Source organism: Myodes glareolus, chromosome 16, assembly GCF_982192425.1.
Source record: "Myodes glareolus chromosome 16, mMyoGla1.1, whole genome shotgun sequence".
Lineage (NCBI taxonomy): Eukaryota > Metazoa > Chordata > Mammalia > Rodentia > Cricetidae > Myodes > Myodes glareolus.
Window position 1 is genome coordinate 67,815,298 of NC_142041.1, and position 71,787 is coordinate 67,887,084.

A 71,787-nucleotide genomic window follows, 5' to 3' on the forward strand; every position below is an offset into this window, starting at 1 on the left:
TCTCACTCCCTCCCCTCCTCCCATTCCTTCCACCTTCTCCTCCACCCCTGTCCTCCAGCCCTGTCCCCATCCATTCCCCACAGAGAGGATAAGGCACATTGCTCCAAGGAAGGACCATGGCCCTTCCCACTATATCTAGGCTGAGCAACGTATCCATTCAAACAGAATGGTTCCAAAAAGACAGTACAAGAAGCAGGGCAAATCCTGGTGCCACTGCCAGTGGCCCAGCAGTCTGCCCCCGCCATACAACTGTCACCCACGTTCAGAGGGTCTAATTTGATTCCATGTTGCTTCCTTCCCTGTCCGACCAGAGTAGTGAACTCCCACTAGCTTGGGTAAACTATTTCAGTGGGTGTCCCCATCATGGTCTTGACCTCTTTGCTCATATTCTCACTCCCCCCATTCTTCAACTGGACTTTGGGAGCTCAGCCCAGTACTCTGCTGCGGGTCTCTGCCCATCTCCATCCAGACTGATTTTTTTAAACCAAGTTTTTAAGGAGGAAGGGAGCTGAGCGCCAGCAGTAACCTCTCTGCTTTCCGACTGCGGACACAGGATGTGACCAACGGAACTGCGCTGCTGCCACCGCACCTGAGCCACCCTCACCTCCCTTTCACTTTCCCCAACACGAGGCCAGAGAAACCCTTCTTTCCTTAGGCACCTTTTCTCACAGTAACAAGAACGCTAGCTAGTTCTCTGTCCCACTAAATAAGCAGAATTTAGACTAATGTTGTGGATGGTGCCAATTGCTCTGTTTCCCTCAGCCCCAGAACCCCGCCCCCCAGCAGCTCCAAAAATGTTGATAACCAACTGTTCTTTAGTCTCAGACATAAGGCACCACAGGAACAGAATTGGCAAGCCAATAAGTCTCATAAACTGCATTGGTTACACAGTGGGCAGAGTCCAGAGAGGAGACACCAGAGCCCAGAACAGCCAGAGTCTTGGCAGCTAAGCCAGCAATGCTGGGAAAACAGTCAGGGTTTGGGTTTAGGGACATCAGCAAGGGCACTTAAAGAAGACATAAATCAACTTGCAGTCAAAAGCCTAGAGCAGTGGCAGCTCCAGGACATAATGCAGAAAGGACGCACAGGCGCAGTGAGACTTAGGGACAACTGCAGACTGCATTCTGTGCGACCTTCAGCATAGAACTGAGAATGTCCAGCCGTCCACGTCCAAAACAAAGGAAAGACTGGGAGATTCCAGGCAAGGGGCATGCTCAAACGTCTCAAGGTCATCTTGACACAGGACCCGGAAGTGTAAGGGAGTCAGCATTTTCTGAGGTCAGCCCCAAGCAGAACAGAGGCAGAATGGAGGATTTAGAAACCAAGATGCATTGTGGGAGGCTGAGGCTGGGAAAGTCAGCTGCAGGTGTCCTGGCTCAGCCCACGGAAGTGAGGGACAAGAGCCTGTTGCAGTTTCCAGAGCAGTGCAGCCCCCAGTCTCCGTGTCAGCAGAGTGACAAAGGGCCAAGGATCCTCAAGGATGTCTGGATGTGAGCAGGGCCTTGCTGGTCCTCCTTAATTGCTTCCTGTCTCCAGCCTGAATTGGTCTGGGAAGGAGGCAAGGCCCTGGTTGCAGGTGGGAAACCTGTGTGGCCAGCTGGGAGAGGTGGAGAAGCTGAGTCAAGGGAAATGGGGGTAGGGTGGAAAGGACTTCCAGAATGCTGAAGTAAATCCTTACATGGCCTGGGGAAGGAGAGGGGTCACTTAACGTGGGGAAGCAGTTTCCTCCCCTTGCTATATTTTCCTTCCTTTCTCTTCCCTCGCAGGCAAGCAGACACAGGCAGGATGCGCTGTCTGAAGGAGGAAGAAATAAAAACAAACCGCGGGAGGTCATGTCCTGTTTGAAGCAGCAACAAACACGGAGGGCAGAATGCTCCCTCTGCTGCAGGCACCATGCAGCCATGACCTGGGGCCAAAGGGGTTACATGGATCCTGTCTTCCCATCCACAGGTGCTGGGAGCTCACCCACACACTCATCTCCCTCCTTTGAAGGAACGGACCCCTCCTCCACTTAGACCGCTGAGAGCAAGGGTTTCTTTTTCTGTATTTCTTCACAGCCGTATCCTTAGAGCCAAGCTTGGACACAGTCATCTAAGAGCCAGTGCTGGGGTCCTTTTGTCTTCGACACATTTGCTCAGTGCACAAAAAGAAGATTCCCAGCAGCATGTACCAGTACTGGAGCAAACCGACCCAGCTCCAACATTTATGGTTGTCTGACAATCTGAGAAAGATGCCCAATTTTTTTTTTTTTTTTTTTTTTGAGACAGGATCTCATTGTGTAGCTCTGGCTGGTCTGGAACTCACTATATTCACTCTGTAGACCAGGTTGATCGTGAAACTCACAGATATTTGCCTACCTCTGCCTCAAGAGTGCTGTGATGTTTTCTCAAATGACATTATTTTATTCTTGCTTGTGTGAGAGTAGTGCCCCAGTGTGTTTTTACAAGACATCTTTGGTCCCTAACTGTCTGCTACAGAAACATGCTCACGGTCTCTTCTAAAGACAGAATTACGACTGAACTTGGAGAGACAGAAGTAAAATGGGTAGCTGAGGAAAATAGACTAAATTACCTTTTGAAGACAGAAGAACTTCCTAGATATGTCGATATTTTACAGGGTTGTATGCGGAAGTAGCAGAGCTGGGCAGCCAGCCACAGGACGGTCGGTAGAACCATGCAGACTCTAAAGGGTCCTCGCGTACGCAGGACCCATGAGGTCAACAATGCCCTGGGCTGCTTCTCTCCCAATTCACCTTTACCCGGGTTGGACGGGTGCCTCTGGCTGCAGTTCAAGAACGTGACTGGGGGCTCCTCAGCACTTCCGGTTCTCATCAACGGGCAGCGCACTCTAATTAACTAAGGAGCCAGTTACTCCGAAGTCTACTCAAAATAAAAAAGGCCACTCTTTAATAACATGGATCAACTGTGTGTGTTAATAAGAGTAAGTGTGATGGTTCCATCTGTGTACATGGTGTTCACTGGCTAAATCCACATTTTCCCATCCCATCCTTCCTAATCTCTAGTAGTCATAGGGCAATTCCACTTTCAAAGGGTCAAATCTGTCCTTGAGAGATTAGATTAGATGAGAAAAACCAGCTCCCCCATCGTGGACACTTGATCAACATTTCCTGAATAAAAACAGGGGCATAAAGCAATAGGCCTCTGAGGTTGAGCACTTGGCAGTGAGCCAAGGAAAACCCCTCTAGGCCACACTCCAGTGCACAGCCTGGGAGATCCTTGGGGACTTCCCTCAGCTCCCAGCCACCCTGCACAGTTTCTGGTCAACGATGCTCCGGCTTTTCTGCCACCAACCAGCACAAATGAAAGCAGAACTGAGCGATGATTCCTCCGTGCTTCAGGAAGCTGTATAAAAGACCAGCAACTGACACTCTGTGTGCCTCACAGCGGGAAAGCAAGGCTCTCAACTTGGCCTTGAAGGGTGAAGAAATGGTCCAGCTCTCAGGCAGGCATGAGCCTGAGACCCAGAAGGAAGGTAAGAACACTGCCGGGCCTGAGGGTGCCCATCTTTAATAGCGGCTTTCTGGAAGGTAGAGGTGGGAGGATCTTGAGGTCAAGGTTATTCTGTCCAAACTTTGAGGCCAGTCTCGGTTACTATATGAGAGGCTGAGTCAAATACAAACGCAATGAGAACACTTAAGTCAGATGGTTGAGGGTCTGAAGTGTGAGACCAAAGTCTGAGAGGCTAAGAGACCATACACTGCTGTCTACTGAAAGTTCACCGGGCAGAAGTGGGCCAAAGACGGCGGATCTGGGAACAGCACAGAGTGAGAGACAGAGGAGGTGGAGAGCCCTGACAATCAGTGCAGGAGAGTGACAGGCAGGGCCACTGAGCCCACACTCAGTTTCTTAAAACCCATTCCTTTTCCCTCTCCTATATTTCTAATATAAATCCTTTCACTAATAAGAGCAGTATCCTAAGTGTAGGAAATGCAGCTACTGGGTTGGCGACACAGAAGCTGGTCTGGGGACCACAGAAAAGTGAAAAGATTTCTACATATAAATACAAACAGGAAATTAACAGTCCAAAACTCTGCCCTGAAAACTCAGTTTACCTGGCGAAGTCCCATCTTTAATCTACAGATTAGAAAGTTGCATACTTTAAAAAATATATGCCTTGATTTATGGTACCGAAGATTAAACCCCTCGTGAACACTAGGCAAGTGCTCCACCACTGAGCTTCAACCCAAGCCTCTTTTTACTTTGTGTTATAAGACAGGGACCTACTAAGTTGCTGGGGTAACCTTGAACTCACTCTGTAGCCCAAGTAGTCCTGGAACGTTTGGTCCTCCTGCTTCAGTCTCCTGAGTAGCTGGAATTACAGGCTTGTGTCACCAAATCCTGTATGACATTTTAAAAGTCCAAACCAAAAAGTCAGTTCCCTGTCTCCCTAAGACCCCCAGACGTCTCTTGCTAGTAAAGACCTCCTCGCTGCTTCCTGTTTGGTTCCTGAATGGACTGATAGAGTCCGGAGTCAAGCAACCTCGCAAATGTCTCGAGTCCAGAGTTCGGGTTTCATAAAAGCAATTCTGACTTAGAGTTTGTGACGTAAGGGCTATCTCTAACCATGACTTCCCAGAACTGCCCATTTAGAATAAATACAGGAAACAATCTTTTAACTGTGGTCCAGATTTTGTGATAATTCCGGAAATTAAAATCTGCAGTTTCAAAGACATATAAGACCGTTTTTCAGCTTGATCCAACTTGGGAGAACCACTGTCAGACAGACAGTCAGCACCTAGGTAAACAATTCTGGTTCACGGCAAAGTAAAACAGTGGCCTATTTTTAGAGACCAAGGGTTGCAGAGTTTCACCGTCCCGGGAATAAACACCGCCGCTGCTCCTTCTGTTTCAGTGGGCACAGCTGTCCGGGTGGGGACGTAAACATCCCTTGGCCATGTTGTGAATCCAAACACAACAATGCTGGGCTGGTGTGTGAGAACCAGGAAACGAAGCTGACTCCAATCGCAGAAGAACCAGTCTAGCTTCGTTATCTAATCTAAATGAAGCAAGACGAGCAGACGATAACATTCTTAGACCTTCTAGAAGCGGGCCCTCTCTATCAATCTACAAGGGCAGAAATTCTCCTGAAGCTCTTTATTGTTACTGGGTTTGTTGCTTTGTTTTCATTTTCTGTGTGTTACGGTATTTTGATAGCTAAAAAATAACAGAAGACTACCCTCCTAACTTCCAGCTTTAAAAGGGGCTCCACCCTCAAGACCTAACTAAAACCCCTCCACAGGTCAGAGACAGTCACTCTGGAAATAAGGGCTCAGCAAAGAAATTCAGAGGAAGCCCTGCACGTTATGTCTTACTCATTCCTTGGGGAATTAAGTGATAGAAATCTTTTTCTGATGACATTAGCTTCTGACAAATGTCACTAATCAGTCACGTTTGTATCAGAAACCCACACAGACAGAGCACTGTCTGCAGAGGGCGTCAGGCAAACCATGTCTTGTGGGACCACCATCTTCTTGCTCCAGCCTTCCTTGTTGTTAAGCATGCCTCTTCTGACTTCTTACACCTAAAGGCCCAGGCTTCTTTACCTTTCCCAGACACTCTGGTGGCTCTAACTGCTCCTAGACCCTCCTGGGGGGCGACCACGGACTGCTTACAGGCGTGGTTGAGTTCACAAATGTTGCCTTATTTGGCTGCTACGTTGCAGTTGCTTATTTGTCTTTGTTTATTGTTTTGTGTGGTTGGGTGTCAAACCCAGGTACTTGGACATGCTAGACAGGAGTTGTTCCAGTAAGCTATGTCTGTTTTGGGAGTCTAGAAACACTGTAGGTTCCAACAAAAAGCTCCCATAACCCAGAGTCTGACATGTAGAACAAACAAAAAAGTTTGAAGTGCATTCTGTAAGTCAATAAAATTCATTAAAAAACAATATTTTGCTTCTCTTTTCTGAAGAGAAGAAATGAGGTCAGATGTTCAGCCTGGACTGGAAGGAAGAGTGTGGTGGGCGCCTGAGCTAGGAGACTACCTGCCATCAGAGTTCCAAACCGGAACGCAGAGGCTGTGTGCAAGGGTCTATTTTCTTCTCATTACGGAGTTTTTAAACTTTTAAAGAACTTTCTGAACCACAGCACTTTTTATACTTTATTGATAACAGGAAAAAGTTCCCTTAAAAAATCCCACAGCTGTCTACTGCAAAGGAAGTCCTCATATCCACTGCACGCTATTCAAGGAAACTGAAGGCAAGCCAGCCCTTAGAGCCAACCTGCTACCATGATTGCTTTGAGTCAGGGTTTCTGTTTGCAGCCCTGGCTGTCCTGGAAGTCACTATATAAAAAGCAGGGTAGACTCAAACTCACAGAGATTGCCTGTCTCTGCCTCTTGAGTGTCGTGATTATAAAAGGTGTGTGCCACCATGCCTGGCTTGATGCCATGATTCTTGTCACCTTGAATAACTAAAATTCTACAAAGGATGACAAGAAGCCAAAAAAAGAAAAGAAATAAAAGGACTGGCGAGGGAGTGGGGGAGGGTATAAAATCAGCCAACTCGGTTGCTGATTTTATACCTTAGTATAAACTTAGAGCAAACAACTTAGTGCTCGGTTTAGAGCACTAAACTCTTTTTCTATGAATGGTTTCTTACACAAAATTAGGTTTGAATGCATTGAAACCATCATAATAATCAAGAGATTTTTACATGGAAATCTAAGTTTCCAGTTGAAATGGATTAAATAAAAAATGTGGCGGCATGCAGTAGGCCATGTGGCAGCAGGCAGCTAACAGCAAGTCCCGAAAGCAGCCAGTCCCAGGCAGGTATTGCACAGTTCCCCAAGTGGCTGCAGTAAGCCACGAGTAGACACATACAGATGGGCAAGCCACGGGATTGTGGCTGATCCCAGGCAGCAAGCCATGTGGCAGCGAGCGAGAGACAGATGGATAGGCACACCATGCAGAGTGAGGTTGGATATTTATTAAGCGGGTTATGGAAGGGAAGGGGGAGAAGAAGAAGAGCAGAGAGAGAGAGAGGAGAGAAGGGGAGAGGGAAAGGAGAGAGAGAGAGAGAGAGAGAGAGAGAGAGAGAGAGAGAGAGAGAGAAGCTGCCTCTTCAAGAAAGAGATGGAAAAGAAAGAGACTCAGGCTGCAAGCAGGAAGGAAGATCTGCCTGCCTCAGCAGACTGGGAGGGGGAGTGGGCAGTAAGGGAGGCCTAGAGAAGACCTCAGCCTTTTGGATGGAAGAACGGAAGAAGGGAAGTCACTGGTTGCTTTTCTACCACCTCTCTGATCACTCAAGTTCTTAATCAGGTATCTGACTCCAAATTTTTTATTGATTAAGAATGATTAGATAAACACATCAACTAAATATCTTCCCAAAGGAATACCTTTACAAAGAAATACCAATGAACTCCTCAGATGAACCACCAAACATCCTGTTCTAAAAACACTGACTAAAATCAACTTGAGGGGAGGAAAGGGTTTATTTGGCTCTGATTGAAGGAAGCCAAGGCAGGAACTGAAGTAGAGACCAGGGAGGACCACTGCTCACTGACTGGCTTCCAGGTCCACACCCAGATGACTTTTCTTATACAAAGCAGACCTGCCTGACTAGGAATGATACCGCCCACAGTGGGCTGTGCCTTTCCACTAGAGTGAGAAATCAATAAGATGGCACACAGCCCAATATGATAGAGACAGTTCCTTAACTGAAGTTCCTTCTTCTCAAATATGTCAAGTTGCCAACCAAGCTTAATCATCACACTTCCCAAGAGGAACCACCAAATGGCTCCCCAAAGGAAAACCAAATACCTCCCCAGAGAAACACCAAATTCTTTTCCAGAGAAACAGTCAAAAATCTTCCCAAGAGAAGGAAGAGGGAATCTCTGTGAGTTTGAAACCAGCCTGGTCTGTGTAGTGAGTTCCAAACCAAACAGGGCTGCATGGTGAGATTCTGTCTTAAAAAAAAAAAATCCAGAATTTCAAACACCTCCTCAGACAACCAAGAGGAATACCAAACTACCAAACACCTTCCCAAAGGAACCACCAACCCTCCCCACAAGGAGCCTCAGAATATCCCAGAGGAACCACAAACATTCCACACAGCTACAGCACCCTGACTTCCACCTCTAGATTCAGGGTTGGCTTGGGTCCCACCATTTCCTGCTCCATGAACGACTTAGTCATACTTAGTCATATCAACCCATCTTTCAAGGTTATGACAGAGGCTGCTTCCTCATGGAAAGATCTTTATATCTCTAGCTGAAAAATAAATAATAAGATAACATAAATAGCTCCCTTTAAATTTCCCTATCATCTCTCTTACATGCTTCATTGATTTTTATATGGTGATTTATACGCCTTTGTTTTTCCTACTAAACTGTGAAATGATTAAGAATGTCCATTTTATAGTTCTCAATATACAAGCTACAGCAAAATTCACTTAGCTTGGCTTAATTTAAAAAACAAGAATAATTTTTTTCCTTTTAAATTTATCTTTTCAAGATATCTAACAGAAGTAGTGATTTTCTCTCATTCACCATAAGACCTGGGAGAGGAGTCATGGTGGCATAGGTTGAGAAGCAAGGGGAAGATAGGAAAGCCTAGCTGTACTGGCTGGTTGGTTTTGTCAACTTGACAAAAATAGATCATCTGGGAAGAGGGAACCTAAATTAAGGAATTATCTGCATCATATTGGCCAGTAGACAAGCCTGTGGGGCATTTTCATGATTAATGATGGGGAGGCAGCTCACTGTGGGTTGTTCTGGGTTCTCTAAGAAAGCAGGTTGTGCAAGCCGTGAGGAGCAAGCCAGTAAGCAGCACCCTCCATAGCCTCTGCTTAGCCCCTGCCTCCAGGCTCCTGTCTAGAGTTCCTGCCCTGTCTTCTCTCAGTGACAGACTATGACTGGATATGTAAGTCAAATCAACTGTTTCCTTCCCACACTGCTTTTGGTTATGGTTTTTATCACAGCAGCAGACATCAAAGTAGGACAATAGCACACCGAAGACTACGGACACGTCCCAGGACTGGGAACATTTGCAAGGGATCACTGCAGCTGGAAATGGAAGCATAAATGCATGTAAGTGAGAACTTAAACAAAGAAAACCTTCTCACTGGGAAGAAAATGGAAATATTCTATCCCCCTAGCCATTTAACTCCAGCTCACTAACACATATGAGAAGATAGAGCCCTTATTAGATATTATTTTGTTTTGTTTTTCTAGATGGTGTTTCTCTGTGTTCCTAGCTATCCTGAAACTCACTCTGTAGATCAGACTGGCCTCCAACTCAGAGCTCTGTCTGCCTCTGCTCCTACGTGCAGGTATCAAAGGTGTGCTACACTCAGCATAGGATTATTCTTAAGGGAATAATTTAGACACTATTTGCTACATAATACTATGGTGTAATGAGTGCTTGTATAGGAAAAATAGCTACTGACATAGGAAAAATAGCAACGTGGAAAGAAAGTATTACTATAATAGGATTAATTAGAAAAGCTAGTAAAAAGTGACATATGGGACCAGAGAGGTGGCTCAGCAGGTAGGGGTGCCTTGCTGCCCAGTCTGACAGCTTGAGTTTGATCCCCAGATCTCCCACACAGTTGAAAGAGAGAACTAAATTCCCAGGTTATCCTCTGATCTCTCTCTCTGTCTCTGTCTCTCTCTCTCTCTCACACACACACACACACACACACACACACAAATACAATAATAATACATAAAGCAATAATAATAAATACATAAATAAATAGATGACTATCTTAAAACTCCACCTTCAGAAGCTGGAGAGATGGCTCATAGCTTAAGGTGCTCCTGCAGGAGACATGGGTTCAGTTCCCAGAACCGACTTGCGACTCACAGCCTCCCCAAGCCCCAGCTGCGGAGAACTGGCAGCCTCTTCTGTCCTCCACAGGCTCCTGGACATCCGCCGTGTGCGCGCGGACACACACAGAAGATAACTGGACATACGCCATGTGCGCGCGGACACACACACAGAAGATAAGTCTTCCTGAAATCTACCTTCAAATGTGCTAGGAACTGCATTGCAAACTTGTGATTATCAGGATTACAGATTACCCTCTTTTGTATATTTTTGTCTTCCCATTTTTCTAAGGATCTTTGTAATAATAATAATAATAATAATAAATGATAAATTTCATTTTAAATGTATCTTAAAATATGAAAAGAAATTATGTAAGATAGTATTTTAACGTTAGAATGACAGGATGGATCTTTTCTGTCAACAATACGGTGAACAATTATTAAGCACTATAGTAGGGTCTTCAGAAAAATAAAACTAATAGGATATGCATAGATTTCTAAGAGGAGATGTAATATGGAAATAGACTCACATGTTTATAGAGACAGGCCAGAATTAGCCATTTGCAAGCCACAGAACCAGAAAGATGAATGATTCCCTCACAGTCCTAAAATACAGAGCGATCAGTGATGAAACTCCCAGCCTGAGGCCAAAGGACAAGAAAGGTGCAACGGCTAGAGTAATACAGGGGACAGGGCTTTGAGAGCCAGCAGCTCTTATGCTCAAAGGCAGAAGAACACAAATGTCCTAGCTCAAAGGAAAAAATAAATAAATCTTTACTTAAGCCTTTGAAGGATTGGATTAGATTCTAATCCATCAAGAGGTTCTCAACCTGTGGGTCAAAATCCCTTTGGGGCTCGCATATCAGATATCCTGTATACCAGATATTTACAGTATAATCCAAAACAGTGGCAAAAATTACAGTTACGAAGTAACAAAAAAATAATTTATGGCTGGAGTCACCACAGCATGAGGAACTGTGTGAAAGGGTCACAGCATTAAGAAAGTTGAGAACCACTGTTCTCAGATGATACTGGTCCCTGTTTATGAATTTTTTTTACACAATCTAACTGCCCACTGCTAATTTCTTATGGACAAACAACACGATATGACTTTAAATTTCATATACTCTGACTTGTAACTGATTGTAGTGTTTTCCCTCCAGGTTCATGTGTTCTTCATACAACTCATCCCCTCCTGGGAGCACTGTTTGGGGCGGGGGTGGGGGTGAGATATAAAACTTTCAGCGTTGTCCAGTCTTTTAGTCATTGCAATACGAAACTGTTATCTAAAGTCTGTCAGCCTCCCTTCTAGCTCCTGGGTGACAGGCAGCCTGCAAGGGCGAGTTGGACACGGACACACCCACCAGGAGGCGGGACTGAGCTGCCGGAGGCAGAGCGCTGTGGAGCCAGTCTTGAGTGTTCCAGCCTGGACTCTCTGCTTCCAGCTGCAGTCTCAGGCTCTAAGTGTCCAGGGACGAGCTACTCCCCCTACCGCGGCCTCCCTCCTGTGCTGTAACCTCTGCAACGAACAACCCTTCCCCGTTGCATTGCTTCAGTTTGGTACGTTGTCACGTTAGCTAGGGGAGAAACTGAGCGTGCATGAGCGCATGGGACTGGGAAGCAAGCACACAGTCGTTACCCATGAGGTGATGTGTACACCTTTATCGAAACTCTTGGGGGCTTTCCACGTTTATGATGATGAGCACGTTACACCATGTTCACGTACTTCCTCATACAAAATTCATTCTTCAAGAAGTCTACCTTATACTCAGCTCTCTGAAACATACCTGCTGCATCAAAAAATACTTTTATTTAAAAGAGCATTTTAAGAATTTTTAGTTTAATGTCTAGCGTATAGGTACATTTCAAACATTCTATATGAGTCATATTAATCTTAATGATATAATAAATTTGACATAAATGCTTCCCAAAACAAGATGTAATCATTACAGGAATAAAACTAGAAACTGGTTTATTTGCAGCAAATGTTCATCTTAAATTTAACTTCTTAGAAATCCAAGATAATCCTAACTACTCATTAATGTGCAGCGGGCAGTGATTCCTGTCCATAACAACTCCTCAAGGGCATCAAATGATTCTGAAAGGCCTTCTGAACCACCGAAGGAAGAATGCATCGAATCTAGGCTATCTCATTGCGAAAATTGTTGGATTGGGCTAAATTCCCTGGAAACTGACCACCCAACATTTGGCGTACACAGCTGGCTGGTTGGTCAGTTCAGACTGTTCATCAGGACGGCCTTCCTTCAGCACTTTTGCGTGGACTGGAGTGTGCTATGCGGTCATCAAACCGTGTTCAGAGAGGGAGAGCCTCACTGGGCTTCTTACACCCAGCTTACCCTGGGGGTATAGGACCCGGGAGTCACAGGAACAGAACCTTTATTATGGATCAGCTGAAAAGGGAGAGACCTTGCAGGCAGCTCAGGACTAAAGGGGTGCCCCCTTATCTGCAGGTGCTGGGCAAGGCTGACAAGGGACACTGAAACCGCGTGTGAGCTGTGCACAGTGGGTTGTTATTAACTAAGAAAATAGAACCGTTATAACCAGGATTGCATGGAGAAGTCTTAAACCCTCATTCTGCCGTAAATCCTGGCCGGCTCAGCATGAGACCTGCTTTCTTTCCTTAGGGAGAATTTTCACCGGTTTTCTTATGGACTGCTAGCTACAGCTTCTTTTGACACAACCTGTTGGTTGACATAGTCAGGCCTGTGCTCTGATGACATCATCAGGTACACAGTGGGGACTCAGGCATGAACACCACAAACACCAGCACAGCCGACCTGGTCATGGCAAGGGCTCTCGGGTGCCCGACATGCAAGTGGCACAGACAGTGTGGATACGCTGGGCAAAGGATACTTCACCCCTCGGGCTGCACTGAGCTGACAGTGAGAGACTTGGTCTAGTACAGCAGGAAGAAAAGCAGAACTTGTAAATTACTTCTTTCTAGAAACTTCCATTTGATCTTTGAGACCTTAGTTGACCACAGGCAACTGAACCTGCAAAAGCAAGACTGATTAAAAGGACACTACTGGACCTAAGAGTGGCCCTGTCTGAAATTATGTGGCGCTGGGACTGTCAAATTCCACGCGTGAAATAACGGGAAGGGAATTTGAGCAAAACCGCTATGAAGAGGGGATTCAGCCAGGCAGTGCGGTGCACACCTGCACATCTTTAATCCCCGCACTCGGGAGGCCACCTGTCTACAGACTGAGTTCCAGAACAGCCAGTTACACAGAGAAACCCTGTCTCAAAAAATCAAAACGAGCAAGCAAACAAGGCAGAAGGATGCAGGCACATGCTCAATAGTTGTGAGCCCTGCTAGGGATGTAGGATGCTCTCCACAAAGGAGAATAGCGACCGGAGCCACTCTTCAGTGTTTCCTGGTGGGAAAACAATGCACTCTCATCCTGAGAAATGAAGAACAGACACAGAGGTTCCAGGTCTGTGACCAGTGCTCTGAGCAGACCTCATCCATGTTGGCCTGCTTGCTGCTTAGACAGGATGAGAAAAGAAAATGCTGCCCAGCACACCGGGGTAGGTGCACAGCTCTCCTGAGAGCCCAAGAGTCCCGAGGGAATCGACGAGCAACCAGCATCGCGGTTGTCTGGCAGGGGTTTAGACCTACCTGTGGGCAGACCAAGACTTAGCCATGTAAGTTTAGGTTGCTAAGATTATCATATAAGGTTATCATTTGGTTCTTCAGTGTGGCAACACCCCAGAAAAGTCGATTGCACTTGTACTGAAGCCAAAAGGTAGAAGCTGGAGTACAATGCCAGAGTCTTGCACATTTTCAGATATTATGGAAGAACTCAAAGAACTTGTGTGCTTGCATCTGGCTGCTTTGAGCTCAGACTGTCTACAACTTCAGTTATACCAGGTTACCCTCCCCTAACGTGGAGCTCCTTAGCAAGAAAGTGTGGGGCATATCCATGTATGAGTCAGCACCAATTGAGCACCCTGTGTCCTGCTAACTGGCTTCACAGGCCAGAGGGCACAAAAGCCCATTCCCTCCGGCAGCTACTGCTGCTACAATGCAGCTCCTGGCCACCATTAGTATTAGCTGCTCTCAGAAAGGAAAAAGTAAGTTTGACATCTTTTTTCCACTACCGGTGTTCAAGACCCCCTAGTTTTGACCCCTCCCATATTTGGCTGAGCCAAACCAATGGGAGAGGATTGCAGTGCCAGCTTGCTGAGGTTCCCCACCGTGAAGACAGCCATCTCTGCTCAGAAAGGGGCAAATGTTGACGACTCAAATGGCCTGCACTAGTTATTGTACGCTCTAGAATAAGCTGGTGTCTCTGAGGACCTCCTGCTTCCTGTGGTCAATGCTTTAACCTCCACCTCACCTTAAAGCCCACGGAACCTGAGAAGAATGCTCTCCCACTCAACAATCGACTGTATCTTAAGCACAATAAGCAGATCTTTAAAAAAAAAAATGGGGCCGAAAGTCAAACCTTGTAAAATAATTCCAACATTTTATACTGTTGTTCTGATACATACAATTCCCACAAGAAGGGAAGTACCTTTAAAATAAGGACTATTCAATACTAGTCCAGGATTTCCTCTGGTTGTTGATAATTTCCTCCTAGCAGAAGACCCGACACAGAGCAGAGCGAATTCAAAGGAGGTGTCCAGAGACAATGCGGCATCTACATTCTGCAAGGAACATTGTTCAGTCTAATTGATGTTTTCCTTGCAAAGCAAGAGTGAGTGGAACTATTTTTATCCAGAACAGAATAGATTCTCCTAAACTTAGGGTTCCCTCAACCCCCACTGAGGTTTATATATAGCCAGAATCACAACTTGTACCCTTGCACACTCAACATTTCCATGAGACAAGTTACAAACAATAGGCAGTGTGAGGTGCTGTTCTGAACAAGCAAGCCTTAACCGGTCAGAGTTTTTTGAGTCATGGACATTCTGATTCAAGCATTACATTTTCGACGGGTCCTATCGTCCCGACCGAGATGGCTCATAGAAAAGACTTCTCTGTGTCCATGAAGGTTAAGGGTCTTCTCGCCACTGGAACAGTGGTGCGTGTTTCTTAGTCACCAGTTCAGCCTACCTATAGAGGATAATAACTTACCGTCATGTGAGGTCAGGTTCGCGAAGCGAACAATAACCTTGATTCTTGTATACACTAGGGCAAATACATCAGCAAGCAAATGTTGGCAGAACATTTTCCCAATTTCCTCCCTTCAGTCAGAGGCACAAGTCAACCATCACAATTTGGCCCGATGTACTAGAAATAAACGAGTGCCATCCTTTTGTCCAAGGAAGATGATGAGTCTCAGTGTAGACTGAATTAGACAAAAGCTATGGGTCTACAAACCACGCTGCTTGGAAGAGTAGGGAGAGTGTAGCAGAATTGCAATAGGAAATATCTATGCTCACCAACACATGAGCTTTGAAGAATTAGAACAAGAGAAGATCTTAAAACAGGAGTGTACTCGTCAGCATGGTCCAGGGCTCAGTCACAGGTGTTCAGTAAAGGGTTTTGAATAATAAATGAAGAAAGATACAGTCTAATTCATTTTCATAGTATTTTTTTTCAAGTCACCTCAGCAGTCTGGGAGCTAAAATGAATTAGGAATTAGAGAAACAAAAACACTCCTTCTTTGGCTTCATTTATTTCTCCATCCGTGTGCACAGAGTTAAGAAATGGGTACTGAGGTTCAAACAGGTTAGGTAAGCACACTCTTGCTAACTGGGTATATTCTTGATCTAGTAATTCTTTTTTTGGAGACTTTGTCTCCTTATCTGTCAACAAGAGTAGTAATAGAGTTTACCTTACATACAGGAAGGTTTGTAGTGGGGGTAGGGTGGTATGTGGGGGGTGGGGTACGTGGTGTCTGTGCTTGTGTGTGCACATGTCAGTGTAAATGTTCTCGTGTGTGTGTGTGTGTGTGTGTGTGTGTGTGTGTGTGTGTGTGTGTTGTAGGCCAGAGTTTGTCTTCCTCTTTGGTGTTTTCCTCTATTGCTTCTGGCCTTATTTTTTGATATAGGGGCTCTTGTTGAACCTGGAGTTTGTCATTTCAGTCAGAATGGCTGCCCAGGAAGAACACAGACTCTTCCTGTCTCTACTGCTACAGTGACGGGGTTTACAGGTGCTCAGCCCCACTCCCAGCTTTCACATGGGTGCTGGGGATTCAAACTCAGGTCCTCTGACTGGCATTGCAAACCCTTTACCCACTGAGCCATGTCCCTAGCTCCAGAGAAGCTTTTAAAGGAATAAGTAACATAAAGAACTAACCCTGAGGCGGGCCATAATAATAATTCCATTCTGGATGGCCTGTCACTCTAATACCTGTTATATAAAAAACTAGCTCCACTGCATCAACGCTCTGGTCTGTGCTCTTGTCTGGGTGCAATGGTTTATCTCGCGTCCAGCTCCTGACGAGTTTCTGTGAGTGGCCTGGAGACAGCTCACATGATCTTCTGCCTAAGGCACTATTTTTCTTCTCTCTGATAGCAACTGCTCCCAGAGATGCCCCTCCAAAGCTGTGGGACCATATGAGCATTTGTGTCTTCCCTGTCCCCTCCTGATAACCACACATCCTTCGCATGGACCACAACTGTGCCGTTTGCCACCCAGCTCTTGAAAGTGGCCCCCAAGTCACACTAGGTTTCATTCCGTCTGAGACTCTCAGTACCACACAGTCCCACTGAAATGTCTTTTTAATGTTCGTGCTCTTTGTTTCGGGTCCTGGCATGGATCCTTAGAGACTTGGCTGGAAGAAAATCTCAATGGCCGACTCCACAGTGCATTCAAAACAACCCCTGGCTTTTGAGTATGGTTGACCTTGTCACAATGTTCTCTTCCTGTGGGTGCTTTCTGGAGAGTGGCTGAGTCCTTCCTGTAAACCAGCTAGTGTTCCCAAGACAAGCACAGACATGTCTCAAGCCAGCTGGGGCCCCTCGCCCTCTCACTGAGGTCTGTTATCCTCCTTTGACCCTGCACAGAACAATTCTTCAAGCTCAGTATTGATCAAATATCACTAAGCTGTTATGTGATTTTAAAAAAAACAAACAAAGAAAGGGGCCAGACTCCTCCACGGGGCATTAGACAGAAGAACCAATCCTCCAACACTGTTGTGCTTACTCCAGGAGCCCTGAGCCAGTGGTTCCCTGAGTCACAGCTCCACCTCCTCACCCTCCTCCAGCCTTTTCCATCGTGCTACACCCTTAGCTATAGGTTGTGCAAAGGTCCTCAATCCGTCCATCCACAGACCAGAAGGACTCACTGTAGAGCTGGAAAGAACATTTTGTGGAAACTTCAGATTATACCCAGGTCTTGTGAACCCTGAAGTTTGTTCCCCATTTGGGAGCCACTCGAGAGTCTAGGAATAATTTATCTTTACATATGTCACAAAATATGTGATTAGATAGACATGTTTCTAAGGCTCCCAAAGACTTCAGAAGGACCCATGCAAAGAGAAGTTCCTCCAGTCCCACTTCACACCTGTCTCTGGCTCCTCCTGTGTCCCTTACAGCCACATGGCTCAGATGCATTTTGCTGTGAGCACAGTAAGGGGGAGTTAGCCCTTCAGTTGATGGCTTCAAAGGTGAAGGCTCAGCTTTGATGACACAGAGAGAAGCTGTCCACAAGCCCTTCCAAAGATGATGTCCTTTTAACTGCTCTTGGCTCTGCCTTCTTCCTTGCTTTTTGTCTGGTACTTCTGTTGTTTTGTTGTTGTTATTATTGTTTGCTAGTTTTACATTTCGTTTCTTTGCAGTCTCACCAGCTGAGAAAGAGCCTTGTTTATCTTGTTGCTTTGAGCATCCTTGAAGGTCCCTCCACCCCAGAGGGGAGGAGTTGAGTATTGTTTTGTTTTGTTTTGTTCCTAAACTCTACAAATAACAGAAGAAATGATTATTGTTTGAGTTGGGTGCACCTGCTTCCCTGCACCAGGGTGAGGTGTTTTGTTTTTCCATCTCAACCCCCACTCTCCTTTTATCTTGGCTGCACATACTTTGTTGTTTGGTGGGAATTTTAGTGGCTCCTGATTTCTTAGGGAACTTCCTATCCCAGGGAACTCAGAGATTCTCCCCAGAGGCCCCCAGAGACTATTGTTTTATTGTCCCCACCCGCCATCCACATGCACCATATAAACAAGGCACCCGACCATACAAGATGTTCTTAAAGCAGCAAAAGAAATGTGATCCGGCAGCAAGGCTACCTGTGTGGATGTGCAGCCGTAACTTAGCAAGCATACTTGAATGTGTCCGCACACCCGGGAGTGCATGTCACACAAAGAGAAAAGGAACTTGTGTGTTTGCTATACAAATTCTCTTTAGTCTTTAATGCAGGGCTTCTAGTGTGGTGTCCACTCACAACTCTTACAAATTAAACACTTCATTGATGAGAAAACATCAAGAAACGTATTTTGAAGCAGTTCTCTGGTGTGTCTATTTTTATTAGAAATTAAAGCAAATTTGCATGCTTTTAGAATGGGTGTACTTGCTTATTTATTCCTTTTATTATTGTCATTATTTTATTTTATTTACTAAATTTATTATATTAATATTATTGTTACTTTATTTATTTATTTTGGTTTTTTTGAGACATGGTTTCTTTGTAGCTTTGGAGCCTGTTTTGGAACTCACTTTGTCGAGCAGGCTGGCCTTGAACTCACAGAGATCTGCCTGCCTCTGTCCTCTGAGTGCTGGGATTAAAGGCGTGCACCACCACCGCCCGGCTTATTATCATTATTATTATTATTGTGAGTGTGACGTGTACGTGTGAGTGTGGGCTTGGGTGTGGGTGGGTACACAAGAGTAGAGGTCAGGTCAGCGAATGACTCTTGGGAATTCTCCCGTTGCACTGGACTTTGGGATCACAGTGAAGTCATCAGACGTGTAGGACAAGTGCTGTTACCCACACAGTCACCTCACGGGCCCTTGCTTGTATTTACATAAAGAATTAAAATTTGGCTGAATATTTGATATTGCAGAAAACAGAGCATCTGCAAACTTTGGGGCTGATTGATATTGATATGTCTATTTCACAACTTCACACCAACATGCAGTTCAACATGGCAGAGGCATGCTTAGGATCGTTTTAGAAATTGTTGCAATTCAGTCCTATTTGTTTGCTTTATTTGTTTGCTTTGTTTTTGTTTTGTTTTGTTTTGTTTTGTTTTTGAGACTAGGTCTTATGTATCCCAGCAGACTTCAAACTTGCCATGCTGCCAAGACTGACCTTGAACTCTGTCTGATCTGCCACTTCTGCCTCCCAAGCGCTGGGAGTACACGCGTACCATCTCACTTCCTGAGTGCTGGGAGTCCAAGCATGTCATGTATGTCATGTCACCTGGAAGGAATTCTGTCGTAATCATAAGCCAAAATTCACTGAAAAAAAATTACATTGACTCAGCTCTACTTTTAAGATCAAACTTTCTGTCTTGTTTCCTTGAGACAGGCTACTATGTAGTCTTGAACACATGTACTATGCACCCCAGGTTGACTCTGAACTCCTAATACCCCTTCTCTGCATCTAAGGTGCTGGGTTTATAGGTCTGCACCACCATGCCCAACTCAAGTTAAACATTCAAACGCAATCCAGTGCAAAGAGTCACTAACTTGATGCGTACATGCTGAGGAAAGACAATATTGAAAGTCTTTGTTTTCTATATCTAAGCTGTTGCTTTTATAAGAGAAGAAAACCATGCGCAGAGAATATTGTATTCATAAGGTGCACAGTTACAAGACTGAGCTGAAGGGCGTCACTCAGCACTCATGGGCACCACTGGTCTGCCTGTAAGTGTGCCCTCTGTCTGCTGTGTGTTCAGAACCCAGACTGCAGTCAAGTCACAATGCCAGAAAGGGCTTGCTTTTGTTGAACTATAATTTTGTATTAATTTTTTGCTGTTGCTGTATATCCAGACTCTCATCCTTGCACACATGGATCTGAGTGCACAGTTTCAGAAACTATACTTTGGGTGTAGGGTGGATAGCGGATAAAACCATTTCTCCCAGAAGCTTGAGGGCCTGAGTTTGACTCTCCGAACCTATGGTGGAAGGAGTGACTGACCCATCTCCTGAAAGTTGCCTCTGACTTCCACATCCATCCCACGGCACATAAACACTTGTCTACTCCTCCTCCCCCTCTTCATGGTCCTCCTCCTCTTCCTCTTCCTCATTATCAGCAGAAAAAGAGGCTGTGGTTTAATATGACAAAAATAAACTTCCCGGGTGCGCAACTCAAGGAGATTGGTGATCTGCGGACCTGGTGCATTTTGTGAACTTCTAGATAGATGGAATCATGCCCTGCTTCATCCCGGTGCCTTGAATGCCTGGCAAAAAGCTCCACACATAGGACATGCCCCGGAATTATTTACAGAATGAGTACTGAGAAGGGAGTCTCTGGCAAGCCTTTTCCTAGCTCTGGTACTTCCCAGCTCATAACCCAGCTGATGTCTTGAACCCCTACTAATACATCTCTGATTTCTGCCACCCCAAATGGATGTGATTTTACCTTATTGTGCCAGGATGGTATGTATAAGGCAGGGCTGGGGGATGAAATAGTCAGTCAACAAGATTAAATTCCATCCTATCGTGAAAGTCCACAATTAAGCCATCTGCAGATTCCAATGGATATCAAGGGCTCAGCTGCCATCTTTCTGTATTGTCATCCTCGATCCAAAATCCCTGTCGTGGTTCCAGACATCACCTCGTTCTAGATCAGTGGGAAGAGAACATACAGGAAGACAAGAAGGCAACGTCTTAAAGATTTATCTATTTGTTTTATGTATATGAATGCTCTATCTGCAGATACCCCTGCATTCTAGAAGAGGACATCGGATGATATCGCATGCTGTGGGATGCTTTGATCACATTCTAACACTCCCCAGACTGACAATAGTGTTTATCTGGAACCAGAGGGCAGAGGTAGCTAGTAGCTGACCAGAATTAGCCATAGAGGTTTTGGAGGACCCAGGACATATAGAGAGACAGAGGAAGTAGCGGGGAGGAGCTTACAGAGATTGGTGGGTCTCTTGGGACCGAGGAAGGAGAGAGAGGAGCTCACTTGTCACTTCTCCAACCAATCCGTTTTTACCCCAATATTTGAGTCCCAAGTTTTATTTAATAATAGAACAATATAAGTAATCACTTCACTTATAGATGGTTGTGAGTCCCATGTGGTTTCTGGGAATTGAACTCAGGACCTCTGGAAGAGCAGCCAGGGCTGTTAATCACTGAGTCATCTCTCCAGCCTCAAGAAAACAACTTTTGCAACTGAGCCCACTTAAACGACATCCTAGAAGCTCTACTTGGCCTCACACTTATGTATCATTGGCTATAATTTGATTGTGTAAGACAGTAACCAAAATACAAACAGCATCCTATTTCTCAGGTGGAAAAGGAGAAATAACAGCTGTTACCATCCAGCCCTGTTTGCAGTTTCAGACAACTATACTACCAGCTCCCTTTATTTTGAGATCTTCAAGTTTTCTCAAATCCTGACATTTCAACCACTCCTGGGAAAAATGGGGGATGGCAGTAAAAAGATAATGTAGCATATTTTCCAAATACCAACTTTATAATTAGATTGTAGTTAGCTAAAGAACTGCTCTCCATTCTGGAATTATATAATTTTCTCTCGCTTTCATGTGAAATCTGTGTGTGTGTGTGTGTGTGTGTGTGTGTGTGTGAGAGAGAGAGAGAGAGAGAGAGAGAGAGAGAGAGAGAGAGATCGATCTGTGTGTGAGAGAGAGAGATCTGTATGTGTGTGAGATCTCTGTGTGTGTGTGTGTGTGAGTGTGTGATCTGAGTGTATATGTGAGAGAGAGGGAGATATGTGTGTGTGTGTGCATGTGCGCACGTGTGCGCGTGTGGGCGTGTGTGTAGTGTTCATGGTAGATAAACCCTAATTGTTTTTCATTACAATCCTTGCTTTGAGAGCTACAACTGCGGCCTCCGTTGCAGCAGCTGGGTTTGATCTCGATGAGTCTTGTATACTCGGAAGTCCGGGCACATCACCCTACCATTCCCTCACTTGATTCCCCACTTCCAGACTCTGAGGAGGAGAACTGGGAAGTGCCGGTCTGTACTCCCAGCAGAGCAATGGAGGTCAGAGGTTTGGTTCACTGAGGAAGAGAATAAGCCTCTCATGCCTTGATATCAAGGGAAGACTCATGAGCGATGTTGTCATATGTCAGAAAATGAGGCATTTCCTAGAACTCCCCAAATTCAGATACTCCCTCCAAGAACGCACCAGCGGAGTGAATCTGCAGAAGTCACTGGGGCTCTAACCTCACTTGTATGATCTGTAGAACAGAACTAATAATACAGAATTAAGAATTTAAAACATTTTAAAAGAATTTTGCATAGTGCCTGATACACAGAAAACAATCAATAAATGTCATTTACTTCATGGTGTAACTCAACTGTCAATACCTTTTTAGGCAAATTTTTGGTAGCTTTGGGCCCTGTGTCTCCTCCTCTTGGGAAACACACTGCAGAGGCAGCCAGCCCGAAGCATGGCTGTTGAGCTGCGATTTAGTCCACAGACTCAGACCCTTTCATCATCAAACTTCATGATCAGCACAGCGCTGGAGCCCCAGCACAGACATCTCATGCACGAGGCAGATAGGTCATGACTGTCGTTATCATTTCTCCCAAAAGTCCTACAGCCCTTGTGATCACAGATCACTCGGCATAATGTAACCAGGAGCAACCTAAGAAGTGGGGGTGGGGCTGTGCCCACTGAGCACGGCTGTCCCACAAGAACCAGGATTCTATCGCTAGCAAAGGAGACAGTGAACACACTAGCAGGCATGGGAAGACTTGGGCACAGTGTGGTATTGTTCCCTTTTACAGAATCTAGCAGTCTAGGAAAAGGGAGTGACCACAGCCAGTGATTCTGGAAGTCACCAGTGTAACAGGTGGTGACAAACAGTAGATGAGCCGTAAATCCAAGAGATCTTCTGTGACTGCAGAAAAAAATTTCCCTGTGTGTTTTGAAATTTACAAAAACAGCCAGGCAGTGGTAGTGCACACCTTTAATCTCTGAAGGCAGAGGGAGGTGGATCTCTATGAGTTTGAGGTCAGCCTGGCCTACACGCAAGTTCCAGGACAGTCAGGGCTACACAGACAAACCCTGCCAAGAAGGAAGGAAGGAAGGAAGGAAGGAAGGAAGGAAGGAAGGAAGGAAGGAAGGAAGGAAGGAAGGAAGGAAGGAAGGAAGGGAAGAAGGAAGGAAGGAAGGAAAGAAGACAAGAGAGAGAGAGAAAGAGAGAGAGAAGAAAATTACAAAAAGAATGAATCTTGATCTGTGGCCATAGTCTACTGATAGAGTACTTGCCTAGCACACGTAAATCCTGGGTTCTATTGTTTTTGTTATCAGAACCATGTAAATCTGACATGGTAGTGCATGCTTGTAATCCAAGGACCTGGGGGGTGGAGTCAGGAAGATCAGAAGCTCAAGTCATCTTGACTACACAGCAAATTTAGGGACAGCCTACATGAGACCCGGGGGAGGGAGAGGGAGAGAGAGAAAAAAAGAGAAAGAGAGGAGGGGAGGGTATCGGTGAGAAAGAGCACTTCCTCTTCAAACTTGAGAATCTGAGTTCAGATACAGCACTCACATAGCAAGTTAGGAATGGACCCACACACACCTTGCAAGTTGAGCAGTGTTGAAGGTGAAGACAGGAGGATTTCTGGGACTTATTAGATGAAGAACATGAATTCCAAGTTAAGGGAGACACCTTGAGTCAAAGCAATAGGCAGATGGATAGAATACAATATCAGTGTCCCCTGGCCTCCCTTAGTGGATATGTGTGCATCCACTACACACACAGCATATGCACACACACACACACACACACACACACACACACACACGAAGGAAGGAGGAAAGAAAGAAGGAAAGAAAGGGCATTTATAGTATGCTTTTATCACTAAAATAAAGAAGACAGGAGAAAACTTTGGAGGTAATAGCTATGCACGTAAAACTCTGATTTTGGTGGTTTTTCACAGTTGTTTATTGTCTCTAATCCGTCAAACTGTATGCAGTAAGTATAAATAGTGATTTTGTGTCAGACCTACCTTATTCAGATACTTTTTAAAAACTCAAAAGTGCATGAGCAGGAAAGTCTTAGAGGAATGGCGCAAGTCTCCGACAACTGGAATCCTGCCGCAGCGACCCCACAGACCTGCAGGCTCATACCTGGCCTGCTCTCATTCAGTCTGTCTGGGGTCCACTCCGATTGTCTGTATGTCCACCAAGCACACAGGTGCAGCAGGCCATGCATCAGAGGTGCCCATGCCATGGAGCTCTCTGCTGGCTGCTCTTTGGAACTACATAGAGGGTCTGTGCTTCAGCTGTAATGGCCTTGCTAATACTGGTTGCAGAGAATGGATGGGGGTGGGGTGGGGCAGTGACCCCAGGAAACACTAGAGCCATCTTCTCTCTTTAAGGACTTATTTGTATGTACTTCTCTTTGCCCGCATGTGCTTCTGAGCACATGTATGTACACCATAAGTGTGCAGGTGCCTACACAGGCCAGAATAAGACATCAGAAGCCCTGGAACTGCAGTTACAGACGGTTGTAAAGCAGCCAGGACGGTTGCTAGGCATAAAACCCAGGTCTTCTACAAGAGAAGCAAGTGCTCTTAACCACTGAGCCATCTCTGCGGGGGACACCTTTATCTTGTCAAAATTCACTTTAACACTAATTTTCTAAAGGAGCTTGTTTGATGTTAGTTAGTTAGTTAGTTAGTTAGTTAGTTTGTTTGTTTGTTTTTCAAGACAGGGTGTCTTTGGTAGCCTTGGCTGTCCTAGAACCAGCTATTTCTCACCGATGTTCATCATCTTCATCCACTTTTCTGTTGCTGTAACAGCGCATCTGAGGCACAAATTATTTTTAAAAAAGAAGAAAAAGAAAAGAAAGAAAAAAGATGCTTATTTGAGCTCACAGATCCGGAAGACGGGAGGTCTAAGACTAGGCGGCCACAGGCAGCACAGTCCTTGTGGCCCTTCGGCTCACAGTGACAAAGGAAGAGGACCAGCAATTATATTCATAAAGCACTGTGGTGCAGGGGAGGAGGAACAGACTCACATTTACAACAACCCATTCCTCATAAATTCCACCAGAGCAGCATGAGCCCTTCATAAGCTAATACCTTCCCTTGGGCTCTACCCCCCAGCACCACCGCACTGGGAATCCTGGTTCCAATGCATGAGCCTTGGGAAGCCACATTCAAACAACAGAAAGGCTTTGTCTTGGTTCAGTCCTCATTCAGAAAGAAAGAAGCAAGGAAAGGAAGTTGGGGGATGAGACTAGATAGAGGAAGGGAAGTAAATGAAGAAACATAAAGACCACCAGTAAACAGTTATGTTGACTGGAGAACTTGCAACCCCATCCAGGGGTGAAGCAGAGCACAGACAGGGGCTGGCCCTCCATTCCTGTGTAAGTAACCAGGAGGATGGTCTGCACAATCACTTACCACAGCACAGAGCACAGTGGAGTTTCTGGGCTGGAGGACATAATAAAAGGGTGAGCTTCCTAGGCAAGATGGTGACGAACTCGGAACATTTGGGAGTTTGCATTAAGGGTTGGACTGATCCTGGATCCCTGCTTTCAGCTATTTCCTCCTTGATGGCACCATGTTATCTCCATAGACTGTTTCCCTGGTGAGTGGACACAGTAGGCAGCACAGACATGCATGACCTGCCCCGCGCCGAGCCCTCCTCTCCATAGGGAAAGTCTAGAGACTGCATTGTTAGAGATGAGTGAGACAGCAGTGCCTCAGTTAGCTGCTGACGGTCAGATGTCATATCTTGGGGACAGAGATGAGCTTCAGATCTACTGACAAAGGAGAGTTACATCAGTGCGAGAGAAATGGTGAAAACCAATCTCAACAATGGGGACCAGAGTTTACGTCCCACCCAGTGTCTTAAGTTATTGAACCAAGTCTACCGATCTGTTAGCCACCTGACTAGAGGGGCATGCCTGTAGACGGCCAAAGGCTGTGACTTGCTTGGCTGCACTCATGGACAGACGCAGAAGCAGCCCCACTTTCTGCAGCTGGCCTCTCCCAGGCTGCCTGCCACTCAGCACTCTTCTGTCTTTCATTCTCCCAAGCAGCCATGACTAACCTCAGATGCACGCTTGTTTGCTTGTTTGTTTTAAATCACCTGGGGGATTTTTTAAAGCATTGATGCCACCTCTGGAGCTTCTGAATTTACTAAGTTGGGATGTGAACGGGCTGTCAGGATTGCCCAAACTCCCCCAGTAACTGTGATGTGACGCTAATTGGAATTCACTGACCCAAAGTATTTTTAACAGGACTTTCTTGTTCACTCAGACTCTTACTAAAGTTTTAGGAGTTTAGAAAAGCATAATTCCAGCAGAAGGTGTAAGGGAAAAAAACCTTCCAAATCTATTTTAAATATTTGTGTCTTTAAAACCCAAAAGTCTTTAGTCTATCCCCCTCCTTTGGAAAATTCTTTCTGTTTTGAGAGAGGTAAGCATAAACGTCAACTTAATTCCATCCCAGAACTCCTCCCCTTCCCTGAGCCCTTTCTGTCTCCTGCTCTCTCCCAGCATCCAATGCTGCTGCTTGTGGCTTTTGCAATTGGGCCATGATCTAAACCCTACAGAGCGAGTTGTTAGGGGTTCCTGGGACAACAGGGAGGATCTGTAGTGGGCCAGCCGGAAGTCTGGGATCAGGCTGGGTATTACCAAGACATTTTACCTAGTGGGAGAAAACGGTCAACGGTGTGGATACTGGTTAGGTGTCTGCAACCTTATACAAGATTTCAGGATCTCCGGTAGCTGGCCATCTTTTCTTCCAGGTGACAAGAGATCAAGCAGGAAAGCACAGGAAGCGCCCCCCCCCCCCCAGCATGCCAAAATTAGGTGCTTCCACCCTCTGATCTTTGTTGCTACTCCAGAGCTTCCTACTCCCACCCCCTGCCCCCACTACTCAGCCCAACCCAACAGCAGGATATGACAGTCCCTGAACCTGGTGAAAACAAGGGATGAGCAGGCAAAGAAGAGACTGGCTACTGTGCTTTGAAGATTGACTTTGTGTTTTGAAGACTTCACTAGGGGTTGGCACAGTTGGTAGGGCCCTTAGCCAACATGCACCAAGTCAAGGGATCAATCGCCAGCACCATCTAAACCCAGCATAATTTTAAAGGGTTGAAGGACACACAGTACATTCGTAAAGGAAATCAAAGATGAGACAGGTAAATGGCAAAGTAGCCTATTCCTTGATTTGAAGAATTCACATTGTTAAAATGTACCTTACCACCAAAAGTGAGCTACAGACTCAATGGAAGGCCTTCTGTGCAGACCTTTACAAAACCATTCTAAAAGTCACATCAGTCATTGCACAGCCCAATGACTACAGTTAATACTGTATTCACAGAAATTGCTAAGAGAAGGGGGCTGGAGAGCTGTTGAGTGGCTAAGAGGACTGGCTGCTCTTCCAGAAGACCTGGGTTCAATTCCCAGTACCCACATGGTGGCTCACAACTATAGCTCCTGTTCCAGGGGCTCTGGGGCTCTGATGTCCTCTTCTGACCTCTAGCACCAGGCACAGACATGTATGCCACCAAAACACCTATGCACATATGCACATAAACCAATTAATTAAAGAAAAAGAATTTTCTTCCTTGTCTATAAAAATTTGTTTAGAGAAGATTTTAAACATTCTTACCACTGGAAAAAACAGGTATGTAAAGCACATATTAATTAGCTCAATAGAGACAAGATAACATAATTTGCATGATAAATATATACATATTTTCCTTTACAATTTTAGGATTTTTTTTTGTTACATGGGGGAGGAAGCATAAAGATTAGACCACAGTCCACATATGAAGGTCAGAGGACAACTTGAAGGAATTGGTTTCCTCCTTCTACAGTGTGGATTCTCAGACTCTAACTCAGGTCCTCTGGCTTGACTCTAGGCATCTTTCCTCACTAGTGATCGTGAAGGCACAGTATATGGAACTTTTAGTCACCAATTTTAAAAACTAGTATGATTAAAATATATTTTATATGGAACAATTAGACTACACATAGCCAAAGTAATGTTGGCCTTTTTTAAATGTACTCTACCAACTGAGATACATCCCCAACCCATGATTTGGATATTTTTAAATTTAATAATAATAAAGATAAAATGAAAATGTAAGGTATAAAGAAAAATCTTTCACAGTAGTTTTAAAAACTAAGGTAGGGTTTGGAAGGTCCAGACATACTTACCTACAACCTTTTCTTTCTGCTAATGAAGGTGAGCCCCACACCATCTCACCCATCCATCCATGCGTGCATCCATCTACCCACACATGCATACATCCCCTCATGCATGCAAGCATTCATCCATCTATACACACGCACACACATTCATCCATACATACATACACACGCATGCACGCACGTGCACACGCACACACACAGACACACACACACTTACATAAGTATGCCAATCCATCCTTCTATCCATCCATCCACCTGTTGTGTAATAATCTTTTTGTAAAGATGTGTCTGTGCCAAAGCACCTTCTGATTGATTTGATAAAGAGCTGAATGGCCAATAACTAATCAGGAAGATGATAGGCAGGTTTTCTGGGCAGAGAGAAAGGAAAAGGAGATGAATGTGCAGGAGGGGCACCAGAGGACACAGAGAAGAAACAGGAGGTGCAAGATGGAAAAGAGGGGAAAAGTCAAGAGGGAAAATGTAGATTAATATGAATAGGTTACTTTAAGTTGTAAGAGCTAGTCAGAAACAAGTCTAAGCTAAGGCCAAGCTTTCATAATTCATATTATGAAAATATGATATCTCTGTCATTTTTTGTGAGCTAGCAGCTCAAAGAAAAATCCGTCAACATCTATCCATCCATCCATCTCATTCACCTACCCATCCACCCATCCATTATCCATCCATCCACCCATACATATATATATGTATATATATATATACACTCGTCCACCCATGCATCCATTCAATCATCCATCCATCTACCCACCCATGCATGCTTTCATCCATCCATTCATACATACATACATACATACATTCAACAATCCATCCGTTCATTCATCCATTCATTCAGTAAATTCAGTGTTGAAAGTCTCCAGTATGGTAGGTGCTACTTTAAGTGACAGAACTGTGGGAAAGACAAACCAGCCAAAGACATACAGTAAGAAACTCATCAAAAAGTGTGTACCTGTCATCTCTACAGTCAGATAATGCAGTGCCTTGGAGAGGAAGGGAAGAGGAAAAGGAGGTGGGTACGGCATGAAGGGGAAGAATGGGATGACTGTTTCAGTAAAGGTTGTCAAGGAAGACCTCATGGGAAAAGAAAACTTGAAACACATCCCCAGCTGAATTCGATTACAGGCATGTCTTAATCTGTCTTCTGACGCCGTAATAGAATACCACAAACACGAGCTGGTTTATGAATAGAAACTTGCTTGGCTCATTGTTGTATAGGCTAAGAAGTTCAAACACATGACATCTGGTGAGGGCCTTCTTGCTGGAGCATAACACTGCAGAAAAATGAGTGCCTCAAAGGGAGAAAATTGGGTAAATTTATCCTTTTTATCAGGAGCCCAGTCATGGAATAGCCAGCCTGGTCTCCAAAATGACGGTATTGATCCACCCCTCTCATGTTACAGTCCTTCTGTCCGATGTCAACACAGGTCTCAAAGGATGGACTGAGAGATGCAGTCTAGGTGGGGGAGCGGCCAGTGCAGAGACTTAGTGGTGAGGGCCAGCGGGATATGCTCTAGAAATAGCAGAGCAGCTAGGCAGCGCGGGAAGAGCACTGGTAGGAAATGGGCTCAGAGAGGGTGTTTAGAGGCTCTGGAGCATCATTCTGTAACTTTGTGACTTGATTCTGCCTGCGTGGAATATTCCTATAGTCCAGAAATGAATCTGTTCCCAGAGGGGGACATGGAACTGGGTAGATGGTTCCCAGTATCCACGTCAAACAGCTCCCAACTCCCTTTAACTCCTGGAACAGAATTTTCAGTAGTTAATTCTCAGCATCTTTGGGCTGGAATGTGTTTGCATGTCTGCTCACCAAATCAAGGCATAGATCACCTAACAACTGCCTACAAATGACTGGAGAGTTTTCCAGTTTCAGTATGGTTCTTTAAGTTGAGTATATGGCCACTTTGTTACGGAAAACAATTATTGAAAAATGCCAGCCTAACAGTAAATGCAATGGGAAAATTTAAAACTCAACTGTAAAGAAGCCTGGCATTACAGCCAACCAACTCCAAGTCCTAAGGCCTGCCCAAGCCCCCAGACCCATCTCCTGCTAACAGTTTTGTCCTTAGATGTGGCTGGTGCTTACTGGCTGGGGAAGGGTCCTAGGGCATGAGACATCAACACCTACGGACCCCTCACAATGGAGCGCATTTCCCAAGGCCAGGATTTCTTCCTCCTTGGTCTTTCTGTACCACCCCCCGCTTGCCGCCATCATCCCCCGCAGAATGCTGAAGCATCCTGGGTGAGGAGGACCTCGCAGCCCGTCAAGCTTAGCCAAGCCTTACTTTGCAAGCAGAAGTTCACAATGGCTTGCTTCTTGCTGGGCCTTCCTACTTCCCGAAGTCAGACCACGCCTTTCAGGGCATGAGTGTGCTGAGGGACAAGCCAGCTGTGTGCTCCCTCTTTCACTAGAGGCCGCCATGTTGGCATCTTGTTAACTCTGTGGCAAAGTGAACACAGGACCAAGGAAGAGCACCTTCAGGAGAAATTCCTGGAGATTGTCCAAGCACTACAGGAAAGATGATTTTGTTTTCTTCTGTTTTACTGCTGTTGTTTTTCTTGGCTTTGCTTTGAGGAAATGAAATAACCTAGAAAACAAACAAACTCTGCCCTCATCTTCTCTTGGTATCACCTTCAGCTGCATAATTAGTACAATATTTACTTTATTCGAAGCCTCTGTTGACTCATTGGGCACATTCAAAGACACACAGGCAAAAGTATCAGATTCCGGCCCTCTGCAGAGCCATTCAGGTCATTGCCCCAGGACATGGCTACTGCCCAATGCCCCAGTCCTGCCAGTACACAGATTTTGGTAAGTAAGTTGCCAACTAATAAAAAACAAGTAAATTTCGCATAGAAATCCAAAGGTAGTGATGTTAAAGACTCTATAACTTTTCATTTCATTAATTTACAGTAATGTATTTAACGGATTAAATGGGTGATTATTAAGGACTTAATTAGGACCACTGGGATGGCTCAGCAGTTAAAAGGGTTATCATAGAATTCTGATAACCTGAGTTCAATACCCAGAGTCCATAGTGGGAAGAGCGAACAAACTTCTGACAAAGATTATTCTCTAACCTCCACACTCAGGCTGCGGTGCACAAGTACACACACACACACACACACACACACACACACACACACACACACTCACATATACATGGGGATGTGGCAATCAACAATTATTATTATTAATTTAATTTTTAAAAACTTCAACAATTGGGGAACATTGGATCGAACCTGTGTAGGAACAAGATCTGATAGAATATTTAGGGAACACCTTCTTCTATGGTCTATCACCTGACCAAACCCTGCTTTCTTCCCACTCAGTACATGACCTTGTGAGCAGAAACTTAGCACCTTTTTCCTCATCTAGCCATTTGGCAGATGACCAAAAGAGCCTATCCAAAACCTTAATGACCTCTCCAAGGTCACCCAATTAGAAAAAGGCAGAACTGAAGCTAGGATTCTAGCTACTTTCCCAGGATGCCCCACTCCCTGGAGCTTGGATGGTGAAAGAAACCGGGCCACATTTGAAGCAATGTCTTGGATGATGTTGGCTCTGAAGCTATTTTAATTATAAATCAGCACTAGAAACTAATGAAGGCATCAAAGCTGCGGTTCTGGTGCAGACCAGAAGGGCTGAGGAAACTGTAACTAAGAGACAGACATTTCCTGAGGGACTTGAAATTTAAGTAATCTATATTTAAAGCATCATGATTTTAGTGACTAACAGAGTAGGGAAGAGAAAATCTGAATAAAAAATCACATCCTAATTTAGCTATATGAAATAAAGTAGCGATGGTATTTCTTGGATTTTTCTAATAGAGACTAGGTCATGCAAGCGTTCTACAGCTTTCATTAATTCACAGGAATTATTTAATCAATTAAGTGGATGATTAGTAAGGACTTTCATGAGTATTTATAACCAAAGATATTATTTTCGTAAGGTAAATATACAAGCGGCTAGAGAGATGCCTCAGCAGTTAAGACCACTTGTTGCTTCTGCAGAGGAGTCAGGTTCGAGTTCCAGCAGCACACGGTGGCTCACAACCATCCATAACTCCAGTTCAGAGGATCTAGTGGTCCTTCCTGACCACCGAGGGCCCCAGACACAAGCGGTGCACAGACATGCATTCGTGCATGCGGAAAAAACTCATATGCTTAAGATGAATAAATCTTTAGAAATATAAACACATGCATCATCAAGGATGCTTGTTTCCATCGGTGAGTCATCTAGAAATTCTTGTTTATGGAGGTAGATGATTAAACACTATATATGATATGGAATAGACTGGAGTCGTTAATTGATGACCCTGCTGTAATTTTAATATATCAATTCAAAATAGAAATGGGAATTGTAATCACCCAGCTCTATTGACTCCTCGCCAGGATTCCATCCCCCCCCCCACTCCACCTGAACCACCCAGAAGCCTATCACCTTCAAGACATTAAAAGAGAGAAAGAGAGTGCAAGATATTTCTTTTTAAAAAATTATGAAATTTCAAAAATGACTCCATGTGCTCAGTGTGGTACCACTCACGTAGGTGGAGGCAGAGAGACCAGGAGTTTAAGGTCTGCCTCCTCCACAGACAGAGTTTGAGGTCAGCCTGGGCCAAAAAAAAAAAGGGGGGGGGGAGACGGATGGTAGGAAGGAAGGAGGGAGAGAAAAGGGGAAGAAGGAAGGAGGGAGAGAAGAAGGGAGGGAGGGAAACAAGAGAGAAGAAAGAATGAATCCCTTTGTCCTTCCCAAAGCGCTCCTGGCAGATCAGGATTACAGCCACCACAGCCACCACCCTTGTGACAAGGATGACATGTTCGACATTTCGCGCGTCCGCAGCTTTCCACAAACTGCACTAGCGGCCATCCAAGCCTAGGTCCCAGCAAGCTGAGTGGAAGGAAGCACTGCGCTGATCAGTACGCTGGAGCACCACTGGAAATCGGGTTTGCTAAATTTAGACACGCTTGGCAGAATCATCCTAACACTTTCCGTCATAGGCTTGTGTCAGACAGCGCCTGCGTGGCACCAGCAATGCTGAGAACGGAGCTACAGATCCCAAGACAGACCTATGGTAGAAGCCACGGAGCAAAAGCTTGCATGGCATGTCACACTTGAAACCCAAATGCCTGCCTCCCAGCCCTCCCAAAGACCCAACAGCTATTGCGCAATTTCAAAGCCCAAACTTCTCTTTGTGTCTTCTTTGGTTTCTCATCAGGGAGGAGGAGCATGGTTGCTGCCTAAGGAAAAGGGACCCTCTAGTGTCATTTGCCAGAGCGGGTTTTGCCTTCTCCTCTCCTCTCTGCCACTCTTGGGATCAAGGCAAACTCCTTTTGAGTAAAGAAGCAGCATCCCTTCACGGCCGCATCTTCAAGGCACTCTTCTGTGGCCAATTACTGCTTGTCATGGTCGCATTTTGTTCTAACGTAAAGCATATGTCTGCTTCCTCACACGCAGCTCAGGAGCACAGTGCAACGCAAGGGTTAAAGAAATTCCTTAGAAACAAAGACTCCTGAGCTGTGCAGGTGCAGAATTATAACCTGCCACCGCTCGTCACAGAGCTACACCGAGCCTCCTCCCTGGGCTCGGGAACCAGGCCACTGGAGTACTGCTTTCCCGTGACAGCAAACGCTAATAGATATGTAAGATTTTCTATTTTATCAGCAAAGAGCTGAGCATGCAATGGGTGCATTCAGCAGCTTCTAATCAAATGATCAACAGAGTTTTAAATGATTTTATCAAATTCCTCCCAAGAGTGCAGATCCCAGACTGAACTCAAACTGTTGAGTCCAAGCCAGACAGTTCAGAACCAGGCCACCTGACTGACCAGCAGACGTGCTCCATTTCCTCCTGGGAGGCCAAGAAAGCCCTGCAGTTTAACAAAGTCACCTCGTTTGACGTTACAGACGCACACAGCCTAGAATTCCAAGAATAATGGAACTGGCAAACGGAAGAAAGCCAATCATCAGGCAAAATGAACACCAAGAAACCTGAGATTTTTCTCAACCAGCAGGGGAAAGGCTAAGGACGAGACACACGGCAGCATACTTTGTTCTTTGTTGTTTTTTATTTAGTCACAACACATCAGTACAACAGAGATCAGACCCAGCGCAGTGGAGGCTCTTCAAACTAAATACCTCTAAAGGAACAAGCCTGTAAAAGAACACTTCTAGAGCCCAAATTAAAATGTAAAAAAAAAAAAAAAAAAAAAAAATCAGTGAGAAGGCAGAGAAGCCCTTTTGAGTATCGCGAGAACCACATTCTCATGCACCAAAAGGAAAACACAGCAGAAAGATTTCCAGTCAAAAGAAAACATGGCAGTTCCGGGGGGGAAATCAGGGTATGCGTTTAACAGGCACTGAACTGACTACTTGAGTACAGCAGTCGCTTATGCAGGTTAACACTTGTGCGCTTGAGATCTGTGAGACTGAAAATGCATTGTATGGCTCGGGGCTGCAAAGTGCAGGCATGTTCTACATAATTGGCGAGCTTGCTGCCAACACTTCAAATGCGGATCCAGCCTCCCAGCGGCTTTTCTGACCTGAAACGTTAGCTTGCAGAGCCTGCCAGGCCACAGTAGCTCGTCGTCTGGATTCAGGGTCGTGATAAGTTTGGACATTCACCTCGCTGCTCTAAGGGGCAAGGGCTAGTGTTTCTAGAATAAAGCTGTTCATTTTGATTTGTCGACGCTTTGTTTGGAAATATAATGCTTTGCGGACCCCCTCCCCAGCCCACCCCAGCCGAAGAATATCACTTATACACTTTAATCTGTCAAAATATTAACAAAATCATGTTAACATTGAGCATAGTGGTTTGGGAATTCTTAAAAAGACTGCAACTCATACAAGCCAGGAAACAGACCCCAAACTGTAATGTTAAAATTCCCCAAACTGAGGCAAAAGGAATCATTCTAGAACAGACAGGTTACAAAGTAAATTATGGACAGAACAGACAACGGATCACAAAGTGTTGGTTTATAATCACTACCTCACATGAATGTTTTAAACAAAATTAACAACTAATTTTTAAAAATTGCTAATATATGACATGATAAAAAAATTTAAAGAAAGAAGTAAACCAACAAACCTTTACTCTTTAGAAAAAAAATTATCTGAAAGTGTACCTTTTTCCTTACTTTTACTGACGACTTTAAGATGGTGTTGGCAACCGTCCCCGCGCACCTGGGATTTTAAGCTTTCCCCTCCCTTGTTCTACAGCATCAGTTCTTTAGAAAGCTCCAATCTCCGTCCCCCAAGGTCTATAGGGTTTGCCAAGGTTTGCTGCCTGCGTGGGTGTCGAAGGGCTCAGTAGGTGGAAGGAGCTGAAGGAGAAGGGAAAGGCTGAGAGCGAGGCCACGGAGGAGAGCAGCGGCGGCGACAGTTTGGAGGCCGAGGTCACCACGGGGAGCACCGGTCCCAGGCTGCCACTAGGGGGCGCTCGCAAGGCCGGCGCCTCCGGATGGGCTGCCGCCAGCCTACCCTGGTGATGAGGCTCCGTGGGTGACGCAGTGGTGCCAGCATTCCCGTGGCCATTCTGGGGCAGCAGCAGCGGGTGTGCGACGTGTGGGTGATGTCCGAAGGCGCTCCCCCAGGGAATGTGTCCGAGGCCCGCGTGAGCGCCGCTCGCGGCTTCCCGCTGGGAGGCGTAGTTGTTGAGATGTGACACCAGGCGAACCCGAAGCGGGTCAGAGGCATCAAGTCCTTCAATGATGCTCAGATAACGGGCAACTTCGGCTAGGCATTCCCGAAACCCCAAACTCCGATAGTCCATAGCCAGGGCGTGCGCGTCAAAATAACCTGAGCACAAAAACAAACGAAAATCTTGGAGGCTTTTCTCATTTCCCGCATTTCTTCTAGCCCAAAGGCAGCCTTCCCGGCAACTACACATACTACAGCACAGATCATGGGTCCTGGAAGAGCAAATACTTTGGAGTTGCCCAAAATCTTTGCATTAATCAACATTATATGTTTGCTAATGCAAGTTCAAAGCCCAATTAGAAGTTGCTGAGCAGAAACTGGAATTATACCCGACCAGCAGATGAAACTATGCTCTTTCCTTTAATGTTTTCCCTCAACAACAACAAAAAATACATCAAGGACAGAGAAACCACAGAGGAGTGAAATTCATTAGACACACAGATGTAAGCTATCATCGTGAAGCTTTTAGGCACTTGGTCCTTGGTGAAGAATTTGGGGGCTGGAGACAGACATAGGCTTCAGTCTCCCACCTAATGTTCGAATTTTCCTCTATTTAGCTACAACAGGTCTCTTTCCTCCGGATTCTTTTGACAATTCATTTTTTAAATCCTGTATGTGAAATTCAGACTACATAGCTGCTGTTTTTAATAAGCCATTTCCCAGGCTTTTCTTAAATAGCAGCAGGCAAATGTGAGTGACTTGACCTAAATCACGGCAGTCGCAACTGGAGGAGCTTAGAGACGTCGGCACTTGCTGGAACTAACTGGGCTGGGGCGATGAGTTCACTGTCCAAGCACCGGTGCATGCGCTGCAGAAGGCGCGCCGTTCTCTCCCCACCCCCAAAGCAAAAGCAGACAGGTACTGCACCAATCCCAGACTGCGCTTGCTGCCCCCTCCGCACCGACCACGCAGACTCCCCGGGCAGAACTGGAGAGGCCTACATACCTTTCCCTCCTGCCGTGTGCAGCATCTTCAGGTGGTCCACAGTCATCTGCAAGATCTCTGCTTTTTCCAGTTTAGCAGATCCCTAAAGAGATGACAAAAGGTTTATTTGACCCAAGTGCTTTTGGAGAACTTAAAATATGCACGCTTATACACAAACACGCAAGATTCAAACGTAAACTAAAGCAAATGAAATTATTTGTCCAGAAAATCTATGGAATTGGTGTCTGAACGTACAATGACATGAAAAGGCTTTTATTCCAAGACACAGATAACGCTCGAAGCACGGAGGGGAGGGAATCAGAAGGTGCAGATGGCTACACCAGGCGCTCGCTCTACCTACTGCCTCCATTACCTGCTTCTCAAAAGCACTGGGTACCAGCCTCCTCAGCTCAGACAAACTGTTATTGATTCGGTCTCGTCGGCGCTTCTCAATTATCTGTGAGAAGCAGACAAAAACAAAGGAGGACATTTTCATTATGACTGTAAATTCCAAAGAGAAGAAACTTGGTTCTTTCCGTTAGCTAACACAGTAATATGCATATATATTTAAAGTGGGGGGGGGTACTCACGCCTCTCCTTCTTTTCCTGGCCAAAACCTGGGACGATGTCGTTGGGGACATGGAACCCAGCGCCGAACTCAAGTTTCTGTAAGATAGGAAGCAATTGCCTTGAGGAAGGATGGAGACTGCACTCAGACTTCTTTGGCAACTTGGAATGGGGAGAGCAGGGATTGTATCTCATAGCCAGCAGCAGCCGGCTCACGACTCAGGGCAATGGGAACCGAGAACCAGTGCACCCCAGCCTCTCCTCCCACTCTGGCTCGGCCGGGCGCCGCCAACTCACCCATTCTCATCCGCACTCTCCTTCTCCACCTCGATGGTCTCGTCCAGCTCGCTATCAGAGGAGCTGTAGTCGGGGTGAGCTCTCTTCATGCTGGCGGAGCGCGGGCTCCGACGAGGGTCGCGCGGCGGGCGGGCAGGGAGGAGTTAACAGCAGCGGCCGCTCGGCGCTCGGCTGCGGGCGGTGCGCGCACACTGATCCCACTCACGCTCAGCCTCCGGTTAAAACTCAACCATCCCTTTCCCACGCTGCGCCCCTTCCCAGGACCCGAGGGAGGGCGGGCGAGGCGGGGGGGGGGGTGCGGGGGCAGAGGCGGGGCCGCGGCTCCAGGGCAACAGCCGGCTCCGGCCAATCGGCGCCTCGCTACACGGATTGGCAGCCGCCCGGGGGCGGGGCGAGCGGCGGCCGAGGCGGACTGCGCACCGCCCCCGGAGCCCGCCCCTGCCCGGCGGCAGCGCGTCGGCTCCGCGGGAGCTCGCCTGGGGGCCGCGGGCGGCGCGGGCGGCGGTGGGCCGGCGGCGGGCAGGAGCTGGGGGCCGGCCCGGGACACCAGCCCGGCGCTAGCCACCGCCCCGCCCCACCCCGCGCGCCCGGATTGGCCTGGCCGTGTGCCAGGGCCGCGCCTGCAGCGCCGCCGGTGAGCCGCACGCGCCGTGGGCCGTGGGAAAGTGCCGGCGCCCCGGCCGCCAGCCAATCCGGACGGACGGCGACGGCGGCCGCGCTGGCGGCGGCGGCGGCAGCCCTGGGCGTCCGCATGAATGGAGAAGAATGGCCGGGCGGGGAGCGGGGCCGCGGGGCTGCGCGAGGGCGTGCCTGCCGGGCTCCTTGTGTGAACCTGTAATCGGAGTCCGGGCGCCGGCGAGCCCCGGAAGCCGCCGCCCGCGTCCCGCTCTCCGCCCGCCTGCCGGTGCTGCTCGGCGGGAGGCGCGCTCAGTCGGCGGGCTTGGGCGGGTCCTGCAGGGAACAGTCGCCTGGGGCGCAATTCGTGTAGGTGGTGGCCACTAGCTCTGGGAGCAGACACTGTGGGGCTGCGTCTCTTTGGGTTCTGTAAGCCTGTGAAGCTAAACTCTCCTGTGGGGCTTAGCTCGGGGATGGAATGAATTCCCCTGTGCATCTAATTTCCGGGGAAGTGGACTGCTTGTTTTCTCTGTTAACTTGAAGGAGGGGTAGCTGTCCCCTGAGATATTCATTATGTTGGGATTTTTGTTGTTGTTTTGGTTTGGTTTTGTCCTCCCCCTCAAGAGTTGGCGGCCAGATCCTCTCAGCAGGCGACAGGGTGGCGGCCTGGGTGTTTGCTTCGGAGGCTGACCTCACTGCGGGAATGCACGTTTCTCACCAGCGCTGCACACACACACACACACACACACCCCTCCCTTTGGTCTCAGTTGGGGCGGGTGTTTGGGGTGTTATGTGAAGTTCTGCGCACCCTCCCCTCCTCCCCTACCAAGAAGTTCGACTTTTAAAAATATTTTAAATTTAAGGATTGGTCCTTAGCCCAGCATTCATAGAAGTAGATGACCAGGAGAAACCCCTATCTTTATCCTGTTCAGAGGGGGTCCACTCTTGGAACTTGTGATCCTGTCTGTAAAGCAAAGCTTCATAAATGTTGAGGAGAATAAAAGAAGCCCATCACCTTTGCAAGCAGTTTAGTGTCTAGACTCAATGAGTTCCGAGCTCAGACTGAGGACCTAAACCCAGTTCCCAGGTCCTCTCCATCTGCACCCACTTTGGGTCTCCTCCTAGCTCCTATTAAAGATCTTACAGCACTTCACCCTGATGTCCAGCTCTTCGGTCCCCTCGGCTCCTCGAAATGGGTGAGGTCCCTCCATCTTGGCTTTTTTCTTGATAGTGCTCACGTCCCCGTAGAGCAGATATCCCAAGATGTACTGCTTATGAATAAATCCAAGGTCAGTTTCACAGCCTGCTTCCCCTGCTGTGCTCGCAGGAAGGACTGCTAAAGGGCTGCTGTCACAACCTTGTCACAACCTGGAAGCTCACCTGGGAACATCTTCACACACCACGGTGCTTGATCCGGACAGAAGAAATGGCAAACCATTTCTGTGCTTGTTCCTCTCCCATCCTATCTCTTCCCTAGAAGTGGTAGGTAGGTCATCCTGCCCCAGTGTGACCTCTACTGCAGGGTGCAGCTTCCCAGGTCAGCGGCACCTACAGGAAAGCCTTCTTGGCTTTGGCCAGTTCTGACTGCTCTGCATGGATAGGAACAAGCAACAGGTGGACGTTGAGGGTGTTTGACTTCATGCTATTTTAGGTTCCAGTATTTCTCACACATTATGTTACTTCAGCAAACGAGGCTGCTCCTGTTGGGCATATGGTGTTGTGTGCCTATAATTACAGAACTTGGGAAGTAGAAGCAGAAATGTCATAAGGTTGAGCCCCGGGTATGCTACACAGGTTAGGACTCCTGATTATATGTGTAACCAGGCCTTGTACCAAAAAACCAAAGGCTATGGCTGTAACTCGGGTCCAGCGCTTGCTCAGCAGCACAAAATGATGTCAGTGCTTCTGCTTCCATCCATCTAACCGGTACTTGCTGTGTCATCTGCATGCCTTTCATAGTGCTAACACCTGGGGAATGAAGGTGAGAAGAGGTCCTAAGCTCCACTCTGGACTCACATACTAGGGAGACAATGCACAATGAGCTAACACACAGTGAGGTCGCCATAGATGCCCCAAAGCCTAGTGGTACCTTCTGATAAGGATACAGGAGGCAATGGGGATACTTTTATTAGGTCTGAGAGAGCTGTTCGGGTTGACTGGGGATGTAAGATTAAGATGAGATGGGGGAGGTCACTGAGTCACCAGGAAGGAAGAGGTGGCAGCCCTTCCCTTGGGGGGCGGAGTCAGGGAGATGCTGGGAGCACCAGGCTTTTTCCCACCAGCTGCTAGTCACTGGCATTTTTTTTTCCCCAGGGGAGATTTGGGGCTTCTTGCAAAGTGAGTGGGGGTGCTCTGACCTTTAAAGAATGGGACCTTTTTAGGACTGGAGAAGTCCCAGCAGGGGACTTCTTGGACCCTGGAGGACCTGGAACCCTGTAGGAGACCATTGCTCCGTCACTGTGCTGTCGGGGCAGATGACAAATGGTTCTCTGGACAGAGCCTTCATCTGCAGCTCAGAAGGAAGGACAGCCGCGCAGCCTCAGGAACCTTCCATCAAATTGCAGTATCCACTTTGAGGTGAAGCATGTTCATGCCTTTGAGAGTCTGCCTCTCACGAGGCTGAGGCCATCAGATCTCGAATCTGAGGCCAACCTGTTCTGCATAGGGAGTTTCAGGCCAGTGCTATGCAGTGAAACCCAGCCTCCAGAAGAGTTTTGTGTCAAAACAACTCATGGTGGGACATTTCCATAATCCAATCCTGGGGGAGGCTGAGACAACCTGGGCTATGTAAGTCCCTTGTTGAAAAGCAAAAGCCAACCAAAGAAACTCTGGGGTCAAACCAGCAGGTGAAGTATTCAAAACCTTTAGGCTTTGACTGATGAAAGGGTTGTAGAAAAGCCCTACTTAGCACTAGGCTCTGAGTCAGCCTGAAGCAATAGGACTGAAAGGCCAAGTCTCCATCCAGCTCCTCAGAAGAACTTCCTGACGATGGGCAAGTTATTTAACCTCCGTTGTCATGTCTCTGTTATCTGTGATGTGAAGATATTGATGATAGTTACCACCCAAGGCCAGTTATGAAAAGTGCATCATGTGTGGCCATTGGTAAACACTACATAAAGAGCACCCTAAATAGGATCAGCTATTGATGTGTCTGGTCTGTTGGTGAAGGCAACCCCGGTAGGTGACCCCAGCATTTTCTTCTGATGATGTCTCACATCTGCTGAGATTGTGATGTAACATAATCTGGTAATTGGATACGTTAACTCAGCATCTCTAGAAAGTAGAAGCCTTTGGGAGGGCACTGGTGCTACTTACTTAAAGCACCATCTCTTGTGAGTGCAGTGACATCTGCTGCTCATTTTTAGGGAAAGTGCGGCTTCTGAGTCTCTTATTAAGAAACATCCCCCCGAGCGCACACTGCTATAAATAGGTATATAAATAAGCTGCACACTCAGAGTTCAGCTTCTGCTCCCTTTGGAGCTTGTGTCAAATCGGAACCAAAGCAGAATGGCCCCAAACTGTCACAAAAGAATCTTGACTCAGCAGCCATTTGCCTCCATCCTCCTGTATGCAGTGCTCCCCAGAAGCCCTGTGTAGAGCATCACACAGCCTGGCAGGCCGCAGACAAGTCGCTTCCGCTCTCAGCTCTCCTAATTGAGAGCCAGCGGGAGGTGCACCGCTGTTGGCTGGGAAGGCGTGTTTAATTGGAAACCCAAGAGGCCACAGTGGAAGAGGAGAAGCAAGAAGCAATCAAGTCATCTGCCTGGGCTTGAGTAACCACGAGCCAGTCACAAGCCATGTTCACACCGCACTCCCATGAGCCTTCATTTCTTCATCAGGGAAGTAGGAATGATGCTTTGCAGCATGCTCTGTGGTCTTCGAAAGTCAGAATGAAATAAAGCAGAGCCTGGTGGGTGATAGTACCTGGTATCCCAACGCCTTGGCGTTCATGACAGGAGGATCAGTTTCAGGCCATGTCTAGCTACATAAGGAACTAAGAACTGACCTGGAATACATTAGACACTGTTTCAAAAACAGAGAGGAAGCGTCTGGCAAGAGACTTTTGTAAAGTAGTATACAAATATATACTTTACACTTGCAATTGGTGATGAAGATGAAGACAATGATAGTGATGGTGATGATCATCAGATTAGTAACCCCCTGACCTTTGCTAGAGCACCAAGGGGAAGCATCAGTGGCTTCTCTGGGGAATTCCTTCAGCATAAGCCACTCTGTCTATACAGAAGGGGAGATCAATAAGGAAAGGGGGGTGATAGAGTCAGGTGGAAAATCCAAGCAGAGATACAGGAAAAGAGGGCTGGGAGATGCCAGCCCACCAGCTGCCAAGGAAGCGAGACATGGAGAAAATTAGGTAACAAGCCACGAACCATGTGACAAAGCATAGATAAGATATATGGGTTAACTTATATGTAGGAGCTAGGTAGTAATAAGCCTGAGCCATCAGCCAAACATTTATAATTAATATAAGCCTCTGCATGGTTGAGAAGTGGTGGGCAAGAGGGAAACCTCCATTTACATATGGTACCCAATGTCTGACATGAATCTACATTAAGACCTGAAAAAGCTTAAAAAGGGTTCTAAATGCACAGAAATGGAGTCACACTAGTCTTCCTAGTCTCACAGTCTCGTGTCAGCAGCAGTGCAGACACACACTTTTCAACAGCTGCCTGCAAGGTGGAGCCAGCCACTAACTACTGTGAGCTAAACTGTGAGGCAGGTTTCTGCAGTCTCACACAGGCCTCAGTACAGAGAGGCTAATCAGCCACGTGCAGTGTGCTGGAGTTAGCTTTTGTTAATACAGCCAAAACAAACAAACAAGCAAAAAACTAAAAGATACATAGCAAAAAGAAGTCCAGCCAAAAAAACCTTTAAACAGGTTCCAATGTGATTTACAATACACATAGGCTTAAAAAAAAGAAAGAATATGGGTATAGATAGTCATAGAAAGAAGAAATGGTAGTTTGAAAAATAATAAAGTCTTTAAAGAGAGAGTATAAAAGGAAAAGACCATGGAGATGGGAAATAGCCAGAGAGTCTGGATCCTATATATTATTGTGTTGGTTTTGAATTTTTTGATGTTGATAAGCAAGCAACAGTTACTGGGAGACACAGGACTGAAAGAGAGACTGATACAATATACCAACCTAAGTATTTTAGAATGTCTTAGCTTTAAAACAGAAGTCAGAAATACATTTGGAAGCTGGAACCTAAAAGATGCATGGCTTTGGAGAAGAGGTTCTGCTTTTGTTTCCACAGGAACCAAGAGGCTATGGATTCATTCCAGGTGTAGATGGACAATGATGAAGGATGAATTCCTGAAACTTGACAGGTGGTATTTATCAAAAAAGGTTACCACTGGTCCTCCCAGAACTTGGTCATTATCTCAGATTTTTCTCAAGGATCATAAAGATATTTTATTCATAGACAGCAGGAAGCAATTTGGAGAAAACAATGTCCACATTCCAAGAGTTGGGAGGTATGGATGGTCTTTGATTATTTGGTGGTTTATGCACGTTTGTTATTTTTAGGGAAATATAGGAATATAGAATAAAACGATAACTATTAATCTCCAATATTTTGTATTGTCAAAATATGTTTTGGTATAGTGATACAAACTTAAGGTTAATTTTGTTACACTGTATATATGTTTCTGCTCTTGTTTAAGGGACTTTTGCATATTGATACAAACTTAAGGTTATTTTTTTACAACATATTGTATATCCAATATGCTGTATATTTCTACTCTTGTTTAAGGCATTGTGCCTATGCAGTTCATTTAAAATATAAGGTAAAGTTCTAATTTTGAAAGCAATTATTATAAATTATTTAAGATAATAGAAAGGTTAGTAGTTAGTCATCTATAACAATCAAATAGGTAGATATGTTGGCTATGCTTTTAAGATCATATGTAGTGAGGAGCTGCAGGCAGGCCTGCTTTTCATCCCACACGGCTCCCGCATGGCTAGCTTAGCCCCGAAAATAACAACACACAAATTGTATTCATTAAAACACTGCCTGGCCCATTATCTCTAGAGAGTTAGTTACTGGCTAACTCTCACATCTTGATTAACCCATTTCTAATAATCTGTGTAGCACCACGAGGAGGTAGCTTACCGGAAAAGATTCAGCATGTCCGACCTGGTGGCTGGCTCCATGGTGTCTCCCTCACTTCTCTTCTTCCCAGCATTGTGTTCTGTTTACTTTGCCTACCTTATTTTCTGTCCTATCAAAGGGCCAAGGCAGTCTCTTTATTAACCAATGAGAATAACACATAGAAGGCCCACCTACATCAATCATATAGAGATATATTTTAGATAGATAGTCTTCAAATACTTCAAAGACCTACAGAATATGGCATTTAAAGTGTTTTTTTAACCTAGGGTTTTGATGACAATGAGACACAGCTGCTCATGGAAGCACCAATTACTTCAAAGAGGATTATGGGCATCAAACAAACTCCTTACGGACTTTGCTTTCAACGTGGCCAGGCTAGCTCTTTGGGCACGAAACTGCTCTTGCCTGGACTGCTTGACAGTATGCTGTATAAACTGGATATTCAGGACCCACAGGCAAATGACTGTTGAACTTGGACAACACAAGGTGGGATTGTCCTTAAGGCTCCTGCTTCACAGAAGAAACTGCCAGACATTCTAAAGTACACAGAAGAAAGTGACTGATGAACTTTGTCAATATAGGCAGGACAGTCCTTCAAATTTCCTCCTTCACTGAAAAGTCTGTCTGGTACTCTAGACCTGTAGGCTGATGAGAGATGCCCCAATATTACAGAAGAACTTTGGGTAACTGTACAGGCAGCCATATAACTCTGTCATTTCTAGAGTTTTTGAAGTTGCTGGCAATGCACTTCCTGTTTACTCAGGTAATATATCCTTCTGTGGTCTTTGATGGAGTTGAAGACTAGATAGTTATAATTATAGTCTTCCTTAGTTAGGATAAAAGATAATTAGATATGAAACTTTAGACTCACAAAGATAGGATAGATGATAGAATATTTTCTTTAGTTTTGACAAATACAAATAAACTGGATATTGTCACTGTAATTCTTACTTGATAACTGTTTTGTTATATGTAATTTTACTATGTTAAAGGAAAACCCATCATTTTTGATTAAACAGAAAGAGAGAAGTGCTGTGGTATGGTCTTTCTGTATACTGTGAATATATGTTGTCCTTATTGGTTGATGATAAGTAAAGCTGCATTGACCTATGGCAAAGCAGGATAGAGCCAGGTGGGAAATCCAAGCAAAGATACAATAAAAGAAGGGCAGAGTCTAAGAGATGCAAGCTAACTGCTGAGGAAACAAAGCATATAGAAAATGAGGTAACAAGCCAGGAATCGTGGCAAAGCATAAATAAGAAATATGGGTTAATTTATATGTAAAAGCTAGCTATTAATAAGCCTGAGCCATCAGTCAAACGTTTATAATTAATATAAGCCTCTGAGTGGTTATTTCAGAACTGATTGCCGGGAGAGACATCTCTATTTACAGTCTATATAGATGGTTCCAGGCCTCTCAGGACTTCATAGTGAGACTTTGTCTCAAAATAAATAAATAAAATATGTATGTAAGATAGTTACTAAGAAAGTAATGAAATACAGCCTTTGCGATTTAATTTCTTTTCTGAGAAATCACAATAACATTTTAGTACAACATTTTAGTAGAAATATTTATTGCATGAGTGAATGTATGTGTACATATCCATGTGTGTATGTGCATACACATGTAATCACATGTACATAGCAGCCAGAGGCCTCAAATAAAAAGATGCCGATATCTGGCTCCTTGCAAACACTGTGATTCAGTTTGCTCTCCAGAGCCTACATAGAAGTGCTGGCCTGGGTGTGATGACACACATTTGTAATCATGGCACTGGGGAGGTGGAGGCAGATGAATCCCTAGAATTCAGTGGCCGGTCAGCCTAGCCTAATTGGTGAAGTCCAGGCAAATGGAAGTTTGTATCTCAAAGAAACCAAGGAGTGGATTGGTCCTGAGTTATGATGCCAAAATTTGTTCTCTGAACTCCACAAGTATGTGCATGTGCTTCAATGTACACAAGCATGCACCGGTATACACACACACACACACACACACACACACACACACACATGCACACACACACACACACACACACACATGCACACACACACACACACATACACACACACACACACACACACACATACACACATACACACACACACATACATACACACACACACACATACACACACAGGTATAGAGAGTGACACATAGCATATTATTTTCTTAATTAAATCTTATGGACATTTGAAATGTATTTTCATAATTTATATAATTCAACTCTTTTTTATATTTACAGCTTGAAGACAATGTGAGGCATAAATGAGATCAGTCTTCAGAGTGTCACATGACTGGACTGGGACTGCTGTCCTTAAAGTGGTAGCTACTGCTGAGTGAAGGTCCATTTTCTCAGGCAGACTGGGTGCAGGAACCCCATCAGCTCCAGGATTCAATCACATCACCATTTAGTACCACAGATGTGGTATTTATTCTTTGTTGTCAAATTGACTGCATCTGGAATTAACTGAAATCCAAAAACAGAGAGCACACAAGGAAGTTTGTTGTTGTTGTTGTTTTGATTAATTTGAAGTAAGAAAACACACACCTTCCATCTGAATCTTGAGGCAGGAAGACACACCTTTAATCTGGGTCACACCTTCAGGAAACTTTTGCTCCAAGCCTGTTTGCTCTCTCGTTGGTCCACTCCTTTACTGGCATTAGAGCATACTTCTTAGGGATTCCAGTGTCTACTGAAGACCAACTGAGACATCCAGCCTCGTGGGCTGAACTAATTCAGGATTCTTGGACTTTCATAGCCAGTCATTGTTGAATTAGTTGGATCAAAACCTGTAAGCCATTCTAAAAAATTTCCTCTATGTATACATACATGCATACATACATACATTTAGAGAGAGAAATAAAGAGAAATTCTGTTACTCCAGAGTACCCAAATACAAGAGATGATGATGATGATGATTAAAAATATGTGATGATTAGTTGAATTTTTTTGTCTTGTTTTTCTTTTTTGTCAACTTGACACAGTTAAGATTATGTGGAAAAGGAAAACCTAAATTGAGAAAAATCCCTCATCAGATTGGCAGGACTATAGGGCATTTTCTTGATTAATGATTGACAAAGGTTGGTCCATCCCATATTAGACAATGGCACCTCTAGGCAGGCGGTTCTGGGTTGTATAAGGAAGGGAGCAGAGCAAGCCATGCAGAACAACCAATAATCAGTGTTTCTCCATGGTCTCTACTTCAGTTCCTGGCCCAAGATCCCTGGCCTGCTTGGGTTCCTGCCTTTGCTTCACCTCACGCTGGACTCCAAAGTGTAAGATGAAATAAACCCTTCTTCTCTCAAGTTGCTTTTGGTTGTAGTGTTTTATAGTAGCAATAGAAATCAAAGTAAGACAAAATAAATCTAAAATAATTTTGAAATATTGAAGGTCAAAATATAGGAAGTTCCAGGTGACCCTGAGACTGGAACTCACAGGCTCCATGGCTTTGTAACTAGCTGGCTGGCAACCCACTGCCTATTGACTGGAAGTGATATTTCCTGGAACTTTGAGTTTTAGGATCTAAAAGATTTTTTTTTTATTCAAAACCACTGGGTAGAGATGAAGAAGAAAAAAGAATTGGGGCACAGATATTCTTAGTAGACAAGAAGTTAAGACCAGAGTCTGAAGGAGCCGATAGATCATTTTGGAGAGAAAAGGAAGATTTTTTTTTCTGGGTAAAAGATCATCTGTATACCCCGTTACACACATGTGTACATACCACCACATGGCCTCCTGTGAAAGACTTGGGTTTTGACAGAAAGTCTTCAGAAGGCCGTGGCCTTAGGGGCAGAAGCAAGAGTCTTCCTGGAAGACAAATGAGGTAAACAGTGCTCAGATTGATTGAGAGCATCCCCAGGTGCTCCCCAGGTGAGCATCCCCAGGTGCTCCCCAGGTGAGGCTAAGAGCATAGAATGGGGCAAAATCCCTAAGCCAACTAGAAAGATTGAGTCTCTGTAGTTTTTTGGTTTTGATTTTTTAAGATTTTTTATGTGTATGAGTGTTTTGACTACATGTATATCTATGCACTATATGCATGCCTGATCCCCTGAAACTGGAGTTACAGTCAGCTGTAAGTTACCATGCAGATGCTGGGGAATGAACCTGGGTTCTCTACAAGACACTGTTAACCACTGAACTGTCCCTTTGCTGCAATTTGGGCCATAGATGTGGCCTCATTTGTACTCAGAATCTAGCAGGGGCTGTGCAACCTTCTGCTATGGGAGGAACAAAACGTGTCACAGGTGTTTGGATTTCTGTCCTGCAATGGCCCCACAGCCCAGAAATGCAGCGATGTTTGGAGAAAGGGCCTCTGTTGACTGGTTTTTATGTCAACTTGACACAAACTAGAGTCATCTGAAAGAAGGGAACACTGATTGAGAATATGTTTTCAGATCTGGCTGTAGGCAAGGCTGTGGGACATTTTTTTAATAAGTGATTGAGGAGAAGGCTGAGACCATTGTGAATGGTGCCAGCCCTGGGCTGATGGTCCTGGATGCTATAAGAAAGTAGACTGAGCAAGTCATGAAGAACAAGCCAGTGTCTCTTCCTGCTGCCTGTGGATACAGATATGGAACTCTCAGTTCCTTCTCCAGCAACTTGTCTGCCTGTGTGCTGCCATGCTCCCCACCATAAGGAAAATGGGCTAAACCTCTGAAACTGTAAACCACCATAATTAAATGGCTCTCTTTCGTAAGAGTTGCTGTGGTCATGGTGTCTTTCCACAGCAATAGAACACCAATCAAGACAAACCTTTAAGAAGTGGAGTCTAGTGGGGGCTCTTTGTGGCATTGGTGAGCACCCCTCCCCATCTTTGCAGTGCTGGAGATTGAATCCATGGCCTTGTACATGCTAGCCAAGTACTCTACCACTGAGCTACACCTTCAGCACTTTGAGGGATTAAATTAATTTATTTTCCACCACGGTGGGGGAAGTATAGAATCAGAAAGTTCAATTGGTAAAGTATGTAATAGATTTTAAATATGAGCCATCTTTTATGAAACAATATATTTGACTTAAAGATTGTTTAATTTGTCCCTGTTTTTATGTGTACAATCATGTTATTACCTCAGACTCTTAGTCCCTACAGAATCACTGTAACAAATATTTAAAGTAACTTTGGGGGTTTTGTTTTGTTTTTGAGGCAGGTTTTCAAACTGTAGCCATGCTGGCCTGGAACTCACTATGTAGTTCACCTAGCCTTCTGCTCCTACCCTTCTACTGCTCCTGCCTCCTGAGTGTGGATTTCAGACATGAGCCACAATGCCTCTCCTTCAAAGCTTTTGTTAAAAATACTCATCCTTGGGAGTATGTGGACGGATAATAACACTAAAGATTGTAGGCAGAAGTTTCAGTCCCATCCATCAGCTTCCAAATAACCTACACAGAGACTTAGTATTACTTATAAATGCTCGGCCAATAGCTCAGACTTATTGCTAGATAGCTCTTACATTTTAAATTAACCTACATTAATGCTCTGCCATGTAGCAGTACCTTTATTAGCATGGCACATTCATCTCCTGCACCCTCTGCACTGACTGGTGATGCTGGACTCCGTCCCTCTTTCTCCCAACATTCTCTGTTTGACTTTCCCACCTAATTTTATCCTGCTCAGTTATTGAGCAGTCAGCTTGCTTATTAAACCAATCATAGTGACATATATTCAGAGTGTACAGAAGGATTGCTACACAGCAAAAGACCTTTGGGAAAACACATGGAAACATAGTACTATAGAAACATCCTAAAACTTGTCAAATGTAGAAATGAGTTTAAGTGGGTTGTGGGGAGAGTGCAGACAATGCCTCTCAGAGGCAACTAGAAACCAAATAAAATCATAGTGCCAGAACCGAATTACCCCTTTTGAAGTTGTTGGTCAGTGGAGACTCATAGACCACCACCCAACATTACACGTAATTGCCATTGTTCTCGGTTACCCTACAAAACCTGACGGTGGGACTGGAGGGATGGCTCAGAGGTTAAGAGCAATGCCTGCTGTTCCAGAGGTCCTGAGTTCAATTCCCAGAAACCACGTGGTCGGTCACAACCATCTGTAGTAAGATCTGTTACCCTCTTCTGAGCTGCATGCACACATGCAGACAGAACACTGTATATATAATGAATAAATAAAGCTAAAAAAAAATCCTGACGGCAAAAACTTTTGCTGAAGACACTACATACTTAAGTCACCAAACAGAGAAACAGAGCTGCTCACCCCTACTAGCTGCTTTCCTACTGCTGAAACCTCACCCCTACTGGCTGCTTTCCTACTGCTGAAGATTCCATTCATGTTTCCTGGTGGGAAAATAACCATGAACTTCACTCAGCTGTGAACTGTGTGGGCTACAGTAGCTACCGGCCTAGCAAGGTAGGCCCACTCTGTCAACAGTGATACAACGCTATGTTAACCGACCACTTTCTGCTTGGATTGAAGGCCCACTCCACCAAACAGAACGCAGGCCAGGAACTGTTAAACACATCCTATAACCATAGTTTTCTGAGAATAAACAGCTGTGAGCTCCAAGACTTCTGTAAAATATGTCTCGTGGGGTAGTTCCATGGCCAGTTCTAAGAGTTCCTATAATGTTAGTGGTGAGGGAGAACAAGTTACTCGGCTTTCGGTAAGCTGGTGACTTTAAAAGTTTACTCTGTTACTGGCTTACAATACACTTTCTCAGTCCCGAGTCCATCACTATCCTGTTTCCTCTAAGGCTGAGGTCAGTGCGCAAGGAGCTCTAGAGCTACTACTTACTTCTCATTTGCCGTGTTGGTTGAACTTTCTTTTGCTATTTGAAATTTGACTGTAGAATTCATTCTTAATTTGACACAGATTCTCTGTGTTGCTTACTTACCGCAGTGCTGTGAGAAAATCCAGAGCAAAGCAGCTTGAGTAATCAGAGGTTTATTTGGCTGAAGGCTCCAGGGATCCAGGAGAGCCCCAGGGGTATAGCCAAAGGGGGCTGTCCACTGCAGGAAGCAAAATGATATATTCTTATGTTCATTCACTATTTTGTTATTGTCCAAAAGTCCCAGCCCATTGGATGGTGCCACTTACATTTAGGGTGAGCCTTCTCACCTCAGGTAGCGCAGTCTAGGAAATAACTTATAAACAAACCCAGAGGTTTGTTTCTACAGTGATTATCAATCCCATCAAACTAACAAGACCGACCATCACATTTATATACAAGATTCTGCTTTCTGAATGGTAATGTTTTCTGTAAGAGAACTATATTATATATGTTAAATATTCTGCCTTCCAGAATTTACCATCCTTAAGACCATAGTAGTAAACTTTGTAAACACACTAGAAGCATAGAGTACATCACAGTTAGTGCTCATTGGCATTCCTGTGTGTGTATGTGTGTGTGTGTGTGTGTGTGTGTGTGTGTGTGTGCGCACGCACTCAAGCATGTGCATACATATGTAGTTGTAGAATGTTATTTTAAGGTGTGTTGCTTTTGTTTATGCTGTGGAACATTTGTCTGATAGTGTAAAGATATGTTGCTTTTGCTTACGCTGTATTTATTTAACTCTTTGAAGCTGTGATTCTTTGCCTGTCGAGAACACCTGATGGTCCTAATAAAGAGCTGAATAGCCAATAGCAAGGCAGAAGAAAAGATAGGCAGGACTGGCAGGTAGAGATTATAAATAGAAGGAGAATTCTTGAAGCGGAGGTGGAGCAAGAAAAAAGAAGGAGCAGTCACCCAGCTACACAGCAAGTCACAGAATAAGAAGTAATGGAAGGTATACAGAAATATAGCAAGGTAAAAGCCCAGAGGCAAAACATAGACAGGATGGTTTAAGTTAAGAAAAGCTGGCTAAAAACAAGCCAAGGTAAGGCCAGGTATTTATAGGAAGGAATAAGACTCTGCGGTGGTTTGTTTGGAGCTGGGTGGCAGACCCCAAAAGAGCAAAAAGAGTAAAAACCACCAGCAACATGTGGTGGCCTCTGAGTCGCCACAACCCATGTTTCTTTTCTGCAAGCCAGAACTCACGTTCAGATGATAACAGGAAAAGAGGAGCTCAGGTTCTATGTTTTGATGCAACAACAGGAGTAAGCTGTTGCCTTTGATCCTATTATTTATTGGTATCGGAACAGAAAAAGGAGAGGATGTGGTGTCTGGGCCTTGTAGAAAGGACACCCTCAAGGGTAAGCAAAGAGGAGGAATGACAGTCCAGGGAGAACTGAGTTAAAAATGCCCTGAGGGCAAGGAAGTGGTGAGTGCCACAGTCTGTTAGAGCAGAACCAGGAGGTTACCAGTCTGTGTTTGTTTGTAGTTGAGGTGATTTCAAATGACCTATGGGAGAAAATCCTAGTGTTGGGATCTTCTAGAAATAGTCTGATGAAGACTGTGTTCCCAGGGATGGAAAGATCCTGGGAAATGGGCTATGGGGGGCACTGAGCAGCACTGGATCCTGTCAGTGGACAGAGGTAACACTGCATCAAAAATCATGTCCAAGCTAGGTGCCTGTAACCCTAGTATTGGGAGACTGAGCCAAGAAGGGCAGCGTGAGTCTAAGGCTAGCCTGGGCTACAGTAGCAAATTCTAGAATGGCCTGAAAAATAAACAAAACAAACAAAAAAGTCACTTCTCATTTTGTAGCCCGCAACAGTGACTATCAGCATCTAGTGTGTGTCACCTGAAATTAAGGTGACTATTGGTCCAAGGACCGTGTCTGCAATCCATTATTTCAGGAAGCCATTTGTCTGTGCTGGTGGTAAGCCTGATTCCAGAGGCATAGTTGAGAAGGAAACAAGGTTGCTGAGCCTCACTCTGCCCAGTGAGATGCATGGTATTTCATTGTGTAGCTTTGAGATCTGCCGAGTTCTCTGGAATGGTAAGGACCAGGAACTTATCTGGGGAATTAAGGATGTGTCTTAAATTCCCAGTTTAAGCCATCTGAATTTAAAGATAGTTGTAGTGGTGATGGTTAGAATTGGACTATCTAAAAAAAGTTGCTGCCTATCTTGAGAAATCATGGCTCACAAAATAAATTTCCCATGGGAAGGGTTCCATGGACAATAAAGGAAACCATTGTCTTCCTGTATCAAATGAAATGCTCAGATATCTGAGTGCCAAATAAGTGAACAAATAAAAGACAAAGCCATAGTTGAGGCCAACCTCAAATCTACAAAATAATGAAAAGTGAAGTGTATATTACAATGGTAATAATAGAATTTAGTAATGTGTATTAATTATATAAACAGGGAAATTGTGTTCCTCTAAGACCTGTAGTTCACAGTGGATTTTTGTCTAGTAGTTTTATTTCCTTGTCTCATTAGTATAGCCCTGGCTGACCTGGGACTTGCTAAATAGACCAAGCTGGTCTTGAACCCACAGAGATCCACCTGCCTCTGCTGGAATTAAAGGTGTGTGCTACCACAGCTGTCCGAGTCTACAGTTTTGTAATGAACTTTGATGTATACAAATACCATACAGCGAGAAAGAGAGAGAGAGAGAGAGAGAGAGAGAGAGAAGTACATACATGAACACACACACACGCGCGCGCGCACACACACACACACACACACACACACCTATATCCCAATTTCAGAACCTAGAACTCTGCCAGAATCACATGGGTTCAAGGATACTACCACAGGTCATCAAACTGGGTTGGGCTCAAGAATTTATTTTCCAAAAAAGATCCTTAGTGATGATTTAGGAATTGCTAAGTAAGCTCTATGGTTCATACTAGAATCATTCAGGGATTTTTTTCTAAAAGATAAAATTTGAATCATTAGGTCATATCACAAAACAACAGACATCACAGCCTCTGGGGACAAAACCTAGGTGTCAGAACTTCAGCCCTCGGATGACTCCGGAAGAAAAGTCAAATAGAAAGCTGACAGCAGCAGCCTCGGGCTCCAGAACCCAGCAGACCTGTGGACCCTTACTACAGCACCGATGCTGAGGCCTCTGTACTGGGGCTTGGGGCCATGGACTTGCATTTCAGTCTCACGGCCAGGTGAAGCCATTGCTCCTCCAACTGTGCCTTGAGAAGCAGTGGGTGAGGCCACCTTCAACCCTGTTGTATTTGGGGTTGTTAGAGGCCTGGTGGAAAACACTGTCATTAACAACACCTCAGCATCCCCCTTCCCAGAAGGATCCAGGGTTTCAGATTTAATTAATTTATGCTGAAGGCTGGCAAAAAACATTTTTTACAGTATATATGTATATATAAGTATATACACTGTAAAAACCTCCAGGTGACTCTAATATATAGCCAAGGAGGCATCACAACAAAGCCAATGCTTCACCAGGCACTTTGCCAATGAGTGGTGCTTCATGTATGGTGTTTGCCTTTTCTGAGTTAAATGTGGCTTCTCCTTCTAAAAGGAATGTATCTTAATCATACATAATACACAACAGATACCCATTGAGGGAAAAGACCTATTTAAAAAATGTCAAATCCTGATAGTCATTTGAATGTGCAAAATAAATAGGTTAATGCAAGGGACGATCCTCCCACTCATATCATTGCCGTAAACACATGGTCTGCGTTTCTTACTACAGCAGAGTAAGCTGTCCCTGTGGTGATCCATAGCCAGTCGAGTCAACAGAAGCAACACTTCTGTGAGAGTTTATGCTCGTAGCTAAATAAATATCAACCCTGATTAAACTCCCTGGCTCCAGGAAAAGTCTCTGAGGGTGGGCATCAGCTCAGACTGAGGGTTTACTGTCAGCTGATGGTTTAGAATCATACAGGACCATTTTTAATCACACAGATGGGAACAGTCTGCCTGCTACAGACAGTGGAAACCGGGGGTTGGAAGTGGGATGGGGGAGTATCCCATGGAGTCAGTCCCGAACTGGGGCATTCTTGTCTAACTCCAAACATCAGCTAGAAATATATAGAGAAATCTAAACAATTAACTTTCTATTTCAGTCCCGCACCCCTACCCAGTGATAATACGGCTTTTAGCAGTTGGCAAGTGAGTTGTCATTCACGTCATAACCCTTCGAATATATGGAACAAGTCATAGTTCTTATTCCCAGAACGACCTCAGAAATCCACACTGGGAAGAGTTTAGGGCTCATCCATTTGTTTTTACTTTATAATTGAGAAATCACTTCATATACGTGGTTGTAGAACAGCCATAGCCAAAAGGACACACGACAGCAAGCGCTGGTAAGGACCTGGAGAAAAAGAAAACGGAGACGAACCTGCATTGTGCTTGGGAAGTCTGGGCCAATTCAGAAGCCACCTGGGACTTTTGGTTTTCTCTGAAAACCAAACGCAAATTTACCTTCAAAGGAACAACTCCATTTCCGGTTATCTAGTCAAGAAAAAAGCAGCTGCTCACCGGAAGCCTGAGTGAACAGCCATAATTCTTCATAACGCTCACATTGTGGGGGCAACTCCAGTGCCCATCAACAAAATGTGATTCAAATCCCGGTAGTGCAGTATTATTGGGGAATGAGAATCAAGCGATGGTTGATGTATACAGTACAGGTTAGATGGACCCTGTAGAACATGGCAAGTCAAAGAAATCAAGCACGAAGATGGCACAGGTCTGTAAAATGACAGCAGAGATGTGAAGATAGCTCAAGGTACTGGATGGTTTTGCCTGTGTGTGTGTGTGTGTGTGTGTGTGTGTGTGTGTGCGCGCGCGCGCGCGCGGGCGCTACAGTGCGGGAGACTTAACCAAGGGCCTTGTCCGTGCTTCCGCTGTATTTCTGAGCTATGCCCCAGTCAAGTTTCTGTTTCTAAAAAAATGAAAGTATTCAAACATCAACTGGTTTTAGTGCGTATCTAGAAACTCACTAAAATCAACCCAACCATGGGTGAGTTCTATATAAATTCTATCTCAGTAAAGCTGAGCCTTTTTAAGTCGTTGGTGTCCTGGGGGAAAACTGTGATTCCATTCGCCTCTCCTGGGGCCACCTCGATACAGGAGACTATTAACTGTCCTGAACTGCTTCTAGCCAGTTGAGGGGCTCCCAGGAAAAAGACCCAGAGGAGGAGCTCCTAGGTTAAGGACGCTGGTCTCTGGACTTCTGGGTCCAGATTTGGCTCTACAGAACAGGAAAGGGCGGTATCTCCTCTGTTTAGCACAATGAGCAGTCTCCTTGGCACCGCCACAGCAGGGTCCCTGAACCTCACGGTGGGACTGGACACTGATCAACGAAGTGGTCGGGCCATTAATCTGTCGAAAGAATATTTGGTAACAGTTGCTCTTCCCTAGCTCTGATCGACATTCGGTGACTGATCTCCAGCTGGACCTTGCAAGAGCTCCGACCATCAGGAAGCCAAGACTGCTGGACGACCCACCTCGGGGACGCCGCCCGGAGGCCCCTGGTTCTGCACAGAGCAGGCGGGGGAGGGGTGCTGGAACTGCTGCGCGGCCGGGGTTCCCACGCTCCTATTGTTGGCGACTTTGTTTCCAATTCCCATCACGTGTGCTAATTAGTTGGAGCTGCTGGCAGGCTGGGAGGCGTGTGGCTCGCCTGAAAGCAGAAAGATCGCTTCCTGTTGGGAGGGCAGGACTCTAGCTCAGAAGGGGTTAGACGGGAATGATCCCAAAGGCTCCTGAAAGCAACAGCTACCAAAAAGCTGAGGTGACCTGACCCGTGGGGAAGGTGGGGGAGACTGAGACTGGTCAAGAGAAGTTGCCTCTAACCTCTCTCAAACCTGACTCATAACTGTCCCGTGAATCTTTTCAAAATTAAGGTAAAAGAAGACGGGTATTTCAGCTTGCTCATTAAAATTGTTTTTTTCATATTTTGAATAAAACAAGTACCATTCAACAGAAAAGGAGAAGAAGCGTGAAAGGTAGCAAGTCACGTTTCATGATGGGCTTGCTTGTCCTCAGACCCCAGCTTTGGACTTCTCTTCCCCTTGGCACTGAGACCCTAGAAGGGCTGTGGAGGCGACCGACAGGACAGCAGTGAGCCTGCCAATCAGGGCCCAAGGAAAGGAAGTAATTTCTGTGTTTCCAGGGTTCTTGCCGCATTTCTTGAACACTCTGGTCCCACAATGGAAGTTTCTGCTTAGGAAATACAATAGTATCCATACAGTGTCCTTCAATTAAGAGGAGAGCTGGCTTTTATGAGGATTCACCATACAACCTTGTGGGGGGGGGGGGGAGGCAATGGAGAGAGGAATCTGCACCGAAAGAGGCAGACTGGCAGAGGAATAGCGAGTGCTGTCCTCAGGGGTGCCTGGCTATCTATGGTGAGTCCAGCTCCGAGCCTGATGTGCAAAGGTGGACCAGTTAGAGCCTATCTTTGAGTAAAAGAGGGAGTTCCCCAAGCCCCAAGAACGTCTTCTGGGCTAGAAACGAAGACAGTAGGTAGGGTACTTGTCTAGCATGCATAAAGCCTTGGGTTCAATTCCCAGTATCACAGGAACCTGGCATGGTGGTGCACGCCGGTAGGTAATGCCAGTACTGGGGGAGGGGAGGGAGGAGGATCTTGAATTAAAGATCACCCTTGGCTACACAAAGAGTTGGAGGGCAGCTTGCTACTTGAGACTCTGTCTCAGACAAACAGATAAGAAGAATGTTTGAGAATTGGAGGTCTGGGATGGGGTAGGAAACCAGGGACGGCAAAGCAGGAACTTTGGTATTTGTCTATCTTTACAGTGTCTCCTCAGTCCAGGCTGCCTCGAATTCTCTGTGCAACCAAGTGTGAGGATGACCTTAAGCTTCCGAGGCTCTCACTTTACCCCCCTGATTACCAGGGTTGCAGGCGGAACATAACCCTGTTTATTCATCTCAGCGTCAGCTGGATGTTAGGTAAGAGCTAGTCCAACTGAATTACAGCCCAGACCCAGGCAGGGAGCTAGAAAAGGCTTTCTACAGAAAGGGCGATTCCTCTAACACTTAGGTAACCGATGACACTGGGACAAAGGAAGGGAGGAAAAGGCGCAGTTAAACAGCGGTCACAAGGTGTGCAAGAGGCCCACAGCTCTCAGACAGAGAATGGCACGCTGTGTCACAACTGCAGCAGAGGGCACAGACACAGGTGCGAGCTGGCTGAAGAAACTCCACCCTAAAAGACAAGGGCAATATTAAATAAACCAACAGGACACTCAAAATTGTCCCTAACCATGATCGTTGAACAGAAGCTTTCGTGGGCGTCTGGAGGGACACGGGAAAGCTGACTGGACACTAACTCGGTGGACTGAGATGGATGTGAGCTAGAGGAGGCACACCAGATTCCGCTAGAAGACAGACGGACAGAGGATGGGAAGCGTTTGAGCTCACTGCAGGTTTTCACAATGGTTACTGGTAGCCTTTGTTGGGATGAACAACTCAGGAAGTGGGAAACAATATTTGAATGACAGTAGTCCCAAATGATAAAAAAAATAGGGAAAAATGATTGATGGTATCAGTTGATAATTATCAGTTGTAAATTTTAAATTAAGTATTTGATAATGGAAAACTAAATAATTAAATAGAGTGAAATACCACATAAATATTATTAAAAAGTTTTCCTCTTTTAATTTTTAAGACAGAGTTTCACTGCATAGTTCTGGCTGTCCTGGTATTTACTATAAAGACCAGGCTGGCCTTGAACTCACAAAGATCTGCCTACCATTGGCTCCCCAGTGCTCAGATTAAAGGTGTGCCACCACACCTGGCAAATTTTTACAAAGCCTTTATAGCAACATGGGAAATGCTGATCAATGAAAATGAAATGAAATCAATATTACTTTAGAGGGCTGGAGAGAGGCCTGAGGGGTTGAGAGCTCTTATTTCTCTTGCAAGAGGACTCAGCTTCTGTTCCCAGCACAAAGTGAGCACAGCCACGTGCAACTCCAGTCCAAGGTAGCCAGCCATGCTCTCTTCAGACCTCTGTAGACACCCGGCTCCCAGAGTGTACAGAGATGGGTGGGGGCAACCCTCATACACAGAAAGTAAAACAAATAAATCTTAAAACTGCTTAAAGTCAGTATTTAGACCAGGGATGTAGTCGAGTTGGTGGAATGCCGACCAGCACGCACACACACAAGGCCTTGGGATGGATCCCTACACTTTGTGGATCAATGGGTTACTGATTACAGCTTTGAGGGGGCAGAGACAGGAGCGCCACAAGCTAAAAGTCATCAATGACTATACAGTGGATTTTAGGATCACCTGAGTTACATGACATCCTCCCTTAAAAAGTTATTAATACTTTAATTACAACTATATTAAAGACAGTCTGTAAGTAGAGTAAATGCTTAGAAGAAAATATATTAAAGTATTTGCTATAGGGATTTTATTTCTGTTTAGGACCAGAGATGATTCCTTCCCATTTGATTTTCCGTAGCTTCCAGATTTGCTTATTAAATGACTATTACTTTATAATGGAGAAGGTAGCCTACTTTCCTTGGTTTTTCTACAAAAGGATCTCTGTTCCTCTGACTTTAGAAGAGGTGATTTGATGGAAGGATGTGATGAATTCCTATAGTCCCAACATTTGTGAAGCTGCAGCAGGATGGTATTTTTGAAGCCAGTTTGAGATATATAACAAAGCCCTGTTTCAAAGAAACAAATTAATATTTAATGTAACAAAGTGGTAGAGTTCTTGTCTAACATGCTCAAGCCTCTGGGATCTATCTTCAGCACCACAAAACAATAACTTCATGAGTAAATAAAAGATAAAAATGCCTAGGTTGTGATGGTCTTCACTTTTAATCCCAGTAGAGGCAGAGGCAGAGGCAGGTGGATCTCTGTGAATCTGAGGCCAGTCTAATGTACAAAGCAAGTTCCAGGCCAGTCAAGGCTGCATGTGAGACCCTCTCTCAAATTAATAAGTAAATTCAATTGATTGATTAACAATTTTAAAATAAGTACATTAAACTCTATGCAAAAAAAAACCCAACTCTATCTGCAAGCTCTCCCAGCATTATAGGTTTGCCTTAAATTCAAAGCTGCAACCGTTTCTCAAGTATTGTTACATAAGTGCCCTAAAAACAGACACACCTAAAGCAAAATGTTTTCAAAGACTTCCAAAATGACTGCATTTAGGTATTTGTTTCTCCTCTGTGGGAAAGAGGAAGCAGAGAGCTTGATCTCAGGAAATGACACCGAAGACCATAGTTGATTCGGAGTGCTGGCAAGACCGATCCAGGCCTTTCCCTGATGGGACGTGATGGGCTAGCTGTGGGTGGGCTGGCAGGGCTGAAAGGGAGCCCTGACACAGCAGTCACGGTGGGTGTATGCCTGAATGAGAACGACACCCTCTGGGATGGTGTGTGTGTGTGTGTGTGTGTGTGTGTGTGTGTATGTTAACACGTGTTTTAATGCACAAATATATGAGGCCAGAAGACAGTGTCAGGGACGCTCCTCCATTGTCTCTCCCTTTACCTGATTGCCTGTGTTTTGAACAGGCCCCACAGCTAATAAGCCCTAGAAATCCTCCAATCTCTAACCTCCATCCCCCACCGACCCAAGTTCTGGGGTTATAGGTACTTATGGAGTTACATGGGTGCTGGGATCCGAACTTAGATCCTCATGATTACACAGCAAATTCCAACCATTGCGCCATCTCTAGCCCACGGGTGGGCTTTTGATTCTGAATACCATTTACTGAATAAAAAGAAACATTGTATTCAAAACCTAAGCGTAAAATTTGTTTTAGAATGTGTTAAGAAAAGAAAGGCAGCCTGGTGTTTGTACATAGTGAGTTCCAGGACAGCCAGAACTACATAAAGAGACCCTGTTTTAATAAATTTAGGAAAAGAAAGAAAAAGAAAGGAAAGGAGGAGAGAGAGAGAGAGAGAGAGAGAGAGAGAGAGAGAGAGAGAGAGACAGCTTTTCTTAAGAATTTACTTACTTAGAAATGACTAAAGCAAGCCTAAGAATGTCTCCTCCATGTCTGCGCATACCCAGCTGGCTAAGGAGCCCAGAAGGCAGAGTCTCCTGTGCCATCACGGTCACCTCAGTTCACAGATGATGAAACTGAGACACAGTGATTCAGAGTCATATAGCTGGTACAGGTGGAGCTGGGATTTGAACCCAGATAGTTGTCGACCTCATGTGTGGCGCTAACTGATACACATGGAGCTTCTCAAGATTGGAGACTGTGGTTTCCTCTATGACTCCCCAGCATACAGCAGGCTACACCCAACATTTGGAGAAACGTCTGTCCTGTGTTCCTGTTGGCTGGTGATTGCTTAGCAGCCATAGAAACAGCTTTGGGGAACTCGCAAAATCCACCGAAGAATGAACCAGGCAAGAAAGGCTCATGCCTGTAATCCTAGAACTTGGGAGATGAAGGCAGGAGGAGCAGGAATTGAAGGTCATCTCCTACTTATGGAGTTTGAGGCAAACCTGGGCTACAGGAAAACCTGACTCTCAAAAAAAAAAAACAGCCAATAAAATGAAAAGGATTAAGTAGAAATGTGAAAAAGACCAAATGATAGCAAATATCACAATACTGTATTCAGACACTGCTTCATCTGGTGTCCAATGTGACACTGATTGGTGACAGTTGCTGAGAAGCAGCTGTGATTGTCCTTCCAACAGAAAAACGGCCATGGTGTTGCAGGGCCGCCTTTGCCACCGGTAGGAAAGGATCTAGGTAGGTGAAGGCAAAGCTGCTAAAGGAGAGGGTGCTTCCTGGACCATACTCTCTGAGGTCTATCCTCGGCCTCAGAAATGCTGCAGGGAACCATGTGCTTTGAGGTCAGGGTGGACCACAGAGTGAGACCCCAAAACCAAGTAAGCAAAACCTCCAACAATGTAACTATGCTTTGGACTCATAGATGAAGGGGGACGAATAAAGTAAACCCTAGCACAAGCTTGCCCTCTGCTTCCCAGACCAGCACGTCTCCTTAGACTCCTCTGTTGGTACCAAAGCTACCCTAGGCATTTAGGGCAGAGTTGAAGGAAAGAATGTAGGGGTGCTCCACATTCGGGCCCCACAGCTGGTCCTAGCCAGAGATCATTTGTTCTGGAACTCCCTCTGTAGATCAGGCCAGGGTTGAGCTTGCAGAGATCCTCCTGCCTCTGCCTCCCGCGTGCTGGAACTAAAGGTGTGCGCCAGCACTGCCTGGTGACTTTTTTTCTGACATGAAGAATGGTTTCGATTATCTGCAGCAGAGATCATCCTCACTGGGTACTTGCATTCCCAAATCATCACCAAGTCCAACCATTTTTCCTAATGTTGCAAACCTATGCTCACCTCACCACCACCAACTAACCCTGCTCAGGTCTCTGAGTCCAGCTCCGATCTGAGTGACTGGAACCCTCAATTTCCCAAATGCCTTGATTCTTTTCAATGGGATAATGCCTGAAGACAATGGGAGAGAAAGCATGTGACAGGTGAAGGTTGTGACAGAGACAAGAGTCTCCTCTGTGGGAGGTAAGCTGTGTATAATGTCAGGCCTCAGACTACCCAGGAAAATAGAAGCACAGCTTTCCACTCTGAACTCCTCCAGCCTGGTGATGCTCGCAGTGAAGGAGCTGTTGACATTACCTAATGGTGGCTCTGTCACATCACAGTCTTATATATGATATGGTCCATTATTTCTGCTGACATGGCAATAACCCCAAATAATAACAGCCACAGTCAAGTCCAAGCTTAACCTTGTCTGGTTTTGGTTTGGTAATAGGCTGTGTGCCCTAAGAATAGATTTCTCCACAGAGACAGTAAGTTGACTCATGCTGATTTGAAAAGTATTATCAACAGGTTTATTTGAGCAAAGCAACTCCCAGGTGGGTTCTCCAGTCCCAGAGTTTGAGGTGGGAGAAGTTGTGCCCACAAATGAAAGCAGGGATAGTTTATAGGCTATAGGTGAGGGATGATGACGTGTCCACCACAAAGTATGGTCAAAAGCTGACTGCCTAGGCAGGAACTTAGGCTTCTGGTAGTATCAGGAAGGAAGTCTCAATAGTCACCAATGCAAATTTTGGGCTTTTGGGCAAGTCTTCTTTGTTGGAGACTCTCTGAGTAAGTGGGTTTGGGAGGGACAGGAGTGAGGCTTTCTGGATCATGCAGGATGAGCTGGAGGATTGGCCTGAACACCTGGACTAGCCTGTCTGATCTGGCTTGACCTGGATACACTCAGGCCACCGTCCCAGGAAAGTCGGTGTTTTCTGTCAGCCTACTGTCAGCTTACTGTGGAGACCTGACCTCAGGGAATATGCTAGTCCTTATATGGTAGACAATAGCCATAGCTTTTTGCCCGTATCTCTGTATTGAACACACAGTGACATTTCAACAATATTTATAGGTGTTTGAGGTGGTACCAGTCGGTGATCCTAGCATTCAGGAGGCCGGGGTAGGAGGTTTCAAGAACAGTCTGAGCTCCAGAAGAGACCCTGTCTCAAAACACACATGTATACAATTCAAGGAAGGATCCAGGGGCCAGAAAGCCAATGTATGGCCAGCCAAATAAGCCTGAAAACATGGAACTAAAAGGTGCATTGTCATGATTGGTTTGCTTTTTAATTTTAAGAACTCTATTTTGAGTCTAGCAACAGACTACAGATGAAATAACACTAGAGTATACTGGTGTGAAAGCCGGGGGTGGAGCACAAGCCTTTAATCCTAGTGGTCTGGAGACAGAGCTGGCAGATCTCTGTGGGCCTGAGACCAGCTTGGTCTACACAGTGAGTTCCAGACCAGCTAAAGATACAAATGAGACCCTGCCTCAAAGGTTTTTTGAAATTGTTTTAAACAAAAGAAAAATAGAAATGTTAAGGTCACAGGACCCTCCCACCAGAACAATGTTTTTCAAATCCCTTTTCCCAAGCGTGTCACTGTGACAGGTGTGTTCCCCGCCAGTCACACCTGATTGCTGTTGCACTGATGGGGAGCAGAAGTAAGAATTAAGCCCGACATCCACAGTCACTGTCTCAAAGGCGTTAGGATATGGTGGGTTATTTGGGGATACAAAACATCTTTCTTACTACTTCACTGCACAGAGCACTGAATTCCAGCATCTACTGTGAGAAAGGGGAAAACGTAACAGTTAAAACCAGGACAAGGTTAGGCTTTTATCCTCTGTTGTGACCCGTGTATCCTTTGCCCACGTTCTGTCCTTCCTCACCACCTGATGGGACCCTCTCTTGGCTTCCCCAGGTTTTAGACTGTCCCACCTCTTTACATATGAACATGTACCATCATAAGCTAGAAGGTTCACATAAGGGAGAACATGTGGAGTTTTCTTTGAGTTTGGATTCTCTTTTAGCATTATGCTTTCAACGTCCATCCATCCATTTTCCTGCAAATTTCATGATTTCATTTTCTTTCTATTTAACCCCACCATATTAAAGGATTGTTTTGGAAAAACTACTTCTATGACTAGGTCAGGTTTGTCCTTCTCATCCCTCTAGGAAGGAAGAAAGTTGAACACCACAGTTGTTTATTCATGGTACAATCTGTGCTGTGGCTTCCCAGGGTTTGTTCATCTCATATCCCAGACCGATATATATATATATATATATATATATATATATATATATATATATATATATATATATATATATCTCCTAGACATCTCATATACAGAACATTGTATGGCACAACGTTTCTCCTCTCTCTATGCTTCAGATCTTGGCTGTGTGCTGCCACAGCCGCTACAGACACTGTACTCCTCACCTTTCCAGTTGATGCGATGAGATCCCTAATTCTAGGGAAACAGGGTTTGTGCTAGCTCACAGTTGACAGTACATGGTGGGGAAGGCTCGCAGTTGACGGTACATGGTGGGGAAGGCTCACAGTTGACGGTACATGGTGGGGAAGGCCCACAGTCGATGGTACATGGTGGGGAAGGCTCACAGTTGACAGTACATGGGGGGGGGAGGCTCACAGTTGACGGTACATGGGGATGAAGGCTCACAGTTGACGGTACATGGGGGGGAAGGCTCACAGTTGATGGTACATGGGGGGGAAGGCTCACAGTTGACGGTACATGGGGGGGAAGGCTCACAGTTGACGGTACATGGGGGGAAGGCTCACAGTTGACGGTACATGGTGGGGGGAAGGCTCACAGTTGATGGTACATGGGGGGGAAGGCTCACAGTTGATGGTACATGGGGGGGAAGGCTCACAGTTGATGGTACATGGTGGGGAAGGCTCACAGTTGATGGTACATGGGGGGGAAGTTTCACAGTTGACGGTACATGGGGGGAAGGCTCACAGTTGACAGTACATGGGGGGGAAGGCTCACAGTTGATGGTACATTGGGGGGAAGGCATGGCAGTGGAAGTGTAAGGCCAGTGGTCACATAGCGTCAACAGGAGTAGGGAGCATCAGCTTGCTTTCTCCATTTTTCCTTTAAAATTTTTTAAATTACATTTATTTATTTATCATTTATCTATCTACCTATTTGTTTCTGTGAGGTAAGACATATACTATGGTGGTCAGAGGAAATATTTCAAGAGTCAGTTATGTTCTGCCATGTGAGTCCTGAACTGACACCCTTTGGACTTGGTGGCAAGCACTTTCCCCTACGCAGACATCTTGCTGACCCTTTATCCTTTTTCTTTCAGTCTAGGACTTCAGTCCATGTTATCATGCCAACCACATTTGGAGAGGGTGAGAAGTCTGTTGGTGGTTTTTTTACTCCTTTGACTCTTCACTATTTGGGGGGCACACCCCCCAGCTCACCCCCCAGTGATCACACGTGGTCACTTATTATTACTTATAAATGCCCAGCCTTCGCTTGGCTTATTTCTAGCCACCTTTCCTTAATTTAAATTATCCCATCTACCTTTTGTCTCTGGACTTTTTCCTTTTCTTGCTTCTGTAATCTTGCTTTCACTCTGACTCCGTGGCTGGCTGGGTGACTGGTCCCTAGCATCCTCCTCTCCTTGGTCTCTTACTCCTTCCTCTCCTCCCAGATTTCTTCTCCTATTTTATCCTCTCTACCTGCCAGCCCCGCCTATCCTTTCTTGCTTAGCTAATGACCATTCAGCTGTTTATTAGACCAATCAGGTGTTTAGACAGGAAAAATATCACAGTTTTGGAGTTAAATAAATGCAACATCAAAGACGGTAACACATCTTTGCATCATTAAAACAAATGTTCCACAGCATAAACAAATGTAGCGCACCTTAAAATAATATTCCACAACAGAAGTCTTCCCTCCTCCACTGAGTGTTTCTGAAAGTATTTTCAGAGGCATACCAGTAAGCAAACCTAGTCAGGATGACACTGAAGATCAACCACTAGTCCCTAAGAGAGCAGATCCACCTACTGAACTCTCAGATCTTCCTTCCTGTAGGTAAGCCTTGATGCCCTGCCTATGAAGGGCAATCCTCTGCTCATTCCTCTCTCTTCCCTTCCCCCAATGATCTGCTCATTAGGGACAATGGCCCATATGCACAATCTGCTTCATGTACCCAATATCAGCTGTAAGTGGGGAATCAGAGAACAGGAAATGAAGCTGTGTAGGTAGGGAGGTGGTTGAACTGGAGGCATTATGGCAGCACCGGGGAGGCCGAGGCAGGTGGATCTCTGTGAGTCTGAGGCCAATTTGGTCTACATAGCAAGTTCCGGGTCAGCTAAAGCTACATAGAAAGACCCTGTCTCAAAGATAAAAACAAAGCAAGGATGGAAGAGAAGGGGCAGAGTAAGAAAACCCAACTGTTTGGCACATCTGTGCTTAACCACATGAGCTGGGACAAGCCTCAATGCCTGGCCACGATGTCCTCTAATCCGAGACTGATACTGGCCTGTCCGGGCTCATGCCCAGCCTCTTTTCTTCCTTATCCCCTCCCCTTAGCTCTGTTTGCTGAGGAGGGTGAGGGAGGGAGGAGTGGATCTGTGTCTGAATGGTGGACCAGGAGATGAACTGTGCAGTCTCACCCTCTGAAGAAGTACGACTTCTTTTGCCAGCTTCTCAAAGCAACACAAGTCCTGGCCTATCGCTCTCTTATAGAGTGAAGCAAGCCTGACCAGAGCCGGGGTCAGGAAGACCCTCCCTTGCCTCCTCTTGGCTTATTTCACTGCTGTTGTTGTTGTGGTGGCGGTGGTGGTGGTTTTGGTTGTTGTTGGACTCAGAGCAAAATAACAGAGGGTGGGGACTAAAGCATGGCCTGGCCTGAGGGCAAGTACTGAGGCCTGGCATTGACTGGCTCTTCACATTGCTGCCACCATGAAGTCTATCCTGGAGCCTTGGACTCAGAACCTGTTCGTGGGGACAGAGACAGGGCAGACTGGGCTTCTAGCCCCTCACTGCCTCTGCTGCCTGAACAGACCCAGTAACAAGACCATCTTACCGGATCGTTCTGACAATGCTATCCAACCACCTAGGAGAAAGCCATCAGCCTCAGGTTGCCTCCTGCTGCTGTCATAGACACCAGAACCAAAAGGCAACTCTGGGTAAGACAGGATTTATTTCAGTTTACATATCAGGTAACGTCCATCGTTGACTGAGGTAGAGACAGGAACTCAAAGCAGAAGCTGGAGCAGAGCCCACAAAGGAAGGTGGTTTTCTGATGGGCCCTTCCACATCCACCCTGAATCATAAGGGCTTGTTCTGTTATTCACATCTATCTGCTGCACTGTCGCTAGCCTTTCTGGGGTTCACCCTGGACAGCATGGCCCTGTCCCACAGCTGTTGTCCAAGCAGCAGTATTGGCCTTACGGATGGATACAAGCCACAGCTCGGTCTGACTGAGAAAGTCCTCAGTTCAGATTCCTACTTCCTAGGTGACTCCAAATTATGGCAAGCTGAGAATAACTAGCCAGGACACCATCTAGAAATTGCCAAGTGATGGTTTCAAATGCTGCTCTCCTCCTATCTTATTTTCCACATTTGCTAAATGTTTAAAAACACTAATGTTGCTAAAATGTCCATCAACAGACGAACGGACAAAGCAAATGTGATAAATATACACCATAGGATTTTTCAGCCATAAAAAAATGAAAAAATGACATGTGCAAGAAATGGGTGGAAGTGGAAATCATTACATTAAATTGAGCTGACACAGACTCAGACAAAGACCTGCGTTCTCTCATTTGTGGGTTCTAGCTGCAGTTCTAGCTCTCCGTCTATATGAGGGCGTACAGGTCATGGACAAGAAAAGGGGCATGGAGGCAAAAGAGGTCTTAAAGAGGGCTGGGAGGAGGCATAAAGAGGGTGGCAGGTTACATACGACAGGAGAGGATAAGCAGGGCCACTGGGTGTGGAAGGGAACAGAGCAAGAGGGTGAGTCAGGAACTGGAGGGCAGGAAGGAAGAGCAACAAAAATGAAGTATGAAAATGTCAGAGTGAAACCCGTTACCCTGTGTTTTCTAACTTAAAAACAAATAGTAGACTCTTGTGCCTACACACACACACCACACACCACATACATATCACACACACACTCACCACATACCACACACGCACACTACACACACCACACACACTTATCACATACCACACACGCACACTACACACACCACACACACACACCACACAAACACACCACACACCACATACACACCACACATACACACACACCACACACATACCACACATGCCACGTACCACACACACACCACACACATACCACATACACACACCACACACACACACACGCCACACACATACCACACACACACACACAAAACACACACACACATACCACACACACACACACACACAAAACACACACACACATATCACACACACACACACACACACAAAACACACCCCACAAACACACCACTTTGAAGAACTACTGGAGGAAAACTTTGGGCTTACACACTAAAAGGCATCATTTTCTATCATGTGACTTATTGGAAACCTCTTCGTGTGCCCCACATATAATTTGTGTGGCCACCAAAAGTCCTGAAGTAAAATGTTTCTTCTCCAGGATGCAGATCTATGGGGATGCTGTGAACCTTTAAGGGGTAGGGTCATAAGAAGGGGTGTCAATCCTTAGGTCATGGAGAGGACATGGTGCTTTCAGGAGGGCCTGAGGGGCCTGCTCACCATCTCCCGCCCCCCGTTCCCAGAGCTGAAACCTCTGACCCTGGCAGGCTCTCCTGGCAGCCTCACCAAGGGTCCTACCAATTTGTCTGCCTGATCTTGAACTCGAACTCCAGAACCATAAGCCAAAGTGACTCTCTTTACTTAATCGGTAGTCTGTGTAAGATATTTCATTATAGTGACAGAAAGCTGAATGATAAGCTGTAAAGTCTGTGTAATATTAAAGCTCACTGGCAAGTGAGCTCAGTAGGCACAGACTTTTGCTGCCTGGTACCCGGAGTTTGATCCCCAGAATCCACATGGGAGAAACAGATAATCAACTCTAGAAGTTTCTCCTCTGACCAACAAACATGCGCTGTGGCACAAGCCCCATAAATAAGTCAGTGCAAGAATCAATCAAACAAACAAACAAGCCCTTGTAGGCCATATTCCTCATTAGCTGTCGTGACATTTCAATTATATTTTAATAAATAAAGCTTGCCTGAAGATCTGAGAGTCAAACAGACCCACTGGTCAGCCATGGTCAGGTAATGGCAACACACACCCTTAATCCTTACTTTGCCATAGAAACTGGGCGACACAGGCCTTTAATCCCAGTGCTTTAAACCCAAGAACTAGAGAGGATTGTAAAACGGGAGAAGACAGTTCTCAGACAGTCTCGTTCTGAGATTCCTGAGACAGGATCGCCATTTTGGACTACATTTGAGGTAGAGGTAAGAACCAGTGTCTGACTGTTTTGCTTTTCAGATCTTCAACCTGAACCCCAATTTCTCCCTGAGTTTTTGTTAATTGTGCTTCGATTAGTGATTTCTTAAAACTCTGGAACTCAGGACCACCCACCTGCCATATTCTCCCGCTGAGATGTGGCCAGTTACACCCTGCAGCAGTCTTTGTTTGTTTCTGAGAGAATTACCTGACTTCTAGCCGCAAACGGGCCGCTTCTCTGCGCGCAGGTATCCCTTAGCAAGCTCTGACGTTGTTCTGTTATTCACATCTGTTTGCCGCACACTGTTGCTACCCTTTCTGGGGTTCACCCTGGAAAGCCTAGCCCTGGTCCCACAGCTGTTCTCCAAGCAGCAGCACTGACCTTGCGGATGGATACAAGCAGAAACATCTGGGTGCACCTCCTACAAATGTGCCGCACAACACATCTAACCCACACAGGAGCTAGCTGTGGAACTCTATATCAGGCTCATTTTCTGGATCTTGGTATCTCAGGGGGAAAAAAAAAAATGAAACCCCCAACTCTTCAGCAATAAAAGCTTTATGTTAGGAGATTTTATATTTTTAAGTCAGGAGACGAATGGATGCCTGCAGGTAATTACTGCAGAACAGAAGTGAAAATCAGCCATGTAGCCACATAACTGATCGCAGATGGCTGAGGGCATCTCTGAGACTCATCTCTATCAAAACCCAGGTGTCGCTGCTCCCTGTGTTGTTCTTACGGGGCCCTTGATGGAGCCAGACGCTGAAAGGGCAGTTCCTCTCCAGCAAGCCATCAGCACCTCTGCTCCCGGAGATGCCAGGGAATTCCACCTCAGAGTCAGCACCAGAATCCGCAAAGGAAGGGGTGGAGTGGCCCCTGGACCAGTACCCTGGCCACCAGCCCTGACTGCACAGCACAGTGGGTCACAGCTGACACCGAGGCGTCTGTGCCATCTCAGAGAATGACAGTGGACGCCCTGGCTCAGTCATCTTCCCTGGTATGGGCCTCTCAGGCAGAAATCTAGTACACGTGTCTCTTGTCATGCATGGAGGCCAGAGGTCAACCTCTCTCTCTGGGACCTGGGGCTCACTGATCAATCCAGCAAAGCTCAGGGATCTGCCTTCTGCCTCTCCCTCCTCAGTGCGGGGATGCCAGACAAGCACCTCCACGCCAAGGCTTGTTTGTTTGTTTGTTTGTCTATTTTACATGGGTTCTGGGGACAGAATTCAGTCTTCACATTTGCAAGGCAAGTGCTTAACCAGCTGAGCCATACTCCGGCACTCCACAGCTACGCCTTAAGTGTCCAGACTGACAGGACATGTATGAGGACATGTATGAGGCACCGGATATAAACCCATGGATGCAGAGACCTTGTTCCTTTCCAGGCACCAGAGCGAAGGTGAGGCTGAGAAGCTCCTTCAGAAGACCCCAGGACAGACAGAGAGGCTGTGAGCCAAACCGGCTGCTCCAATTGCTTCTGTTTTGACCTCGAGTATCTGTCTGCAGAGGCGTCTGGCACGGCAGAGCAGAATTTGACTGCGGATGTGTCTGACAAAGGGAAGAGTTTAGGGCCAAGGGAAAGAGTGGGTCTTTGGTTTCCCAATGCTGACCCCTTCAAGCACACCAGATTACAAGGGGGGATTTCAGAGACTCCATCAGGATCAAAGCATCAGTTGGAAATTCTCATTTCTCAGCCATGTTTGTCACAGCCTCTCATTCAGAGTCTGCCTCTATGTGACCTTGCTGAGTTGATTTGGTAGGTGGAGCCGAGAAGTCTCCCAAGGCTCAGGACTTGGACGAAGTGGCTCTGCTCACCGACAGTCGCTTGACCTCACCCAGGGTGGTAAGCACAGGGCTGCCCGGCTCTTACACCTGCCCAGAACAGTCCACAACCAGAAACCTCAGTCTGCACAGACTCCACCCTGAGATGTTCCTAAAGGGCAGCCTGCA

At 45.6% G+C, this 71,787-nt stretch overlaps 1 protein-coding gene and 3 long non-coding RNA genes across 4 annotated transcripts; 2 read left to right on the top strand and 2 right to left on the bottom strand.

The window, feature by feature from the left end:
* Positions 1-3,229: 3,229 nt before the first annotated feature.
* On the top strand, positions 3,230-14,648 carry LOC148119602 (uncharacterized). The gene is made up of 3 exons (XR_015735154.1): positions 3,230-3,492; positions 8,935-9,043; positions 9,876-14,648. It is a non-coding gene; the product is annotated as an uncharacterized LOC148119602 (long non-coding RNA).
* A 70-nt stretch (positions 14,649-14,718) lies between these two features.
* Positions 14,719-19,222, bottom strand: LOC146891496 (uncharacterized). The gene is made up of 2 exons (XR_015735155.1): positions 19,005-19,222; positions 14,719-17,653 (listed from the first exon to the last, which is right to left on the bottom strand). It is a non-coding gene; the product is annotated as an uncharacterized LOC146891496 (long non-coding RNA).
* A 14,859-nt stretch (positions 19,223-34,081) lies between these two features.
* Positions 34,082-37,803, bottom strand: Hey1 (hes related family bHLH transcription factor with YRPW motif 1). Its single transcript, XM_048420544.3, has 5 exons — positions 37,519-37,803; positions 37,245-37,320; positions 37,028-37,111; positions 36,676-36,757; positions 34,082-35,829 (listed from the first exon to the last, which is right to left on the bottom strand). The coding sequence occupies exons 1-5, from the start codon at positions 37,605-37,607 to the stop codon at positions 35,261-35,263; spliced, it is 900 nt and encodes a 299-aa protein (XP_048276501.1). The 5' UTR covers positions 37,608-37,803; the 3' UTR covers positions 34,082-35,260.
* A 533-nt stretch (positions 37,804-38,336) lies between these two features.
* On the top strand, positions 38,337-47,214 carry LOC146891497 (uncharacterized). Its single transcript, XR_014997395.2, has 4 exons — positions 38,337-38,644; positions 39,465-39,619; positions 43,411-43,630; positions 46,512-47,214. It is a non-coding gene; the product is annotated as an uncharacterized LOC146891497 (long non-coding RNA).
* Positions 47,215-71,787: the final 24,573 nt, after the last annotated feature.

What these genes read in the sequence shown, in the direction of transcription:
- Hey1 (XM_048420544.3), bottom strand. Translation starts at nt 37,607, where the DNA reads ATGAAGAGAGCTCACCCCGACTACAGCTCCTCTGATAGCGAGCTGGAC. An exon ending in CCAGGAAAAGAAGGAGAGGC is followed by an intron (nt 37,112 to 37,244) that starts GTGAGTACCCCC and finishes TGCTTCTCACAG; the next exon opens with ATAATTGAGAAGCGCCGACG. An exon ending in CCAGTGCTTTTGAGAAGCAG is followed by an intron (nt 36,758 to 37,027) that starts GTAATGGAGGCA and finishes TCATCTCTTTAG; the next exon opens with GGATCTGCTAAACTGGAAAA.